The 72,089-nt window shown below is 42.7% G+C and overlaps 2 protein-coding genes across 3 annotated transcripts; both read left to right on the forward strand.

Moving 5' to 3' along the window:
* Positions 1 to 15,545: 15,545 nt before the first annotated feature.
* Positions 15,546 to 48,460, forward strand: LOC131817681 (zinc finger protein 845-like; the record flags this gene model as incomplete). Its single annotated transcript, XM_059151215.1, is given in 2 exon segments — positions 15,546 to 16,324; positions 45,996 to 48,460. Coding segments are annotated over 2 exon segments (1,788 nt in total), but the record flags the coding sequence as incomplete, so codon positions are not given.
* On the forward strand, positions 31,279 to 36,805 carry LOC131818361 (KRAB domain-containing protein 5-like). 2 transcript variants are annotated; one of them, XM_059152758.1, is made up of 5 exons: positions 31,279 to 31,336; positions 31,918 to 31,976; positions 35,326 to 35,452; positions 35,930 to 36,025; positions 36,216 to 36,805. In XM_059152758.1, the coding sequence occupies exons 2-5, from the start codon at positions 31,962 to 31,964 to the stop codon at positions 36,236 to 36,238; spliced, it is 261 nt and encodes an 86-aa protein (XP_059008741.1). In that variant the 5' UTR covers positions 31,279 to 31,336; positions 31,918 to 31,961; the 3' UTR covers positions 36,239 to 36,805. The 2 variants fall into 2 exon arrangements, with proteins under 2 accessions (XP_059008741.1, XP_059008740.1); XM_059152757.1 differs by having other exon boundaries at positions 31,329 to 31,447.
* Positions 48,461 to 72,089: the final 23,629 nt, after the last annotated feature.

Raw genomic sequence — 72,089 nt, forward strand, 5'->3', positions numbered from 1 at the left:
CTGTACATGGTTGTCCTGCTGGGACTGTCTGGACTCAGCCAAGGGGACACTGGGGCTCTTCCTCCACTCCTTTGCTCAAGCTTCCTTGCCTAAAAGCAGCCTCTACAGATTGTATAGTGATTGAATTGTTTATGTGTATCTACTGTATTTCCAAAATTAGAGTTACATTCTGAAATCCTGTTTTCAGTCCATTGGGAATGCCTGTGATGATGCGTCCTTTTGTTATGCCCTAGTTTTTGCCCCCAAGAGACCGCCAAGGAGCCAAGCACAGATGCGATCACACGAGGGTTTATTTGACAGGCTTAAGCTTGGGCCCAAGTATACCTGGCACAACGGAGTAGGGACTTGGATCCCGAACCAGATTACAGTCAGAGTTTTTAAAGGCAGAATAGGGGTGGACTCGGTGGTGGGTGAGGACAAAGGGGCTTATGGATGATGTAAGTCTCCAAGGATTTTTGGAAGTAAGGTCTCCAGGACCTTGAGGGGCTAGCTATTGTTGGGAGAAAGGTTATTTATTACCAATAATATCAATATTCTCATGAGACCCTTTAGATGTATATCAGTGGGACATATACTTGGGAATGATTCTTGACCCTATCTTGGAGGTTTAGAGATAAAGGAATTGTTAAAGTAGACTTATAGAATCCTGGTGGGACCTGTTGGGGTAGGAGGTTGGTCAGGCTAAGATTGTCCTTAGCAAAATCTCAAGGTGAGGGCAGTTAAGTCCCTAGGAGAGAGCCACTTGGTCTGTTTCAAGGACTTGTCAGTAAGTAAGGAATTTTAATGATTTTCTTCTGCCCCTGTTTCCCACATCAGCTAAATTGGAGGTGGGATGGCCTTAATTTTCTTGGCCTCCACACTTTGATTTGCATTAGGCATTTATAACATTTGTTTCCATTCAGCTGATGTGAACTTCTTTTATTGGCTTGGTGCTGTCTGCCAGATCCTCCCCCATCATGTTCCTATTTTCCCTCCTATCACTTGTAAGGAACATGGGATACTGAGGAATATGCAGGAACTACCGCATTTCAGGTGTCCACTTCTTTCTTCTGCCTTTCTCTTGCTTGTCGTTTCTTTCTTTCTTAGTTTCCTTCCTTCCTTCTTTTTTTTTCTTTTCTTTACACATTTTCTCAGCAGAGAGACAGAGGGAGCACATGAGTGAGGAAAGGGAAGAGGGAGAAGCAGATTCCCCAGTGAGTGGGGAGCCCAACTCAGGGCTCCATCCCAGGAGTCTGGGATCATGACCTGAGCTGAAGGCAGACCCTTAACCAACTGAACGGTCTGGGTCCCCCTTGCTTGTAGTTTCTGAGGAGGAGAACAAAGTCAAAAGTGGTGTGGATAAAATTAAATTTCCTTCAACTGGGACGCCTGGGTGGCTCAGTTGGTTAAGCAGCTGCCCTTGGCTCAGGTCATGATTCCAGCATGCTGGGATCGAGTCCCATATCGGGCTCCTTGCTCAGTGGGGAGCCTGCTTCTCCCTCTGCCTCTGCCTGCCATTCTGTCTACCTGTGCTCGCTCTCTCCCCCTCTCTCTCTCTGATAAATAAAATCTTAAAAAAAAAAAATAAATAAATTTCCTTCAACTTCCAGTCTGTTGATAAATACCTGAGAAAGGCATTCCTCAGGAAACTCACAACTGCCTCAAGGTTAATATTTTGTTGGATGCAAAAAGCAGCCTTAGCTTGACACTAGCCACACCTCCAGGACCTTGTAATTCCTCTTTAACATATGAAAATTGCTTTGGAAACTTCCTTGAACTTTATTCCCCAAATGTAGCTTGGGAACCATCCTTCAAGCTTGTGGCCCACTGATAGACACCTGGAGGTTCTCCTGACTAAAGTGTTAACTAAACAGTGAGTGGCCTCATCAAAACACCAGCTGGGAGGCCCTGAGGGTCCTGGAAACTTGCTTCCAAATTCCTTAGAGCCTCCTGCTATCCCTCACCCCCCCCAACCTGAAAGCATAGAACCAGTCACCGCTCACGTTCCTCTCCCCTTGCATTAGGACCACAGTGTTTGTACCACGGGTATCTCAACAATCCTTTTTTCATCATTCACTCCAGAACCCCAATATTTCACATCAAAACATGTCTAGAATTTCTTGACCATTGGCTTCTCTCCCACATCCCAACACTTTATACTGCACAAGGAGGGCTGTCACCTCTGTGTAGTTGATAGAGTTGACTTCTGGGAGTGAAAGGAGTGAAAGTTCTCAACCAGACAGCGCCCTGCCCCATAGGTTTTTCTTTTTTCCCACACTCTTATCACGGAGATGAAAAGGTCCAATCTGGTTCTTGGTGGTGACACTAACTTCCTCTTCATCTTAGGGACCATCTTAGGGGCACACTTTGTCAGTGGCCACTTGGTGACTGTGGCATTTATCACAGGGACTGCTGACCTTCAGTTATGTGGCCATAGAATTCTCTGAGGAGGACTGGGGACACCTGATCCACACTCAGCGGCAACTGTACAGGGACGTGATGCTAGAAAACTATAAACTCCTCCACTTATTGGGTGAGGAAGACTCCTTCCAGGTTTTCAAAATGCCACACAGGGTTTTGTTGCTTCCTGTGAAGACTGCCTCTTGGGAGATTTCTCTTGGAATGACTGGATTTCAGATGCAGGCAGAAAGGGAAAATAGTAGGGGCTTATAGATGGAGAGACAAATCTTCATGTTTCCTTTTCAGCCTCAGCTTCTCCTTCCTCAAGGTAACATCATGGCTTGTGAAGATGAGTGGCAGTTCTCAACATTAAGTGACACAGAATGGTGCTGCTTACATCTGAGACTGAAACTTCCCATTCTGATTTTCGTGTCTGCTACTTAAAAGTGGAGGTCAGGATGTGAACATTGGAAATGCCTACAGTGTGTTAAGGGGACTGTTGGGCAACACCTTTTGGAAAACCACTTTCTAGAATTGTCCAACATCTTCTCTACTGAACCCAAGACTCATGGGAATTTAGAATCAGCAGCAATAGTCATTTTCCTTTTTCCTCATAAACAGGTCTCCTTCTGTCAATGCCACACCTGATCTTGGTTTTGGAGCAAGAGAAACAGCTCTGGAATGTGAAGAGAAAGGAGACTGGAGGCTTCCATCCAGGTAGGTGGGAATGAATGAGGCAGATGACAGAGGGGAGGTTCAAGTGTGAAGGAGGAATGTCGACCTTAAGCTGTGGTTCGAGTAGCTCTCCGTGAATGAATTTCAGTTGGAAACATGCCCAGTTTATTGTCTCTCTTTCGCTCCCAGAGAGACATCTGCTCTCCAACATTATCAAGCTCTTGTATTCTCTAGGGATTCTCCTTCAGCTCCAGTGATGATCCAGCATATAATTATCATATAACTGGAGGCGGAGGCCTCCTTAATCTCCCTCCATTGCTATGGGGACCCTGGGGAAGTCATCATATTTCTGAGGACCTCTACGCTAAAGTCTTCATAAATTCTGGTTTTCATCATGAGACAAGAAGTCAGGGGGTTTGGTGCAGAAATTCCAGAACACCGGAGACAGATTTCTAATGTTCTCTGGCTTATACTTTCTAATACTTATTATTTAGTATACTTAATACTTTGTAAGACTCTACAGAGGCTTTAATCTTAGGCCTACAAAACTGAGATTCATTAACTTCATCAGTTAACAAAGCACTGCCCTATTGGGAAAATGTACAGCTTTATTTCCCTTCAGATGTTATTTTTTCTTAACTCTTTCTTTCTTTTCTTTTCTTTTTCTTTCTTTCTTTCTTTTTTTTTTTAACATATAGATATTTCCACTCTTTGAGTTTGGTTCCTCAGCAGTGAATTGGTGTAATGTCTCTCTTTGTTTCCTAAAATTTCTACATAACAAATGCTGTTGGAGAGCTAGCACATTTAGAATTTGAACTTGTAGCCTTTAATAAGGTCTCATTTATTGCCTCATTTAATAATTGCATCATGATTCTGTCTTCTGTGAACTTCTTGTGACTTTGTCATGTGTGTTTTCACTTTCTTTTTTTCTTTTTTTTTTTTTAAGATTTTATTTATTTATTTGTCAGAGAGGGAGAAAGAGCGAGCACAGGCAGACAGAATGGCAGGTAGAGGCAGAGGGAGAAGCAGGCTCCCTGCCGAGCAAGGAGCCTGATGTGGGACTCGATCCCAGGACACTGGGATCATGACATGAGCTGAAGGCAGCTTCTTAACCAACTGAGCCACCCAGGCGTCCCTGTTTTCACTTTCTGATTATGTGATTTAATTCTATATTTTGTACATCAAATGTCCTGTTATAACATGTGCATGTGCTTTTTACGTAGTGAGTTAGACAAGAAAAATTTTATTTGTTTTAGAGACAGAGAGAGAAAAAATAAATAGGGAAAGGGCAAAAAGAAGAGGGAGAAACAAAGTCTCTGCTGAGCAGGGAGCCCTGGATCCAGGACCCTGAGCTCATGACCTGAACTGAACCAAGCTGCTTAACTAATTGAGCCCCATAGGTACCCCAAATGCCCATATTTGGAAAATTTTCTTTTCAGTAATGCGATGTCATTTATGGAAAATTAATCATGTGCTTTTTCTTCTACTTTCCTCAGAACGTATCAGAATTTAACCCCAAATATTAATTTCATATACAGTGTCTCAGCATATTTTTCAACTTCCACAGTGTTTTTTTACTGAGAAATGAAGATATTTGTTTCTTCTGTCTCACAGCATTGAATTACAAGTTTACATTCAGTGCAGAAGGAATAATATATTTATAACATAATACATTTCTTTCAAGCTTAAGTTTTCAAAAAAAATTTATTTACAGCTTTTTATGATTGATTTTAATGGGAATTTTTTACGATGTTATAGTCCATGAAGACATGCCAATCAAATGCTTGTTTTTCATGGGTACATGGACACAGTTTTAAATTATGGTTATATGGAAGTTTTCCTTTTCTGTCATACATCAATATTTTATTTAGAATTTTGTGGGCTGAGTTTTGTCTTATTCTGGTTTGGTAATATACTAATAATGTGCTGCTTGTGTCTGGCTCATTACACAATATTAGCTAGGTGTAGATTTGGTGTTATCTGTGTATGTTGTTATAGGAAGAGAATTTTCAGCTCAGTATATTTCAAGACCATCGAACTATGCCTCAAAAAAGAATGACCTTTATTTTTTTTTTTTTCTGAAGATTTTATTTATTTCTTTGACAGATCACAAGTAGGCAGAGAGGCAGGCAGAGAGAGAAGGAGAAACAGGCTTCCCACTGAGCAGAGAACCGCATGTGGGGCTCGATCCCAGGACCCTGAGATCATGACCTGAGCTGAAGGCAGAGACTTAACCCACTGAGCCACCCAGGTGCCCCATGACCTTTATTCTTTTTGCTGGTAAATTTTGTGTGTCTTTGTCTTGTGTTTCTGTATCACACATACATACTGTGTGACCCCTACTTTTTGTCTCCTTGGTGAGTAGTCAGTGAATGTTGTACCATGTCTAGGTGAGTTGTCATCAGCATAGAATTTATTTTCCCATGTATTTGTGGGTGAATTTTTTTTTTTTTTAAAGATTTTATTTATTTATTTATTTGACAGAGAGAGATCACAAGCAGGCAGAGAGGCAGGCAGAGAGAGAGGAGGAAGCAGGCTCCCCACTGAGCAGAGAGCCCGATGTGGGCCTCAATCCCAGGACCCTGAGATCATGACCTGAGCCGAAGGCAGCGGCTTAACCCACTGAGCCACCCAGGCGCCCTTTGTGGGTGAATTTTTATTCTCTCTGCATGAGAGAAAGTCTGTGTTTTTTTTTTTTTTTTAAGATTTTATTTATTTATTTGACAGGCAGAGATCACAAGTAGGCAGAGAGGCAGGCAGAGAGAGAGAGAGAGAGGAGGAAGCAGGATCCCCACTGAGCAGAGAGCCCGACGTGGGGCTCGATCCCAGGACCCTGGGATCATGACCTGAGCCGAAGGCAGAGGCTTTAACCCACTGAGCCACCCAGGCGCCCCGAGAAAGTCTGTTTTGAATTCAAAGTAATTTTCAAACATTTTATACTTCTGTATTATGTTTTGGTATGAAATATGAAAGATGTATTTTATCTGTAATTGTAAGATGAATACCCAGCGTATGCCTTTGTACCTTTCTTATTGCCTTTTGTGTCTTCTGGGAGTATTTTCCTTTTTGTTACCTTAGAGATTCCTTAAAACAGCATTGTTGTAAAACAAACCATTTCAACCTCTGTGTCAGGTACATAGAAGACTCTTTCTCCTGTCTCTACCCCAGCACCCACTTTGTTACCAGTATCACACATTCTTTTTTTATGTTGCATACTTTATGACCTACATTAGTGATTTTTATACTTTTTTTAAGACTTTATTTGAGAGACAGAGATCACAAGTAGGCAGAGAGTCAGGCAGAGAGAGAGGGAGGAAATCAGGCTCCCTTCTGAGCAGAGAGCCTGATATGGCGCTAAATCCCAGGACCCTGAGATCATGACCTGAGCCGAAGGCAGAGGCTTATCTGAGCCACCCATGTGCCCCTGATTTTTATACTTTTTGGAAAACAAAGTTCTGTAGCAGAAATAAACGTGACTGGTATGTCATTACAACACCACAGGTTGGTGTAGTTGTCTACATATTTATGTTCAGCAGAGAGCTTTGTGTCCTCATGTGGTTGCAATTCCTGGGTAGAATCCTTTTATTTCCTCTAGAGAGGGCTCCTTTAATGGTTCTTTTAGGACAGATCTACTGGTAAATGTAGAGGGGTCTTTACTTGGGAATGTCTTCATTTCTACATCTGTGGAAAAGAATTTTCTCCTGTAAAGTATTCTTGGTGGTATTTTTTGATCTTTCAGTAGCTGAGTACATTATGCTGGCCCCATTCTTGTTGGGACTGCTGGGATCCCACTACTGCTCTTCTAGGAGCTCTTGCACAAGGTGAAGTGCATTTGCCATGCTGTTTCAGAAATCCATTTTCATTTGTGGTGTTTGATGTGTTAATTACAACATGTCATCCATCCTCCCATTCTTCGTATGTGGTCTGCTGTATATACCATAGTTTTATAAGGAAGTAATTTGAGGAAGTAAAACATTAAGGAGATCATAGGGAAAAGATATTCACTGTAGTGCACTGGGTTTATCAAGATAAACTTGTCTGGGGGCACAGTTGGTTGAGCAACTATGTGGCTCAGTTGGTTGAGTGACTGTCTTTGGCTCAGGTCATGATCCTAGAGTCCAGGGATCGAGTCCACATTGAGCTCCCTGCTCAGCAGGGAGTCTGCTTCTCCCACTGACCTCTCTCCTCTCATGCTTGCTCTCTCTCTCTCAAATAAATAAATAAAATCTTTAAAAAGGGGCGCCTGGGTGGCTCAAGGGTTTAAAGTCTCTGACTTTGGCTCAGGTCATGATCCCAGGGTTCTGGGATCGAGCCCCACATCGGGCTCTCTGCTCAGCAGGGAGCCTGCTTCCTCCTCTCTCTCTGCCTGCTCCTCTGCCTACTTGTGATCTCTGCCTGTCAAATAAATAAATAAAATATTTTTTAAAAATCTTAAAAAAAAATAAACTTGTCTGTGTAAGTGGATTATTTCTGATGAAAAGCTTGTTATTCAGTGGTTGACTCTGTTTGTTAGTAGACCTGAAAGGATTAAGGGGCAGATGTATCTCTAGAGAGTAGCTTAGAGTTCTCTAATTCCACTGTAAATGGTTGATAACAGGATCACGTGAGACCATATGTGTGTTTTAAATACAATGTTGTTAACACTGCACTGGAAGAAAAGCAAAAATCCATCACTGGGCAAAAGGATTAGTTTAGGCATTTGGCACTGGAAGTTGTGAGGACAGATAAAGCATGATGTTGGCGACAGTTTGAGAGGAAGGTAAGTGCTATGGAAATGAAATATGGTGAACTCTTGAAATGCAAACAGAGATCTGTTAGAGAGGTCCCTTTGGTCACTGCAAAGCCTTAGGGAGCTACTTATGATGAGCGAATGGGACAGAAATGCGTTCCTGGGAAATGTGGTTGTCTGGGATGTCCAGTGCTTTTCTCATGATGTAATGTATTCCCTGCTGGTCCTGAGGACCAGTTGTTATCAGATGACAGAGATAATTGTACTCTCTGAGGCCCAGATGTGTGGAGTACATGGAGAGGGGGTACTGGTTGATTTAAACATGGTGGGCATAGCTTAAAGTTGTCACATGACAATAGATGTTGAAGATGAGGAAGGTTGCTGGATACTGCTAGTGAGAACCAGCCAGGTGTGTGCTGTGGTTGCACGAATCTTTGATATCCCAGGAATATAACCCAACATAGGGTCTGATCCAGGTTAGATGGATGACCTTGTAAGCATAATGACCTGTGATTGGCAGGGTTCTCCCTCACTTCCACTCAGCCCCATGATGAATCTACTCCTGTGCTCTGATCTATGTGTCAGGCACTGATTCTTTGAGAAGTAAATCACTAATTAACCAGCAGTGATCATTTCTGCTTCAAAAGCCCTTCCCAATAGTTGGGAAAGCTGTCCCTGTGTTGTATCAGAGCCCATGCTGTCCCTACACTCCTCCTGATCTGAGTGAACAGAGGATTTTTTAAGTTTTATAACTGTGCTGATTTTAGGCAAAGTCAGTTTCCAGAAGGAAGCCTAAGTTGAAACAAGTAATTCCATAACCTGAAGCCACGGGTATTAGTAAAAATGCAGGGAAAACTTGAAATTTATGAACACCACAGCTTCAGTGGCTTCTGGTACAAAATCCAGCTTTACAGCCAGAAGCAGATTGCACGTGCATTTCTTGTGAAGGAGGGAGCCATTTCCATGAATATGGTGGTGCAGTGAATTGAAGAAGGAAAAATAAAAAGAGGTTCAGAGAAGAGTGACTGGCCAATATGGTTATACAGGGATACAGTTGGCTTGAAGGAAGAGTGATGGGAAGCGAAGGACTCCATGCTCACCTCTATGCTCTTCCCCCTTTTTAGGATCCTTTGAAACTCCTTTAAAAAAAAAAAGAGAGAAAGAGAGAGAGAGAGAAAATTTATTTATTTATTTGACACAGAAAGGGATCACAAGAACACAGAGAGGCAGGTATTGAGAGGGGAAAGCAGGCTCCCTGCTGAGAAGAAAGCCCTATGCGGGGCTCAATCCCAGGACCCTGGGATCATGACCTGAGCCGAAGGCAGAGGCTTTAACCCACTGAGCCACCCAGGCACTCCCCCTTTGAAACGCTTCATCATAATTTAGTCCTGGAATTGTGAGCAAAGCATACATTGTCGATGTAGGATATCAGTGGTACATTTATGAAAAGTAGACTCTGAGACCCAATCCAAACATCTAAATCAGAATATGACTTTTAAGATCTTCAGTTCATTGTCATATCCATTAACACTGGAGAAGTACACATGTAGTTCACCTACATTCTTTCATTATTCTGCTGTTCCACTCTATTTGATAACTGTGTCTTGTATGCCTTAAATCAATATATGTGCTCTTCATTTCACAGATTATTTTGGGTATGGGTTATCCCATGACATCCACATAAAGTTACGGTGGATTTTGATCTTTATGCAAAAATGGCATTGGAATTTTGGTAGAGATTGCATTTTCTGTAGATCACTTCAAGATTTATTCTGTTTCAAGTTCCAGTGAAGGAACATAGATGTGTTTCTAGTTTATTCATTTCTTGATTCCTACACAGTACAGTATATTTTCTATAATTTCTGGTTTGACCTCTACCATTATGTTTAATTGGAAGCATTTTTATTGGGGGGTGGTGTTTGCTCTAAAAGTGTGATGTTTCAGTTTGGGGAATTGTTCTTTGTTGTATAGAAACAAAACTAATTTTTTTATGTTGATTTGTGTACCAGCTTTATAAAATACATATGAGTTTTAATAGGATTAAAACAATAAGGCTTGGGGCACCCGAGTGGCTCAGTGGTTTAAGGCCTCTGCCTTCTGCTCAGGTCATGATCTCAGGGTCCTGGGATCGAGCCCTGCATTGGGCTCTCTGCTCAGCGGGGAGCCTGCTTCCTCCTCTCTCTCTGCCTGGCTCTCTGCCTACTTGTGATCTCTGTCTGTCGAATAAATAATATCTTTAAAAAACAAACAAGCAAACAAACAAAAAACACTAAGGATTCCCAGTAGAAGCATGGGCAGTGGAGTAGGAGGATCCTAGACTCATGTGTCCTGTCATGAGCACCACTAGGCAACTGTCAGGTCATCCTAAATGACTGTCTAGTCACTCTTCAGTGACTAGACAAACTTCCTAAGTAAAAGGAGAGAAGAAGCCACATGGAAGATGTCAGATAGTGTGGAGACATGGTTTAGGGAGGAGAGGAGTATAGCATTGTGGAAGGCAGGGAGACCCAGGTGTGCAGTAGGTGTCATGACAGAGGAACACTCAGGGGATGCCTAAAGAGTTTTTCCCAGTGCCATTGGCTTGGAAAGGGAGAAGGGCTGAATTTTCTTAGTTCTTGGAACCAGCACATCTTAAATCCTGGAGTTTTAATGGGCAGCAGGTTTGGATGGGATAGAACCAGGAGTGCACTGGGGTGCTCTTGGAGAGAATGCTGACAAAGAACCTGGAGGCTCACAGCATGGAAACAGCCATCTGAAGAACACCTGGGGCACGTAGTCAGGACAGTATTCAGTAGTCTAGGAGCACATTCCTGAGGGGAAATATTCAGTGACATGTGGCTCCAAGAACATGGGCGTTGGATGGTACCATTTCCCTGTCCCATCCTGTAGCACAAAGACAATCCCCACTCAGTGAGGACACTGGCTGTCTGGCTTGCTTGCACCAGGCCTCATGCCCCTGTGATCTGAGGGGACTGCCCTTCTCAGTGAGGCTTATCTCAGGCTTAGCACGGTGAGCCCCTACCTACATCTTGTCTCCTGAGCAGGTATTTTGCAGGGCTGCACTCCTGGTGGAGTTGATGTCAGGTCTCCTTTCATAAGCAGACCAGAGCTCACCTAGTTCAAACTGGCCACATTCAGGCCAGGGACCAAACTGGCAAGGAGAGCCCTGCAGACCCCTGGCCTGAAGGATACAGCAGGAAACATCATTGGCTTTTCTATCACACAGAGGAAGGTAAAGACTTAGACAAAATGCCAAGATGAAAGAATTTATCCAAACAAAACCAGCAGATGAAACAAGAGCCAAGATGCAATGGAAACAGATCGTAGTAAGGAGCTTGATGACTACTGTACCTATCAATCACAAAGGATACTGAAAGTGTTAAGAAAAAAATAGGGTGAACTTTACCACAGAGATAAGAGTTAAAAAATAATTATGTGTGGGGCACCTCTGTGGCTCATGGGTTAAAGCCTCTCCCTTCAGCTCAGATTATGATCTCAGGGTCCTGGGATTGAGTACAGCATTGGGCTCTCTTCTCAGTAGGGGGCCTGTTTCTCCCTCTCCCTCTGCCTGCCTCTCTGTCTACATGCAATCGCTGTAAAATAAATAAATTAATTAAAAAAAATTAAATTAGGGACGCCTGGGTGGCTCAGTTGGTTAAGCAGCTGCCTTCGGCTCAGGTCATGATCCCAGCGTCCTGGGATCAAGTCCCACATCGGGCTCCTTGCTCAGTGGGGAGCCTGCTTCTCCCTCTGCCTCTGCCTGCCATTCTGTCTGCCTGTGCTCGCTCTCCCCCCCCCCCTCTCTCTGATAAATAAATAAAATCTTTAAAAAATTAAATTAAAAAATATTTGGGTGCTTGGTGGATCACTCAGGGAAGCCATTGACTCCTGATTTCTGCTCAGACCTTGATCTCAGGGTTCTGGGATTCAGGCTCAGTTAGTGTGATGCCTGCATGTGATTCCCTCTCCCTTCAGTTCCCACCTGAACTTTTATGATCCCGCCCTCAAATATATGCCTTTCTAAAAATCAAACATAGGTGAACAATGCAGTAAGCGAGATTAGAAACAGGTTTGACGTTAATTAAGAGGAGGCTGGAAGAAGCAGAAGAATGACTTTGTCATGTAGAAGGAAAAATAAAGGAAAATACTGAATCTGAACAAAGGGAGGGAGAAGAATCATGAAACACGGGATTTATTTAGCAAACTCATAGCTTCCATCAAAACTAGTGAGATTTCCAGGTCTTGGGCTTTTCTGTGCTGGGAGAGTATTGCTTCCAAATTCAACCCTCATGTTTCTTAATGATCTAAGATTTCCCATTTTTCTGGTTCAAGGTTAGTAAAAGTCACTTTTTTTTTTAAATTTTATTTATTTATTTGAAAGAGGGAGAGGTCAGAAGCAGGCAGAGAGGCAGGCAGAGAGTGGAGGGAAGCAGACTCCCCAGTGAGCAGAGAGCCCGATGCGGGGCTCAATCCCAGGACCCTAAGATCATGACCTGAGCCAAAGGCAGAGGCTTTAACCCACTGAGCCACCCAGGCGGCCCTAGTAATTCATTCTTAATAACTTGTCTATTTTTAGACATTCTGTTGTTGTTGTTTTCCTAAATTTCCCTTTTGTTATTATGTAATGGCTTATGGAGTTAAAGCATTGCCAGTTTTATTTTATTGATTGATATAGACATTACACTCAGTGTTCCATTAGTGTGAATCTGCTTTCTATTTTATTTTGGATTTTTATTTATTTTGTTCCTCTACTAAGTTTCATCAAAGTCTCTTCCTTTTTTAATTCTCCTGGTGGAAATTCAGTTGTTTATTCCAACATTTTCTAAACTCTGTATTGTATAAGATGAAAAAATTGGGAAATAGAAAGCCTAGTAGGGAAAAACTGGCAGAAATGAACAATACAAACAAGGACCAAAAACAGTAAAAAAATTAAAATGATGATATTTAGGGATTTCTAAGAAAATCGTGTCATGTGTGAACAGAGATAGTTTCAGTGTTTCTTTCTCAGTTTAGATTCCTTTACTCTATTTTTGGTTGCATAATTCTTCTGACTAGAGTATCCAGAAGTATATTCAAGGCAGTGATGGGGTCACTTCATTACCTGCTGATCATAGAGGAGAAGCTTGCAGACCATCCCTATTGAATAGTTTTCAGGTATTCATACATCTTGGCATTCATTAGTTGGAGTTTTCCTTCTCTCTCTACCTTGAGTTTTAACATGACATGTTGTTTAATTCCCCCATATTTGTATTCTGTCTCCCTTAATATGACCATATCATTTTTGACCTTCATTCTGTTAATGTGGAGTCTTGAATTTATGGTTTTCTGTATGTTGGAGCGCCCTTATTTCCTGGTCTGTTTCCATCTTGATCATCTTGTAAAAAGGGAAAATGTACTTTTGATTCAGTTTCCACTATTTTATTGTGGACTTCGAGTGAATATGCCTCACAGGCAGTGGTTTCTAAACTTTGTCATTTGTAGTGTCTTTGTCTCTTGGATGAGCTGATAATGCTGGTGCCACAGAGAGAGTGTTCTGCTAGTTTCTCTGATCATCACTCCTTGGAAATTTTTGAGATTTGCAGTCCTTTCTCTTTCAGTGTCTGTTTGAATATTCAGTGAACTCATCTGGCACACAATTTTTTTTGTTGGATTTTTTTTTCTTTCTTTTATTCCTCTTTCATTCATCTTCATATTTGTAGATCAGTTGAGATTTTTTTCTACTTTTCTGAGTGATGGAGTCTAAATTGGTTATACCTTTTTTAAAATCTATACTTGTTTTTTAGTATAAATTTGTGGGTACTGATTATCCATTATTGCCTCTTATAATTACTTTTATTTCTATGGTCAGTTATACTGTATCTGCTTTCACTTCTTCACCTCTCACTTTAGTTGGTCTTTTCCCTATTATTCTTTTTTTTTTTTTAAAGATTTTATTTATTTATTTGACAGAGATCACAAGTAGGCAGAGAGGCAGGCAGAGAGAGAGGGAGGGAAGCAGGCTCCCTGCTGGGCAGAGAGCCCCATGTGGGGCTTGATCCCAGGACCCTGGGATTATGACCTGAGTGGAAGGCAGAGGCTTTAACCCACTAAGCCACCCAGGTGCCCTTTCCCTATTACTCTTAATTTAGTTCATGGGCTGTCAATATTGTTGGTCTTTTCTGACAAACAACTCTTCCTGTGCTTGATATGTTCCTATTTTTACTGTACTCTAGTTGATTCATTTCAGTTTTCTGTTTCAATATTGGTCATTCTGCTAATTTTGAGCTCATGTGACCCTTTTCCTGATTGTTAGAAATACAGAGAAGTGATTTTTGCTACACAATGACCATACTGCAGAATTCCCTATTAGACTCTGTGCTCAGTACATTGTGTCAATGTTGTGTGACCATAAAGAAATGAAGTCATGATGATTCCTTCTCAGCCATCTTTCTGACATTGACTCACTTGATGCTTCTATTTAAGAAGTCTTCAGTATATTCTTCTGAATGTAGTAAGTACAGTGATTTTACTTTTATTTGGTATTTTTCAGCTGTATCTTCACATGACACCCAGAGTTTCCTGCTAAAGCAGAGCATAGAAGATTCTTTCCAGAAAATATCAGTGTACAGATACTAACATAGTGCTGTTGAGATTTTACACTTACATACAGACTGGGACAGTGATGGGGGGGGGATAGTGACAAGCATCAAAGAAATCCTGGACGATACACCCAAACCAAAGCCATGGTCCTTAATGAGAATCTCTGTGCCCCAAATGGTGAGGGATATAAAACGCTGTGGAAAACCTCCCTCTTTAAGTCAACTGTTTCTGCAGAGCAGTGTGTTTCTGTCAGCACAAGCTCCAATCAACTATTCAAACATAGCTATTTGTGGACAGACCATTTGGAATATTGGGAAAGTAACCTAGTCCATGCTGAGATTAATTATTTGAGCCATTTGAAACATAGGATTTGCCTGAAGAACAAAGTGCTCAGTGGGATCCATATGAGAGGGGCTTCACTCAGGAGTCAACCCTCTAGAATGACCAGAGGCTTTTCATTGGAGACAGAATTGCTCAATGCACTGAATCTGAGAAAACATTGAACCAGGGCACCAGTGTTCACCAATGTGTCAGGGCTAGGTTTGCAGAGATCCATTATGAATGTGATAAATGTGGGGAAGGCTTTCATCCAAGCTCTAACCTTAGTGTACATAATGGTCACCATTTGGGAGATGGCCCTCATAAATATAATGAATGTGGGAAGGCTTGTAACCAGTCCACCAGTGTTGGTGGTCATCAGAGAATTCATGAAGGAAAAAACCTAGTCAGATCTAATAAAGCAGGGACCATTTTTGCCAGTCATCAAGCCTAAATATAAGTAAGATAATTCCTAGGGGAAAGGAAGCTTACACTTTGAAGGAATGTGGAAATCCTTAGACTGCCACTCAACACTATCTCAATATCTGTGAATGCATACTGGAGAAAAAATACAAAAATGTGAAGAAGGGGGACGCCTGGGTGGCTCAGTTGGTTAAGCAGCTGCCTTCGGCTCAGGTCATGATCCCAGCGTCCTGGGATCGAGTCCCACATCGGGCTCCTTGCTCCGCAGGGAGCCTGCTTCTCCCTCTGCCTCTGCCTTCCACTCTGTCTGCCTGTGCTCGCTTTCACTCTCTCTCTCTCTGACAAATAAATAAAATCTTTAAAAAAAAAAAAAAAAAAAAAAAAAAAAATGTGAAGAAGGTGTTAAAACCTTTAAGGACTGTCCATCAATAAATGGACATAAACCTATACCAGAGAGGAATGTTATGAATGTCAGGAATGTGGCAAGACCTTTAACTGCACTTCACAGCTTATTCAACATCACAAAATTCATACTGGAGAGAAACCTTACCAATGTCAAGAATGTGGCAAGGCCTTTATTTACAGCTCAAGGCTTATGCAACATAACAGAATTCATACTGGAAAGAAAACATACCAATATCAAGACTGTGGCAAGGCCTTTTGCCAGAGCTCACATCTTAACAAACATCACAGGATTCATACTGGAGAGAAACCTTACAAATGTCAAGAATGTGGTAAGGGCTTTAACAAGAGCTCAGACCTTAGTCAACATTACAGAATTCATACTGGAGAGAAACCTTACCAATGTTATGAATGTGACAAGGCCTTTAACCACATCTCAAGCCTTTCTCAACATTACAGAATTCATACTGGAGAGAAACCCTACCAATGTCAAGAATATGGCAAGGCCTTTTCCCAGAGCTCAAGTTTTAGTGAACGTCACAGAATTCATACTGGAGAGAAACCTTTCCAGTGTCAGAAATGTGGCAAGAGGTTTAAAGTGAGCTCAGTACTTACTCAACATCACAGAATTCATACTGGAGAGAAACCTTACCAATGTACAGAATGAGGGAAGGCCTTTAATCAGAGGTCAAGCCTTAGTGAACATCAAAGAATTCATACCTGGGAGAAACCTTATCAATGTCAAAAATGTGGCAAGGCCTTTAACCATAGCTCAACCCTTACTCAACATCTCAGAATTCATACTGGAGAGAAACCTTACCAAAGTCAAGAATTTGGCCCTCAGACCTTCCTTGACATCACAGAATTCATGCTGGAGAGAAACTGTACAAATACTAAGAATGTGGCAAGGCCTTCACAGGCACTCAATCCTCACTAAACATCAGAAAATTCATACTAGATAGATAGCTTACCAGTGTACAGAATGTGAGAAAGGGGGCACCTGGGTGGCTCAGTTGGATAGGTGGCTGCTTTAGACCCTGTTCTTGATCCCAGGTTCCCAGGTTTGAGCACCGCAGGAAGCCTGCTTCTCCCTTTACCTCTGCCTGCCCCTCCTCCATACTTGTGCTCTCTCTCCATCTCTGTCAAATAAATAAATACAATCTTTAAAAAAGAAAAAAAGAATGTGAGAAAAATCAGTTAAGGAGTACTTACCCATTCATGCACATCAGAGAATTCATTTTGGACCATAACCTTGCAGAAATGACAAATGTGACAAGGCCTTTGTCCAGCATGCACACGTTTACTAAATAGAGAATTCATACTGGAATGACAGCCGATGAATAATGTGGCACACCCTCTAGCTGCGAACGACTGTTACTGGGCATCACAGAATTCGTACTGGAGAGAAAATTATGGATGTATGTGAGAAAATGCCTAAGGACTGTTCCCTCCTCACTCCATATCAGAGATTATATATAGGAGAGTTAGTGTACAAATACTAAGAATGTGTCTGTGGGGCACCTGCATGGCTCAGATGGTTGAGCAGCTGCCTTTGGCTCAGGCCATGATCACGGAGTTCTGGGATCGAGTCCTGCATTGGGCACCCAGCTCCACGGGGAGTCTGCCTCTCCCTCTGACTTTCTCCCCCTCTTGCTCTTTCTCACTGTCTCTCTCTCCAATGAATAAATAAAATTTTTAAAAAAATGTGTCTGACCTCTCACTGGACCTCTGAATTTATTAAAATCATACTGATCATATAGGAGTAAAGTGTGAAATGTAAAGGATGTGGCCAAGCATTTAACTGGAATTCAGTCCTTCCTCAGTATCTCAAAATGCATACTTGATTCAAACCCTTGCAACATAGTGAATGTGGGAAGACCTTCATTTCAGTATACATTGGAGTAAACACCAGAGAGAGCATGTAGGAAAGTTAATTGAAAGTTAGCATCATTTAGAAAACTAATTATTTGAACATCAAATGCCAATATATGTAAGAGAATCAAGCCAGTGGAATATATTAATCACTCTACTCAGACATTACTCTGTATGAACATAGTGATTATAAGGAAAAATCAAACTTAAACACTTAGAAAATGTATGTGGTATTCTGTTGAACAGATTTCGAGGGTGGACATTTACATACATATAAGGGATTTCAGTATTTTCTCATTCTTACGTTAACTGCATTTGAGATTTGTGACTAACAATATTAATCTATTTTCCTCTGAAATCACTCCCGAAAATTCCTCTGTTCCTCATGGGTGTGAAGGGCCATGTGGTTGATTGTTGCTACATCAAAGATATTAGATGTCCTGCTCCATTAAGTGGAATGCATGCATACCTAATTTTCCATGGAAGATGACCATATGATACACAATATATGAAGTATATCTCAGTGGAGATGGTGCTTACGGTTATAACACTGATGTAAGATTCCATGGAATAGGTGTTCAGAGCACACACTTCTGCAGGTATTGAAACTAAAGAACTTCCTCAATATTAGAAATACAAAGTTTTCCTGATTGTTTTTTAAGGAAAAAGAGGTTACCGTCCAGTAAACTACCAATGTATCTTCCTAAGTGCAATCGTTAGAGAGTATGACTGTAGAACATAATATATTTTCATTAATAAGACTTTTTTAACATATCGATATGGGTTTGTCATGAATTATGTGTTATCTGGCATCTAGTGTTCATCTGTCTCATTGAGGGTTGTAGGGAGATGATTGAGTCAATCACTTTTTTGATACTGGAGTAGAACTGTATACCTAGGAATCCATTTTCCCAGTGGTTTGAAGGTTTAAGGGATATGTGATTATATTTTCCCCTAGTCTGTGCTGTGACTTTCTCCTCATTGTGAATACAATGATATTACTGTGGGTATATTACTGAGGTATGTAACATAGAGATCTTGATGTTTTAGGTCACGTACTCCATGATGCTGCTATTGGGCATCGATTTTGTGTAGCCAGTAGTTTTGCATGGGTCTTGCACTGACAGGAGCCTTTTTCACTAGTGCATTCTCCATTCAGCATGCTGCAGGTCCCAAGTTAGTAGGATGTGTGATATGACATCTGCAGTCCAACCTGTGAGCCACCATCTCTCCTTTCTTCCAATGCTTTCCCTCCCGTGTGTCATAGAGAAGATCCCCTCTCCCCCAGGCCTTCCCTAAATCTGTTTTAGTCGGAATGGCATATTCTGGATTTAGACTTGGAACTCTATAGCACTGCACCATGGCCCCAAATGAAAGAACATGCCCTGCACCCTACACTGAATATTGTTTTGATGTGTCTATGAAGTACACATGCACATATGACCATGCTATGTGTGTCATAGGTACCCCATAGGAGAGAGAAATCTATCCCAATAGGAGTCATGTGGTATCCAGGAAAGACAGTATTTAAGATGAAAAATTAGCATGTAGAGGAGGACAACTGTCCTGAGTTGCCCAAGTGACTCCCTAGTTGTGATAAAAGAACTTCTGTTTTATGACCTACTTTTCTCCAGATCTCCAGTTGTATTTGCCCTCATTTTTCTTCCTCTCTACATAAGAACAAAACCATTCTCTTTTGCCTGTGGAGAGAGTGTCTTCAGAAAATGTTTCATTGAGATTAGACAGATGGAAAGCTGGTGGGTATTAAGACATTTTAGCATGGGGATGTGGGATGTGAATCAGTAAAATCCGAGGAAGGCACTATCCTTAGAGAAAAAGACAAGACCTATTAAAGGGAAATGTGAAGAACTCTTTCCGTGTTTGGAGGGACCCGGAGGTGGCTCCTTTTAGTCACTGCAAAGGCACATGAATACATGTAATGGGGACAAGAAATGGCAAGTGTGGGTTTCTCAGGAGTAGGGAGGTCCTGGTTTATCTTGATGATTTGATCAATCTCCTGTGTCTACCTGGGAATAATGCTGTTGGATGTCAGTGATTACTGTCCCCCGCCTAGATCCGTGACAAGGGATGGAAGAGGGGTTGCATAATGCAATCATGTGGGCAACTTTAAGACGTCACATGGTAGAATAGATGTTTGAGATGAAGAAGCCTTCTGGGCAGTGGATTAGGTCAGATCAGCAAGGCATGTGCTGTGGTTGCTCCCTCATTTCCCAGGTAGGTAACCCCAGTCAAGGTCAGATCCAGTGTGGTTCGTGATCCTTCAGGGAAGCTGCTGTATGGGACCTGCCTCCCTTTCCTCAGTGACATAATGGGTGTATTTCTAGGGGCATGTGGGTGGCTCTGTCATTGTCTGCCTTAGGCTCAGGTCATTAGCCCTGCATTGGGCTCTCTGTTCAGCCAGAAGCCTGCTTCTCCTTATCCCCCTTTCACTGTGTTCCCCCTTTCACTGTGTCTGTCTCTGTCAGAGACAGAATATTTTACTATATAAAATAGTAATATTTTAAACAGTATAAAGAAACTGGTGGAAACATTTATACTCTATTACTGTCTGCAAGAGCCCATCCCCTTCAGTGCTAAGCATACAACAACCTCCTTCAAACATGAACAGTGTAGCTTTTAGGGGGTCTGTGGGAGCAGTCAGTTAAGGGTCTCACTTTGGCTCAGGTCATGATGTCAGGTTCCCAGCACAGCCCTGCAGTGGGCTCCCTACCCAGTGGTGACTTAGTTTCTCTCTCTTCCTCTGCCCATCACTACACCCCACCATGAGTGCCTCTCTCTCTCTCTCTCAAATCAAATATTTTAAAAAGGAAAAAAAAAAGTGTAGCTCTTTCTGAGCAAAAGTCCCAACCATGTGCTACATGAGTAAACTTACTATATTGCACCATAAATCATCATAGAAGTTCTTCCTGATCACTGTGCTGAAGGATCCAGCAATTTTGTTATCCAGAAACCCAAGCTGGCTGCCATTCCTTTGAAAATGGAATATCTGCATTATTCAGGAGACGAGCCATTTGGAAAGAAGAAAGTCTCATGTTCAAAAATCAGCTCCAAAGATTTTGCCAGGCCTTCAGAGTTTTAAAGGAGCTTGAGGACAGTGAATCAATAGGAGGGAAGCAGGGCAGTCTAACACAGTTCATGATCGCCTGTGGACTTACTGTGCCTCCTACGGACATTACAGAGGTAATTGGAGGTTGCATATGGGTCCCCAGTGGTGTTTGTGCCAGAAAGGGAGATTACCAGTCCTTGGAAACAATGCATGATGTACAAAGAAGGGTTTAGTCCATCATTCATGGAAAGGTGCATGCAGAAATTTAAGGACTATTAAGTTGGCCCAAGAGGCCAAGGCAAGGTTTCAATTTAAGTTAGAAAACTGTATTCTACGGGTGCCTGGGTGGCTCAGTGGGTTAAAGCCTCTGCCTTTCGCCAAGGTCGTGATCCCAGAGTCCTGGGATAAAGCTCCACATCAGGCTCCCTCTTGTGCCTCTCTGCCTACCTGTGATTTCTGTCTGTCAAATTAAGAAAATATGTTTTAAAAATGAGTGATTTCCCCCCTATTTTATCTATTGTCCCCTTTTCTCCTCTTTGTGCTGACTGTGATATTATTATGGATATATTACAGATTTTGTAGAGGTATTATTGACATTTTAGATCATGCACTCCATGATACTGCTACTTAGCATTCATTTTGCGTAGCCAGTAGTATGGTAGGGTCCATGAACAGACACCTGTCCTTCCACCAGCCTGTTTCCCAGACAACTCTCTGCAGAATCCCAAGGTAATGTAACCTCTGATACAACAACCCCAATCTACCCTTGTGAGTAACCCTCTCTCCTTTTTTCCCAATGCTTTCCCTTCCTGTGTCCCTTAGAGAAGACTCCCACAGAGCTGACCTGGACCTGTTTTAGCTTCAGTGGCCTAATCTGAAGTTCATCCTTGGACTCTAAAGCACTGAATCATGGGCTCTAAAAAGCTATGTTCCCCGCTTCCTTTGTGGGGGTGTTCCTTTGATGTGTCTGTGAAATTCACATGCCTATGACAGTGCTGGCTGTGGATTTAGAAAAATAATTTCCGCTTGTTTTATTTCCTAGTTACCTCCTGATTTGCATTTGTATTTTTCTTCACTTTACTTTCCAGCTGCATAGGCATCAGAGCCATTCTTTTTTTCCCAAGTTGTGGTGAGAGTGTTCTCCAAAAAGTTAATTGAGATTAGAGAGATGGACAGCCACTGGATATTAATTCAGATATTTAGCCCTAGGAGGTGGGATGTGAATCTAAGTAAAATTTGGTGAGAAAGAGGTAAGACCTATTAAACATGAAGAACTCCTTCCCGTGTGAGGAGGGAACTGAAGTTGCCTCCCTTTAGTCACTGCAAAGGCAAAGGCAGCTGTTGCTTTTCTCATCTGATGAGTACGTGTTATAGGAAAAGGAATTGCCAAATACATGGGTTTCTGAGGAGTAGGGAAGTCCTGCTTTATTCTCATGATTTCATTGCATTCCTGTGTGTAACTGAGACCAGATGGCCTTAGATGACAGTGATGACTGTGATCACCCAGGTTTGCCTCAGTGTCAATGAATGGAAAGGGAGGTGTATTGGATGGTGCAGTCAGTTGGGCATAGCTTTACAATGTCAAGTGGTAGAGTAGCTGTTGGAGGTGGAGTTTCCTTCTGGACAGTGGGATAGGCAGCATCAGCAAGGCACGTCCTGTGGATGAACACAAGCACTACTCAGGGATAAAACCCCAGTCAAGATATGATCCATTGTACATCAGTGGCCTTTCAGGGAAGCAGCTGCACTGCTGTGTGGGGCCTTCCTTTCTAGTCAGTACCATGATAAGTATGGGCTCTGGTTCTGGCTCTGTCCATGGTGGTGTTTTGCTAGAGAAGTAGTTCAGCAGTGAGACACAATGAGCATTTCTACTTCAAACAGTCTAACCCATTTGGTCACTGACTACTGAATGAATAAATAATGTTTAGTATGTATGTACAACGGGATATTAGCATGGAAATGAATGAAATCCTGCCACTTGCAACAACGTGAATGGAACTAGAGAGTATAATGCTATGTGAAATAAGCCAAAGAAAGACAAATGCTGTATCATATCACTCATAGGTAGATTTCAACCAACAAAAAAGTGTTCAGTGAGAAAGAAAAAAAGAAAAGGAAAAGCAATAAAAGGAACAGACTCTTGTAGAGAGCAAGCTGATGGAAGCCAGAGTCTGGGTGGGTATGCAGATGTATTAAATTATGTACAGACATTAAGGAGTACAACTGTGATGAGCGTGAGTTTTGTATGGAATTGCACAGCTGCTATTGTACTGCTGGAATGTTTTCTTAGTTTCTTGTGTAGCATACAGTCATTCCACAATTGCATACATCAGAGCTCATCAGGACAGGTGCACTCCTTAACCCCTTCCCCGCACACACCGTCCCTCTGCCCACTTTCTCTCAAATAAATAAAATCTTCAAAATAAATAAAAATGAGGGCACCTGGGTGGCTCAGTGGGTTAAAGCCTCTGCCTTCAGCTCAGGTCATGATCCCAGGGCCCTGGGATCAAGCCCCACATTGGGCTCTCTGCTCAGCGGGGAGCCTGCTTCCCTTCCTCTCTCTCTGCCTGCCTCTCTGCCTACTTGTGATCTCTGTCTGTCAAATAAATAAATAAATAAATAAACAAATAAATAAATAAAAATGAACGTGTAGCTCATTCTAAGTGTGAGTCCTAGCCATGTGCTTCTTCAATAAACTTACTAAGTTGCACCATATAACCTGGCAAGAATTCTTTCTTACCATTGTGAAGTATCCCACAATTTTGTTAAAAAAAAAAGCCAGGGATGCCTCGGTGGCTCAGTCAGTTAAGCGGCTGCCTTCTGCTCTGGTCATGATCCCAGCATCCTGGGATCGAGTCCCACATTGGGCTCAGCAGAAAGCCTGCTTTTCCCTCTGCCTCTGCCTGTGCTATTCTCTCCAACAAATAAATAAAATCTTTATTTAAAAAACAAAAAAAAAAGCCATTTGCTATTCCTTCAAAAAGCTAGTGCAGAAGGCATGATGTGAGTGTTGTGTTTTTTTTTTTTTTTAAGATTTTATTTATTTATTTGACAGAGATCACAATTAGGCAGAGAGGCAGGTGGGGGGGGGGACAGGCTTCCTGCTGAGCAGAGAGTCCAATGAGCGACTCCATCCTGGACCCTGAAATCATGGCCTGAGCCAAAGGCAGAGGCTTAACCCACTGAGCCACCCAGGCACCCCAAGGCATGAGTTTTGATTGAAAAGGAACATTAGGGGTGCCTGGGTGGCCCAGTCACTGAGTGTCTGCCTTTGGCTCAGGTCATAATCCCAGGGTCCTGGGGATGAGCCCTACATGGGCTCCCTGCTAGGCAGGAAGTCTGCTTCTCCCTCTCCTACTCCCCCTGCTTGTGTTACTTCTCTCTCTATCAAATAAATAAATAAAATCATAAAAGAAAGGAAAAAAGAAGAGAAAAAAAAATATTCGCTTCATTGGGAGGCCAGCCAGTTGGAAAAAGACAGACACATGTCCAAAAAGCAACTCCAAGGACTCCTACAGGCCTGCAGATTTTAAAGGAAAGTTGTGCAGAGAAAAAGCAGGAGAGGAGCAAGCAGGACAGTCGGTAACACTTCTGGATAGGCTACAGACTCACTGGTGCCTCCTACTGACATTATGGATGTGCCTGGAGGTTGTGTGTGGGTGGCCTGGGGGGAGGTTCTGCAATAAGGTTTGGTAACCAGTCTTTGTAGGAAACAATGCATGATGTATAGGTTTACAAAGAAGAGTCTAGTTCATCACTCACACAGGATAAAGGTGCACGCTGAACTTACAGTCTACTCAGTTGGCCAGAGGGGTCAGTGCTCGACTTCTCTATAAGTTAAAGAAATGTCCTATAGTTTTATTACGGCTGCAAATGGAAATTATTTCCTTCTATGGTGAGTAGGAAATTATTCCCTTCTGTTGATGAGAAGAAGGCAAACTGGGAGCAAAGCATATGCTGATCCCCCTGTAACCCCTCTAACCCCCACTCCCAGGTGGGATAGTGATATTCCTCAGGCACTCCTGACTGCCCTAAGGCTAAGGGAAGGAAAAACAAATAGCTAATTTAACACAGGTGACAGTCCACAAGACCACTGAGTTTCAGAGGGAAACTCCCAACTCTCTTAATGTTAATACTTTAGTAGATGGAAAGACAACCTTAACTTGACAATGGCAGAGCCCAGAGTATTTTGTAGGTCCTCTTTAGCATATGAAAGTTCTTTTGAAAACCTATCTTCCTTTCCCTTATCTCAACTCCAAGTGCTTGGGCTCCTTTTGCCTTTGGGTCTTGCCCCTCCCTGGGGGGGGGGTTAATAAGACCATCATTTTTCACCAAAAACCTTTCAAGAATTCTTGCCCATGGGCTCTCGACCTCACCCCACCAATTCTCACCTACATTCCAAAACTCCATCAGAACCAGTCCCCGACTGAATTAAAGCCTAACTGGTAACCATTTCCTAGGAAAGTTGATTGTAAAGACTACATGTGTTTGAATGTCTCTTAGATCATGGTGGATTTCTGTCTTTACTGCTTTCTATGTCCTCTACTAACTACTTAAATTACAAAATTGGGTAATTTCCCATTGTAAAAATTTTCTAGTGTTTTCCATGGATTAAAAATCACAGGGCAATAATGCAGCCTTCAGGGCATGAGCGGCAAGGCATGGTATTTCCATCCATTCAACTGGTGTCCACTCACCAGGCACACTTCTGTAGGCTAGGATATGATGGCGTAGGGCAGTGACACCTGTATCCTTTCTACCTAGACTTTTTTTTTTTTTTAAAGATTTTATTTATTTATTTGTCAAGGATAGAGGGAGAGAGAGCGAGCGAGCACAGGCAGACAGAGAGGCAGGCAAGAGGCAGGGAGAAGCAGGCTCCCTGCCGAGCAAGGAGCCTGATGTGGGACTCGATCCCAGGACGCTGAGATCATGACCTGAGCTGAAGGCAGCCTCTTAACCAACTGAGCCACCCAGGCGTTCCCCTACCTAGACTTTTATGGCTGGAATGCCTCTGTGGTAAGGCAGAATGGTAATCAATTGTGATTTTTGTTTGAGGGACACCATGTATTGCTTTTGACACATGGACACTCTGACATATCCTGCGTGGGACACCATCTGGGAGTCGGGGGATCTTGTTAAGGGGCCTCCTCTACTTCTCTAGGAGCATGGTGTTAGTCCCTAAGGACTCTCCCATGGGATACTTTTAAACCACTAGAAACCATGTGGGTTGCAAAATTTAAGAAAAGTACTGCATGGACTTAGTAGGATCTATCAGTTAGATCTCTTTGCAGGAAACTCAGAAAATACATGTAAGTACTCTGGCCCATCCCAGGCTTTCAGGGCTCTAAATCAGGGCATGAACCTAAAGGTCTCTTGCATAACATGTTTGATCATAAGCAGAACAGTAAACTTCCCCCTGACCTGCTGGATGGTAATTCTCTAAGTAGGCCTCCTCCAAATAAACCCAGGTTATGGGAGGAAGGGGGCTCTGACTCTCTCTCTCACTGTTCCTCCTCCTAATAGATGTGGGGGCTTCTCCCTCACTCATGGCCCATTTTAACGGCTCTGAATGGAGCCAGCTGTGGTTGGTCTTCCTCAGGATGGGACATCTTAATGACATTCCCAAACAACTGCTGAAGCGCCCTTTGGTTTGGGGAAATTCCCTGTCATCTCTGGCCTGTCATGGACTGCCTAATTCCCCTTGTTGGTGGAAAATGCACGGCGCTTGATCCTCTGGCCAAGTGGATGATCTTGAGAACTGGAAACCCTCTCTCTGCTTTCTGGGAGCACTTCCCCTCCTCTTCCTCCCATTTCTGCACCACCTTGGGTGGGGCCTGCATTACTGGCTCCTCTACTGGCCTCCCTGCCTCCAGCACTATTGGTTCCTCCTCCTCCTCCTTGTGAGGAGCAAAGAAGACCACCCCGTGGACTTGGCACTGCGCGGTTCAGATTTCCCACCAGTGTTCCAGGTAAAAATCGGCAATGGGGAGGTACTTTGTTGGTTTAATTAAGATAGACATGTCTTTAAGGTTATTGGCATTAAATGTGAAACTTTTATCCTATTGGGTTTTGCTAAAGGTCAAATAAGCTCATGCTATACATATTCTGTTGCAGTTTGGTGGCAAAAGGATGCCTTGAAATGATGGTTAACCTTGTCTGTTGCAAAGTTTTCATGGGCCATTGTTAAGAAAGCTTTCAGTCTGGTAACCTGAAACTTTAGTTTTGCTTAGATGATAAATGGGATCGAATTCAGTGGACATCTAGTTTTATTTCAAATGAGATAAAATAGTAAAGCATTGAGTACTGAATGTAGGTCTGTGCTTTTGACTTTTTTTTTTCTTTTAAAGACTTACTTGCCACGCAGAGACACAGTGAGAGAGGGAACACAAGTGGGGTGGGGATTGGGAGAGTTAGAAAGGGAGAGGCAAGTGTCCCAGCGAGCAGGGAGCCCAATTTGGGGCTCCATCCCAGGACCCTGGGATCACAACCAGACTCAAAGGTTAAAGACAGCCACCCAGGTGCCCCTGTGCTTTTGACTTCTTACTGCAAAGGAACAAAGAATATTTGACTCTGTCAGTAAACATTCTTTGTGCTTAACTGATTCATAAATTTGCCATCCAAAGAGTTCTGGTGTAACAGTTCATTGTTGATTACTACTCAATCTTCGCTGGAGACTAAGGTTTTGAAAAGCTAAATGCTGCTAAATGTAATTAAGAGTGATAGAAATAAGAAAAGTAACTCTATGCATAAGGAAGATTAGGGAATCTGAATACATTTTTCTTGAAGGCAGAAGAAGGTACTTTTATCCTGTTTTTTTTTTTTTTTTAACATTTTATTTATTTGACAGAGAGATCACAAATAGGCAGAGAAGAAGGCAGCGAGAGTGGGGGGAAGGACTCTTCCTGCAGGACTCAATCCCAGGACTCTGAGATCATGACATGAGCCAAAGGAAGAGGCTTAACCCACTGAGCCATCCAGGTGCCCTGGTACTTTTGTCTTAAACTGGTTCTTTAGAGAAAAGTGACCTGGGAAAAATCTGAATGCAAAGGAAAAATTGTAGAAGGTTTTGAAAGGAAATCTTTGGAAAGGAATTTTACGTGTGGTCAGGACAGACTAAGACTGAAATGCATGGCTTTTAAAATACATTAGTATAAGATTAAATGTGTGTTTTCCTTCTGTTAAAAAAGACAAAATTTTCTTGGATTATTATTCTGCTCTTTTTTTTTTTTTAAAGATTTTATTTCTTTATTTGACAGACAGAGATCACAGGTAGGCAGAGAGGCAGGCAGAGAGAGAGTGAGAGAGGGAAGCAGGCTCCCTACTGAGCAGAGAGCCTGATATGGGACTGGATCCCAGGATGCTGAGATCATGACCTGAGCCAAAGGCAGAGGCTTAACCCACTGAGCCACCCAGGGGCCCTATTATTCTGCTCTTGATGCGAAAATGTGAACAGTTGTTTTTGTCTTTCCCCATCTGGAAAAAAGTTTATCAGTTTTGCCTTTATCAGGTATTTAAGGATACCTAATCCTATTTAGGCCAGTGCTTGAAAACTTTTTAAGGTTTTAACAAACTCCTCCAAGATTTAAATTCTAAACAAAGTCTTGTTGACTAACTAGGCTTGTTTGCTTGGTGTGTTACCTCTGGTATAAGGTCATCACCACTTGATACTATGATTACTACTGAAATGTTGTGTCACAGAAGGAACGATTTCCTTGTTAATTATGATAATGAACTCTTATCAGATCATTAACAGTGTCCACTTCTGAGTTCTTGTCATTTCTAATTGTTGCTATTCTCTTGCAAAATAAGTTTCTTCTGCAAAGAGGTTCATATAAAGGACTTTTAGGACAAATACAGGTATTCTGTATCTGTAAGGTCACAACTGAAATGGGCAAGCATTTCCAGACCTAACTAAAAAAACTTCATTCAAATTAAATAAGAATTAGTAATATGGGGCTACATACCACAGCCAACTCCCTCAGTGTGTTGGAAACCTTGTTTCCAAAATACCTGGGTGGCTTAAGCTATCTGTAACCACCTTGCCACATGAAAGTATATAATGAGCCACTTCTCATGACCCCAGGGCAGCTCTTTCTGCCCACAGGTTCTGTCTTCTGACTTTAATAAAACCTCATTTTTGCACCAGATACAGATTAAGAATTTTTTCTTGGCCATCGTTTTTGAGCCCTAATGTCTTTTCTACAGAGAGATGATACCCAACATTAAACTTTTAAGATCATAGAAAGTTGCCCCAACGGATTGGCAAACCATTGTTGGATATGCATTTCCTATTCCCTGCGAATATATGTCCCCTGTTTGAAATTCTATATCCTCCCTCCTCGTCCTGTCACAGTGGCACAGAAGCTCCAGCCACCTGTCTCTAGCTTCATGTCCTTCGGCTTCCCATAATTAAGATTTTTTTTTTTTTTTTTTTTTTTTTTTTAGTTTCCTTAACTGTCTTACATAGCTTTCATTATTAACAGCTCAAAAAACTCAGAATGGAGCTAGAAAACCAAGTTTTCCTCTCCTAAATTCACTTCTGTTGTATGACCCGACCTCCACATTTTAGACCCCAAATCTAATGTGAACACGGAGCTGGGGATCAAGAGGAACAGCAGCTTCATCGCTTCGCCGGCGAAGGAGACCTCAGCAGGTCAGGCCGGCAAACCTGCAGCGCATCCGGAGGAAGGGGCTGGAGCTTGTAGGGCAATAGAGAATGTCACCAGTCTCCACAGGAATTTTGTCTATGCTTCCCGCCCTGTTCACCATGTTGTCAGGGCGGAACCAGGTTCCTGAAACAAAGATGGGCTGAGAAGGGGAGAGGAGGGGAGGTTTGGAGAGGAGAGGCAAAGTGTCATTTAGTTTGAGATCGAGTCTCCCTGAAGCATTAATGCAGCCATTTTCATTTCTGTTCAGCTTGATGTTCTGAAGTGGTTTCCATTTCAGTCACCAGGACAGCTGTAGGAAGACCACTTCATATGTTCCAGTGAGAAACTTTTTGGTATTTTTTTAGAATGGGTAAAATAACAAAAAAAGGCTAAAAGATGAGATTTCATGGAGAATGTTGAGGAATCCGAATTCTCCTATATTGCTGATGGTATGGTAAAAGTACATTCAGTTTGGAATACTACTTTGGAGTTATATATGAAAATAAATATTTACAAAATAAGGGGAGCATTTTGTCCCCCTAAAATATATCTTTGGCCTAAGGATTATATTATGCTGGTATTTTAAAGGAAGGGTAAAGGAAAAGCTCTGAAACCCAGAATGTTTCCCTTTGTGAGACTTTGCATTGATAAGGGAAGACATCACTTGTAAGGGTGCCTCCCTCTGTGTGGCAGAAAGATGGAGGAGGTGTCAGTCTCCAGACTGATCACTGGAGAAGCCATGGAGATAAATGTGGTCACATCCAGTCTTGGTTTTCCTGCTTTGCTTGCTCTTTTTCCCAGCTGCTTCTCAATAGCATCACTGTGGAGACCAAGAAAAACAAGACTGTACCCACCTCGGGTCTAGCCCTGAGGTAAGTACAGCCATCTTGACAAAGCAAAAGCTGGCTCCTTGCACCCCCTCTCCACCTGCTCCGCTCCCCTCGACAGTATGTGTGAACAAAAGCTTAACTTGCAGAAATCACAATCCTGCAAGACCAGAGTCTCCGTCGGTTTACAAATGTCCTAGAGATTTACAACAAAGAAAGTTAAGTTTATTCTAAGCCTAAATCTCTCTAACAAGGACGCTTGATAAGAGGAATGTGGCATTCCACTGATGAAGTCCTAGAACCTAAGTCAGGTTCGGTGGGGTGAGTTTCGGAGCCGACGGCTAAGAAAGAATTCTTAGACATCTCTGGTGCAAAAAGGTGGTTTATTAAAGCACGGGGACAGGACCCATGGGCAGGCGGAGATGCAGCTGCCCCGGGTTGTGAGGGATGGCAGGTTCCGTACCCAGCGGTTGGGGGAAGGTGAGGGGAAGGAAGGTTTCAACGGAGTTTTCATATGCTAAAGAGGGCCTACAAGGTGCGAGGATTCCTGAGGCCTACTGGAGGCCTTGCCCTTGTGGATTGATCAATGTCTTTAGGCCACCATTAACATAAAGATAGTTGGGAGACTTTTTGGTGTGATGTCATAATCCTGCTATCAATCGTCTTTGTTAGTGAGATTTAGGACATTTGTAAGCCAAGGGAGACTCCTGTCTTGCAGGATTGTGATCTCTGCAAGTTAACTATTTGCTTATTGTTCATGGCTGCCTGAGGAATGTTAAACATATGACTGAGGGGGAGCCGATGGAGAGGGGGTGCAAGGTGCTAGCTTTTGCTTTGTCTTTAGTCAGCCTCGTGCTCCCTCATCACCACCATGAAACTCCCAGTTGTCTTCCTGTTAGTGCCTCATTATAGAGGAAAATGGCCTTGGCTTGATAATATTGAGGCCTCCAATATCCTGACAGTCTTCTTTACCCTGATAGCCCTTCTGAACATCCCCTTTGTCCTCACCCACCACCGAGTCCACCCCTACTCTGCCTTTAAAAACTCTGGAACTGGTTCAGCGTCCAAGTCCCTACTCGGCTGTGTGGGGTATACTTGGGCCCAAGCTTAAGCATGTCAAATAATCCCTCGTGCAATTGCATCGGTGTCCTTGGTGGTCTCTCAGATGTGAATACTCGGGCATAACAATCACCGGTGCAGTTTCAAGAAGGATCTTACCTGCTGCCCCTCCCCCTCACATTCTACCCATCCATTTGGTGGAAACAGCAGTGTAGTGTTACTTAAGGGCTGCAGGAGTCCTCAGTGAGGCCAGGAGGTGGGGTTATTTCCTTAAATTTTTAATTTTTTTTCTGAGAGTGGAGAGCAGGCTTTGGTCCACGGGGAGGTAGCCAGGTCTCTGCTGCGTGAGTCTGGAAAGGTCAGGCCCATGGAGCACCCTGTTCCTTGGCTGAAGCTGAATTTGTGGGCATTTGGGGGGAGGCAAGGCCCCCTGAAAGCTGAGAAGGAAAAGCCAAAGATTAGTCTCGCGGTAGGAGCTCATTTGAATAGCTCCTGACACAAAGGACAAGGAATTTGAGTCATTTCTGCGTTTCAGTGTCCTGCCTTCAGGGAAGCAGTTTTGATAAGAGAAATCCGTGTTCTCAGGAGGCTGACCCTTCCAGCAGGGAATCCTAATTCTACCCCGGGCCCATTCCGGGTACCCCCCCCCGCTCCCCCCCCCCCCCGCTGTCCTGCCGGCCATGACCGTGAGAATGGCACAGATGAGGAAGTAAAAGTGCTAAAGCTCCCCTCTTTGTGCCCAGGGCTCAGACCCTGGGAGAACGGTCACCCTCCTCTGTGCCCGCTGGTGTTAAGTTAACTCCAATCCGCAAGGTCTCCGAGGGCTGCAAAGTTCCTCAGCCAGGATCCAGCCCGGTCCTAGAACAGTTTCCAGAAGGGCAAGCTCTGTTGGTGGCTTTAAGGGCATTTTCTCCTGATGCTGCTGTGATTTCTCCGCAGATACCTTGTGGGAAAGAAATCCAGAGGACGAAGGGAAAGGAGAAATGACCAGTTCTCAGGTAAGCCTGGTGTCCCAGGAGAGGCCGTGTCATGTTTTCCTCCTGAAATTCCTCGCTTTTAGAAATTGCAAATGTTAGTTCCTGTAGTTCTGATGTTTCTCCCTTCTGTTTTCACCTGATCTGAAGATCTTTCCAGAAATGATCCTCAAGGCCAGGTCTTCAGAACCCTTCTCCCCTGTATCCCGGAGCCTTCTCTCCTAAGTCTCCAACCTGCCTTACAATAGGACAGCAGCAGCTGTCACTGGGAGTTAAAGTCCTGAAAGCACTGAAAATAGTGTCTGAGTGATAGACACACGTGGGCGGGGGGCTTCAGTCTGAGATTCCTGCTGCTGCTGAGGTCTGGTCCGGGGGATCAGTGAGGGAAAACCTTTCTCCTTTAGGCCCCGTGTGCTTGCTTTTCTCAGCGCTGTGTAGCCCAGGGCTCAGGAAATCAAGAAATAACCTCAATAAATTTGTGTCCAGAATAACTCTAGATGTTCTCTGAGAGAAAGTGTGGGAAGGGGGAGTTCTTGAGACTTGCTCTTTAGAATGTGAAGTAGGTATTTTATGTAAAATACACTAGACTGGAAACTGGGGGTTCAGTCAGTTAAGCCTCAAGACTGTTGATTTTCCCCCCGGGCCACAATCTCAGGGTTCTGGTGATGAAGTTCTTGAACCTAGATGAGGTTTAGTGGGGTGAGGTTCGGAGCCGATGGCTAAGAAAGAATTCTTAAGACGTCTTTGGTGCAAAAAGGTGGTTTATTAGAGCACAGGGATAGGACCCATGGGCAGACGGAGATGCTGCGCCGGGTTGTGAGGGATGGCAGGTTATATACCCTGCGGTTGGGGGAAGGTGAGGTAAAGGAATTTTGGAAGCAAGGTCTCCAGGACCTTGAGGGGCTAGCTATTGTAGGGAGAAAGGTTATTCATTACTAGTAGTAAAAATCTTCTTGTGAGACCCTTTAGATGTGTATCAGTGGGCCATATGCTTGGGAATGATTCTTGACTTGCTCTTGAACTAGAAATATAGTTTCACATTTCTCCTATCAAGTGTCCTTGTAGGTGAGATTTGGGTTTAGAAGAAATTTAACTTTATTTAGGGCTTGAGGAACTGAGTTATTGGCCTCTGGAAATTGTGCTATTGTTAGATAGCTTCTTTGTTGTAAATATCTAGGACATTGGTAAACTAAGGGAGACTCCTGTCTTGCAGGACTGTGATCTCTGCAAGTTAACTATATGTTTTTCTTTTAGGGCAGCCAGAGGTGCCTGAGGAATGTCACACATATTACTGAGGGGAGCGGGCAGAGAGAGGGTGCAAGGTGCCAGCTATTGCTTTGTCCTCAGCCAGCCTCCTGCTCCCTCATCACTGGGATGAGCTCTTTCTTTGGCTGCAGGCTCAGCTGGGAACCCCCTTGAGATTCTGTTCCTCTCCCTGGCCCTTGCACTAAAGTGTAAATGAATCTGTAATTAAGATTATGCTGCCTCATAGGGGACATGGAGAGGCTCTTGTCTAAATGTGGTGTCTCTGCTGGTCAGGTGGGGGCCCCCAAACCCGGGTCCATGATTGGGGTGGAGGAAGTCACGTGGGCTTGAAGAGTTCACCTGAGGCAGAACCACGCTCTTTGCAGTTCACAGAATATCCTGCAGGAGGCAGGTGGCAGAGGATAGAGAGGCTCTGTGCAAGGAGCAGTGGGTGTGGTGGGGGCTCTTTTTAGTGCGGGAAGGTGAGGAGTTAGGGGGCTCATGGAAGTTTCCCCCTTCTGGGCACTGTCCCTGGTTGTCAGTAGTTCACTGGTTAGTTTGGGCCTGTGGCTCCTTTGAGGTGAGACCCCAATGGGCCTGTCTGGGTTCAGCAAGGGGGTCACTGTGGCTCACTCTCCATGCCTTTCCTTAAGTCCCCTTGCCTCAAAGCAGCTCCTACAGAAACTGTAGGTGATTGAACTGTATATATATCCTCTATTTTCATAATGAGATTCCTATTTCGAATTCCTGTTTCCAGACCACAAAAAAAAAGTACCAGTGATGGTGTGTCCTTGGTTGTGCCTTGGCACCGAGATCATTTTCTTTCCTATGCTTGGTGTGAACTGGATTTATTGTCTCGCTGCTCTTTGCAAGATCACTCCCCTGCTATGTTCACAATTTCTCTCCCAGTCATTTGTAGGGAACGTGGATGTACTTAGCAGTACGCAGAGATCATCACAGTTCAACTGGAAATGCCATTGTCTGAGTTTCTCTTGTTTGTAGCTTTTTTCTTTTTTTAAGAATTATTATTTGAGAGAGAGAGGCTGAGAGTGCACATGAGCAGTGGTAGAGGGGGACAGGGAGGAGTAGACTCCCCGCAGAGTGGGGAGAACAATGTGGAGTTCCATCCCAGGTCCCTGGAAATGGGACCTGAGCTGAAGGTGGATGCTTTAACCAAGTGCCCTTGATCGTGGATTCTGAGAAAAACTAAGTCAAAAGAGGTGTGGATAACATTAAATTTCCTTCCACTTGGCACCATTGATAAATACCTGAGTAGGGAGAGTAGGACATTTTTCCTGGAATTCACAACTGCCTTCACATATGTTCATGTTTAATTAGAGGAGAAAAGCAACCTTAGCTTCTCAGTAACCAGAGTTCCAGGATTCTGAGAGTCCTACTTAACATAAGAAAATCCTTTTGGAATCTTCTTTATCTCTTTCCCCCAAATGCATGTTGGCCATCATCCTTCATGCATGGCCCCCACTGATACAGATCTGCAGGGTCCTCCATCCAAGGTTTCACTCAACAGTAGTCACTTACTACTTACTAGTAGTAAGTAGTCACTTACACTAGTCACTTACTACTACTCATCATCACACCAGCTGGGTACTCAAGGTCCTGGAACCTTGCTTTCAGCTTCCTTCATGATGGCTACACTCCTAAGCCACTCACCATTTTAGTGCAGACTGAGTTCCAGCTCACACTCCAGTGCAGCACCTCTGATGCATGGGGTTTGTGCCTGTGCATCATCAGGAAGACCACAGCTTTGACACCAAAGACATCTCAGGAATTGTTTCTTCATCATTCACTCCCGCACCTCAAGATTTCACATCAGAAATATCTCATGATTCCTTCTGGAACATTGGTTCTTCTCCTGCATGCCAGCAGTGTTCACTGGACAAGGAGCGCTCTCACCTCTCTGTAGTTGGTAGGGTTGACTTCTCGGAGTAGAGGTTGTCAATCAGTCCTGCCCTCTGTCTCCTGGGTTTTTCTTTTATTCCACATTCATGTCCTGGAGCAGGGAAAGTCAGGTCTTGGGTTTAGCTGGTGACATTAACTCCCACTTTCATACTAGGGACCATCGTGAAGTGTGTCAATGGCCACTTGGTGACTGTGGTATTTATTGCAGGGACAGCTGACCTTCAAGGATGTGGCCATAGAACTCTCTCAGGAGGAGTGGGGATGCCTGACCCACACTCAGCGGCAACTGTACAGGGATGTGATGTTGGAGAACTACGGACACCTCTGCTTCTTGGGTGAGGAACACTCCTTCTAGATTCCCCAAACCACACTCTGGGTTTTCTGCTTCCTGTGAAGATTGTCTTTTGGACCATTTCTGTTTGAATAACTGGAATTCAGATCCAGACAGAGAGGGGAGTGAGGAGGGGTTTGAGAAAAGCCATCATCATGTGTCCTTTTCATCTTTAGCTTCTCAAGGTAATACCCCCACTTCTGTAGATGAGTTGCAATTCTAAACACTTAGTGGCAGAGAATGGTGCTGCTCACATGTTAAACTGAAATTTCCCCTTCTTACTATGTCTATTGCTTGGAAGTGCAGGTCAGGTTGTGAACATTGGAAATGCCTCCTCTGTGTTCTAAAGGGACTGTTGGGCAACAGCTTTTGGAAATCATTTTCTAGAATTGTACAATATCCTCTCTTCTGTGCTGAACACAATCCTGATGGAAAGTTAGAATCTCTGGCGATACTCATTTTCCTTTTCTCTCATAAACAGGTCTCAATGTGTCAAAGCCAGACCTGATCACTTTTTTGGAGCAAGAGAAGCAGCTCTGGGATATGAAGAGAAAGGAAACCAAAGGCTTCCATCCAGGTAGGTGAGGATAAATGAGGCAGATGACAGAAGGGAGGCCCAAGTCTGAAGGAGGAACATAGACCTTAAGCTATGGTGCCACTAGCTGTCCTTGAATGAAAATCAGTTGGAGACATGCCTGGTTTTATTTCTCTCATGCTCCCAGAGGGTCATCTACTCTCCCACATTATCAAGTTCTTGCATCCTATAGGGATTCTCCTTCAGCTCCAGTGATGGTCTGCCACATCCACAGGAAGGGCCAGGAGACTCTCCTTGGAGGGGGAAGGCCCCCCCCCCCCCAGTCTGAGAGCTTCTCCATTGCTTTGAGGGCCCTGGGGAAAGCATCATGTTTCTGAGGACCCGTATGGTATGGCCTTTGTCAGTTCTGGCTTTCATCATGAGACAAGTAGGTCAGGGTAATTGTATACACACTGGGTTTTGGTGCAGAAATTCCAAGAATACTGGAGACAGATTTCTAATGTTTTCTGGCTTATGCTTTCTAATGTTATGAAGGCTTTAATCTTATTCTTATAAAACTGACATTTTGTAACTGCATCAGATAACAAGCCACCTCCCTAAAATGAGACAATGTGCAGTTCTATTTCCCCTCTCTGTGTTCATTCCTCAGTGGTGAAATAATGCAATGTCTCTGTTTCCTAGCTGCCTCACATAAAGAATGTTATTGGGGAACTAGCACATTTAGAACTCAGTACTTGGAACCTTTAAGAAAGTCTCACTTACTATGTAAGTCAAAAAAGGATAAACTTTATGCTTTTTGCCAATAAAATTATGTGTATTTGATTGTGTTTGTGTATCATTCATACATGCTCTGATTCCTACTGTTAATTTTTCTCCCTGGGGAGTGGTGAGTGAATGTTATACTATGTCTAGGTGAGTTGTCATCAACATAGAATTAATTTCATCATGTATTTGTGGGTGAATTGTTTTCTTTCAGCATGAGAGAAAAGAGTTTGTGGAATTAAAAGTAACTTAGAGGTAAAACAACGCTTTTGAATCTCAATATTGTAATTGCACACAAAACACTTCTTCTTGTCTCCACCCCTGCACCCACTTTGTTAACCGATGTCACAAATTCTAATATTTATGTTGTGTAGTTTATGACGTACATGAACGATTTTTATACTTCTTTAAAGACAAAATTTTGTGGCAGAAATAAATGTGACCTAGGTAATTCCAACACTACAGGTTTGTATAACTGTCTAAATACTTATGTTTAGTGGAGAACTTTAGGATCCCATCTGGTTCAGTTTCTGGGTAGAATCCTTTTATTTCATTGAGAGAGCGTTCCTTCAATGGTTCTTGTAGGACAGGTCTACTGGTAAATGTAGAGGGGTCTTTACTTGGGAATGTCTTCATTTTTACATCTGTGGAAAAAGAGTTCTGCCTGGTAAAGTATTCTTGGTGGTATTTTTCAATCTTCTAGTAGCTGAGTGAGTACATTATGCCGGCCCCATTCTTGTTGGGACTGCTGGGAATCCCACACTGCTTTTCTAGGAGCTCTTCACAAAGTGAAGTGCATTTGTCATGCTGTTTCAAAAGTCTCTTTTCATCTTTGATATTTGATGGATTAATTATAATTCATCACTGGCTCATTTCTTGACATTTATGCTACTTAGAATTTAGCAAGCTTGAATTGTCTATTGTTTCCACATAGGTCACCCTCATCTCCTTATGGGGTCCCCTTAATGTGCATATTGGATCACTCGTCGGTGTCCCACGAGTCCCTCAGACTTTTCCACCTATTTCTTTGGTCCCCTCCGTAGTGAATTTAGAAAAAGTGTTTTTAAGAGTTCTGATTCTTTCTTCCGCTTCATCAAGTCTGTTGCTGATCCCTTAGTGTATTTTTAAATTCAGTAATTGTACTCTGGGGCTCTCAGTTTCTGGTTCCTGGATGTTACACTTTTTGTCTCTCTGGGTTTACATTTTGGTCATGATTCGTTTTCCGGATAACACTTGGTTACCTGTTGTCTTCTCTTTTTCCTCCATGTGGATTTTTATCATTATAATTTGAGGTGCTTGCAGTTTGTTGTTGCTGTTGTTTTGGTCTGGTTTGCTCTGGTTTTGGTTTAGTTTGGTGGTGTTTGTTTGTTTGTTTGTTTTGCAATGTATGGGTCTTTATTAACTTAGGGCCAGTTTTGGAGATTTATTTTGTTCCTCTGATTGGAACATAGTTTTCTTTTTCTTTGAATGTGTTGTGATCTTGGAGTAGTATTTAGGAAATTAAAAAAAAAAAAAGTCTAAGGGCCTAGGATTATAGACTTGTTTTCTTCAGGAGAACACTAATAATAGCAGTTCTGGGTTCTGTCACACATGTCCCAGGCATTTGTCAAGTCTGCGTTCCTGTTATTTCCCAGTTTCAGGAAGAGGTGTTACTACTTTAGAATGAGTGATCCCTATCCCTGACTCTCTCTTTGCCTTCAGCTCTGTTGTCTCTTCCTTGTTTGAGCAGGAGCTCACCTGTCTGAGTAGCCTCCACACTGCCTCTACAGGTGCCCTGATTCCCTCTCTGTTTCCTGTGTCAGGCATGTGAAAAGGAGTCAGGTTTAGTAATGAATAAAGGAAATGTGTGTTGTGTATGTTGTGTGTTGTGCATGTTGTGTATGTGTGTCCAGACAGTAACATGACCACAAGCACCGAGGGTTTCTGAGAGTGACTTCTGTGGGGATAACTCAGGGTTGACCTGTGACTTGGTTCCTGCAGAGGTTGTGCAAATTGTCCTGGGTCAGAATCACCAGGAGCACTTGTAAATCTTGGATCGCTGTGCCCAGGCTTACATTACTGTGTCAGTAGCTCTGGGGGCAGCCACCAACCTTTCCTTTCTTACCCCATCTCAGGTGGCTGTGTAGGGAATAGACCTTGAGAACCTGTATCTTGGGACACATTCATAGTAGTGTTCTTCAGGAAAAGTAGTAGCCCATGTGTAATGTAGTGAGATACACAGGTGTGTAGTCTTGGTTCTCCAGTCATGAAAGTGGACTGATGTGTGTTGGGCCTTTCCTGTGTTGTACCTTGGATGCCTGACCTTTGTGTCTACTTCTGAGTATTCAACTAGGAAACCACTCTGGCTGCCTATGTGTGGTGTGGGCTGGAATGTTCACTTTGAAGTGTCCGTTCATGGAGGCTGTTCTGTGTGAGGACCGCTGAGTGAACCATTGAGTGTCAAAGAGAAAAGGAACAATCCAAACATGGGTCACCTTCTAGAAGGGCATATGTACTGTGTGCTTCCTGTTCCTGTGTAGGGCACCCAGATTCAAACCCTGACTTGACCAATAGTGAGAGGTTCCCTATACCTTCCTTTATCCATGTGATTTCTTTGTGTTAGCAGACAATAGTATTACCACTGAACCATAAACTCTAGAACATTGAATACATTAATAGCAGATACAGCATCAGTAACTGTGAGACAGACATTGTATGCACTGTGCAGAAGAATGTGTCAGATAATAGTGAATTTTTTTTTTAATTTCTCTTGATCTTAGGAAAAATTTTTTTAAACCATACCACAGAGATGGAATCCCTTGTGTTTCTCTGAACACATCATTATATTTAAAATTTTAGCCAGAAATGTATTAGAAATTAACATATTCTGTGGTTTCTTTCGTGATTGAGCTTTTCTATTTTTATTTCCCCTCTTGGCTAATAAAGTGAAATGTATTCTTAAAATTTGTATTATGCTTTTCATTTCCCTACACAAATCATTTTAAGATTTTGTTTCTTTATTTGAGAGAGGGGGAGAATAAATACAAGTTAGGGGAGGGCCAGAGGCAGAGAGACAAGCAGACTCCCCACTGAGCAGGGATCCCAGGCAGGGCTCTTACCCAAAACCCTGTACCAGGACCCAGTTTTTAGTCAGAAGCTTAACTGAATGAGCCACCCAGGCTTCCCTACACAAGTCATGTCTTGATATAGATTCTCGTGGCCATGATCTTGTATCAGACTTCTCTGTTGTTTTATCTTTATGTCTTCCCCCTCTAGTGGTGTTAGCAGTCTCCCAGGACCGCACACCCAATGTCAGTTGTGATGTCAAAGATCTTCCATGGGCCTCTGTGCTCAGATCAATGATTATTTCTCTTTTCCCATAAAAGACCTGCCTCCAGGAGCTGGGCAGTTGCCATAAGCTTTGTGGTGCAGGCTGTGCCTGCAGTCATGGCAACCTGATAGATGTTGTACCACTGTCGCTCTTTACTTCACTGGAAATAGGATAAGTTCTACAGCTTTTATTGCCAGACAGGGGAGCTTAGGCAACTCACTGGAGATTCCCTGTAATGTAGTCTGACTCACACTGACAGCCTTGGGTGAAAGATTTCTGACATGACATTGAATGCACACTTCTTTGTTAGGTTGACAGAGTGGCCAGTGATGTGTCCCTGATGGCACAGTGTGCATCTTGGGGGTCTTCCAGACCTTCACAAGTGGCCCTATGGCTAATTATTGGAAGCATCTTAAAGTCAAACCTTCCAGATACATTGACTTTGTGATCTACACTGCATTTGACTTTATATCACTGCCAGGTGAGCAGCAAAAGATCATGAAGGAAAATGTATTGGTTGCTGTTGTGGATACCTGCCCCGAATCATACATTCATATATATGCCTTCTACAGTCTTGTCACTATTCCTTGAAGTCATGTAGTGATGTCATGATCTGCGCGAGCATTTCCTTGGTTGATGTTTTAGTAATACTTGTCATTCCACACATTTGTGTATAAAAAGCTTGGGAATATAATGAACGCATCTGACTCTTGGGTAGAGGACAGATGAGTTTATTGTACAGGAAAACATGTTTCTTTCTGTGACAAAGGACTAGGTAGATATATTGGATGTTCCTTGATGATACTAGGGTTTCCTATGCTCAGAGTCTCATAGAAGTGACTCAAACCCACCTCATGTGCAGTGTCTCCCGGTATCAGTTGCGGGTGCACAAATGGCCAGTGGAATTAGTGTGATGAAGACCTTTATGATGTTTGCTGAGTCACAAGTCATAAGATGCTTAGACTTTGATCTGGGAACCTTTTGTCATCTGCCAGGATTGGGAAATGGTTACAGGCCACCTGGTCAGTTTAGAATGTGTGTCATCTTGGGCTTTTCATATTCTTGGGATTATCCATGGACTTTACTCAAAACAAAACATATTCATGAGTGTGTTTCTTGTTTGTTCATTTACATTTACATTACATTACATTTGGGATACATTTACATTACATCAATTACATTACATTTGGGATAGAACAAGGAGGGCACTGGGGTACTCCTGGAGAGAATGCTAGCAAACAACCTGGGGGCTCACAGCATGGAAATAGCCATCTGAAGAACACCTGGGGTGCACAGTGGGGAGAATATTCAGTAGTCTAGGAGCACATTCCTGAGAGGAAACATTCAGTGATATGTGGCTCCCAGAATATGGGAGTTGGATGACACCATTTCCCTCTCCCATCCTGTAGCATAAAGCAGAGCCCCACTCAGGGAGGACACTGGATGGCTGCTTTGTTTGCACCAGGCCCCACCCCCCTGTGATCTGAGGGGACTGTTTCAGTGAGGCTTGTCTCAGGCTCAGCAAGGTCAGCCCCTGCCCAAATCAGGTCTCCTGATAAAGGATTCTGCAGGGCGACAGTCCTGGTGGAGTTGATGTCAGGTCTTCTTTCACAAGCAGAGCAGAGCTCACCTAGTTCAAACTGGCCACATTCAGGCCAGGGACCAAACACTGCCCATAGCAGGCAAGGAGAGCCCCAGCAGACCCCTTGCCTGAAGGATACAAAGGAGACATTGTTGAGTTTTCTAATAGACAGAAGAAGTTAGAGAGTTAGACAAAAGCCAAGATGAAAGGATTTATCCCAAACCTAGAAGGTAAGGCCAGGGCCAGAGAAGCAATGGAAACAGTAGTAAGGAGCTTGATGGAGAATTTAAGGCAGCAATCCTAAGGATACTCAAGGAGTTGAGAAAATAGTGAGAACTTGACTACAGGGATAAGAGTTAAAAAAAAAAAAAAAAGTTGGTTGTCTGGGTGGTTTACTCTGTTAAACCCCAGGCTATTGGTTTCTCAGGGTCCTGGAATCCAGGCTCAAGTCTGCCTCTGCACTCAGTGTGATGCATTCATGTAATTTCATCTCTCTCTAGCTCCCACCCAAACTCTTACGGCCCCCATCCCCCAGTATATGTCTTTTTAAAAATCAAACTAAGGTGAACAATGCAATAAGCTAGATTAGAAATAGGTTTGATGTTAAGAGAAGGCTGGAAGAAAAAGAAGAATGACTTTGTCACATAAAAGGCAAAATGAAGGGAAATACTGAATTGAAACCAAAGGAGGGAAAAGAATCATGCAACATGGGATTAAAAAAAAAAATTATTTATTTGACAGACTGATCATAAGCAGGCAGAGAGAGAGGTGGGAAAGCAGGCTCCCTGCCGAGCAGAGAGCTCTATGCAGGGCTCAATCCCAGGACCTTGGGATCATGAGCTGAGCCAAAAGTCAGAGGCTTAACCCACTGAGACACCCAGGTTCCCCTAACACAAGATTTATTTAAGGAGCTCATTGACACCATTGAAATTAGTAAGATTCCCAGGTCTAGGGCTTTTCTGTGCTTGAAGAGTATTTCTTCTAAATTCAACCCTCATGCTTCTTACTGGTCTAAGATAATTTCCAAATTCTTTGGTTCAAGGTTAGTAATTCATTCTTAATAATTTGTCTTTTTTAGGCATTATCTTTCTTTTGTTCTAAATTACCCTAATGTTTTTGTTTTTGTTTTTTTATGATTTTGTTTATTTTGGGTGCCTGAGCGGCTCAGTGGGTTAAAGTATCTGCCTTCAGCTCAGGTCATGATCCCTGGGTCCTGGGTTCGAGTTTCACATTGGGCTCTCTGCTCGGCAGGGAGCATGCTTCCCCCTCTCTCTCTCTGCCTGCCTCACTGCCTACTTGTGATCTCTGTTAAATAAATAAATAAAATCTTTATAAGACATAAAAATATTTTGTTTATTTGACAGAGACCTAGCAGGAGAGGGAACATAGGTACGGGGAATGGGAGATGGAAAAACAGGTTTCCTGCTGATCTTGGAACCTGAGCAGGTCTGGATCCCCATATGGGGACTCCATCCCATGACCATGGGATCCTTGACCTGAGCTGAAGGCAGAGGCACCCTGTATTTGTTATTATATAGTAGTTTGTGGGATTTAGAGTTTTACCACTTTTATTTTTGATCAAAATGGGCATTACTTTCGGTGTTCCTGTTAGTATTAATGTGCTATTTATTTCAGATTTTTCTTTGTAGTTTTCATTCCTATACTAAGTTTCTTTTAAAAAATATTTTATTTATCTGACAGAGAGATCATAAGTAGGCAGAGAGAGGGGGGAAGCATGCTCCCTGCCGAATAGAGAGACTAATGCGGGACTCTATCCCAGGACCCAGGGATCATGACCTGAGCTGAAGTCAGAGTCTTAACCCATTGAGCCACCCAGGCATTCCTCTCTACTAACTTTCATCTAATTGTTTCCTCTTTTAGTTCTTCTGGTAGAAATTAAGTTGCTTGTTCCAACATTTTTGTTACCTGTATTGTATAACATAACAAAAATGAAAAGCAAAGTGTACTCAGGAAACTGGCAGAAATAAACAAATAATGACCAAAAACAGTAAAAAAATTAAGGTGAATTTTACGGATTTCTGTAATCATGCCATGTGTGAACAGAGATAGATTTTACTGTTTCTTGTTTAGTTTAGATTCCTTTACTATATTTATGGTTGCATAATTGTTCTGAATAGAGAATCCAGTACTCAACTCAAAGGCAGTGGTGGGGTCAATTCATTATCTGCTGATCATAGAGGAGAAGCTTGCAGACTGTCCCTACTGAATAGGTTTCAGCTTTTCATACATCTGCGGCATTCATTAGGTTGGGGTTTCCTTCGTTCTCTAGGTTTAGTGTTTTTAGCATGACATGCTGTCCAATACTCCCATATTTGTATTCTGTCTCCCTTAATATGATCATGTCATTTTTGCCCTTTGTTTTGTTAATGTGGAGTCTTGAATTTATGGTTTTCTGTATGTTGGAGCACCCTTAATTCCAGATCCGATTCCCACTTGATGATCTTGTAAAAAGGGAAAATGTGCTGTTGATTGAGATTGCTATTTATTGTGGGCTATGAGTGAATATTCATCACAGACTGTAGTTTGTAAACTTTGTTGTTTGTAGTGTCTTTGTCTGGCTTTCAAGAGCTGGTAATGCTGGTATCACAGAGAGAGTGTTCTACTAGTTCTCTGATTGTCACTCCTTGGAAATGTTTGAGGAGATTTGCAGTCCTTTCTCAGTATCTATTTGAATATCCAGTGAATTCATTTGGCACACAATTTTTGTTTGTTGGATTTTTTTCTTTTTTTCCTCTTTCCTTCTGGTTTGTGGTTATAGATCAGTTTTGGTTTTTGTTTGTTTGTTTGTTTGTTTGTCTTCTGAATGCTAGAGTCTAAATTGTTCATACTTTTTTTTTTTTTTTTACATTCATACTCCTCTTTTGGTGTGAGTTTGTGGTCCCCGATTATCCATTGTTGCCTCTTATTTGATTCCTACAGTCAGTTATGCTCTCCTTTTGCCTTTTCACATCTCGTTTTAGTTGCACTTTTCTTTATTCTATATTTAGTTCATGGGCTATCCATGTTGTTGATCTTTCTGAAAAACAACTCTTCCTGTGGTTGATACATTCCTATCTTTACTATAGTTGGTTCATTTCAGTTTTCTGTTTCAATATCCACCGTTCTGCTAATTTTGAGCTCATGTGACCCTTTTCCTGATTGTTAGAGATACAGGAAATTGATTTGTCCTACACCATGATGATACCACAGAATTGTCTATTAGACTCAGTGCTCAGTACATTGTGTGCCATGTTGTGTGTCCATGGAGAAATGAAGTCCTGATGACTCCTTCTCAGCCATCTTTCTGACTTTGTCTGATTGACTTGATGCCTCTGTATTAGAAGTCATCAGTATATTCTTCCGAATGTAGTAAGTGCAATGGTTTTACTTTTATTTGGTATCTTTCAGCTGTATCTTCATATGACACTCAGAGTTTCCTGCTGAAGCAGAGCATACAAGGTTCTTTCCAAAACCCATCAGTGCACAGATACAAAGATAGTGCTGTTGATATTTTACACTTATATAGAGACTGGGACAATGATGGGGAGAGTGACGAGCATCGAAGATTTCAGAGAAGACAAATCCAATCCAGGTCAACTGCCTTTCATGAGAATCTCACTGCCCCAAATGGTGAAGCATATAAATGTCTGTGGAAATCTTCCATTTTGAAGTCCACAGTTTCTGCAGGGCAGAATGTTTCTGTCAGCACAAGCTCCAGTCAGATACTCCATCATAGTGATTTGTGGACAGACCATTCAACACATCTGGAGAGTGACCTAGTCCATGCTGAGAATAATGATTTGAGCCATTTGGAAGATAGGACTGGCCTGACCTTAAATCAGAGATTCAGAAATAAAAAACCAAGTTCTCAGTGGGATCCATTGGATAGGGGCTTCACCGAGGAGTTGAACCTACAGTATGACCAGAGGCTTCTCACCAGAGACAGAGTTGCTCAGTGCACTGAATCTGAGAAAACATTGAACCAGGGCTCCCATGCTCACAAATGTGTCAGGACTAGGTTTGTGAAGAACCATTATGAATGTGACAAATGTGGGGAAGGCTTTCATCCAAGCTCTAACCTCAGTATGTATATTCCTTTCAGGAGACAGTCCTCACAAGGATAATGAATGTGGGCAAGCTCATAACCAGTCCTCCAGTGTTGCTGATCATCAGAGAATTTATGAGGGAAAAAGCCCTTTCACATCTAATAAACCACGGACCATGTTTAGTCAGTCATCAAGACCAAATAGAAACAAAATAATTCCTAGGGGCAAGAAAATTTGTATTTCTAAGGAATGTTGTAAATCCTTTGACTGGCACTCGACATTATCTCAGTTCCCGCAAATATGCAAAATATCTAAATGCAAGGAATGTGGTAAAACTTATAAGGACCCTTCATCAGTAAAGGGACATAAGCCAATCCATACTGGAGTGAAACAGTACAAATGGGCAAAGAGTGTGAAAGCGTCTACATTGTCCTCCACCCTTACTGGAAGTCACCAAACTCATACTGGAGAGAAACGTTACCAATGTGCAGTATGTGGCAAGACCTTTAAGTGGTGCTGCGACCTTACTCAGCATCACCGAGCTCATAGTGGAGAGAAACCTTACCAATGTGACGTATGTGGCAAGGCCTTTAAGTGGCGTTCAGACGTTACTCGACATCACCGAGTTCATACTGGAGAGAAACCTTACCAATGTCAAGAATGTGGTAAGGCCTTTCACCGGAGCTCAGGGCTTAGCCAACATCACATAATTCATACTGGAGAGAAACCTTACCAATGTCAAGAATGTGGCAAGACCTTTATGTGGCCTTCCGAGCTTACTCAACATCACCGAATCCATACTGGAGAGAAACCTTACCAATGTCAAGAATGTGGCAAGGCCTTTCACCGGAGCTCATTGCTTACTGTGCATCACAGAATTCATACTGGAGAGAAACCTTACAAATGTAAGGAATGTGGTAAGGCCTTTAGCCAAACTTCAGCCCTTACTCAACATCACCGAATTCATACTGCCGAGAAGCCTTACCAATGTCAAGAATGCGGGAAGGCCTTTAGCCGGCCTTCACACCTTACTCAACATCACCAAATTCATACTGGAGAGAGTCCTTACCAATGCCAAGAATGTGGCAAAGCCTTTAACAAGCGCTCACACCTTGATCAGCATCACAGAATTCATACTGGAGAGAAACCTTATAAATGTAAGGAATGTGGCAAGGCCTTTTCATTGCAATCAAACCTTCTTAAGCATCACAGAACTCCTACTGGAGAGAAACATTACAAATGCGAAGAATGTGGCAAGGCCTTTTACCGGCGCTCACACTTGAGTAACCATCATAGAAGTCATACTGGCAAGAAACTTTAAAAATGTAAAGACTAGGACTAAGGATTGTAAAACCCTTACATCACAGACCTTGCATCGGATATAACTAGAGAATAACTATACACATGTAAAAAAGTCCACCCTCTCTCTCCCTGAAACTCACAACATCGTAGTTATCATATGGGAGCAACATGGTAAAATGTGATGAATGTGGTGAGACCTTTAATTGGAATTCAGTCTAGACTCAATATCCCAAAATGGATTCTAGATTTAAATCCTAGAAACATGATGATTGTGGAAAGACCCTCATTTTAATTTACATGTTCGCAAACACAGAAAGTGCTAAAGAAGGTAAATTGATTCATACAAATAATTAGAAAATTCTCTGAACATCTAATGACAATAAATGTCACAGATATCAAGTAAAAGGAGTGTATCAGTCCCTCTATTCAGACAGTACTCGTTAGTCCAAGGAAAAAGATCAAGTTAAACACTTGGAAAATGCATATGCTGTTACATTGGAAAGATTCAGTGGGGGAGTTTTTACAAGGGTACAATTTGTTTCGATGTGCATTTTGTTATATTGTGCCTTTTTTGAGGTTTGTGACCAACAAATATTAATTTATTTTATTCTCAAATCACTTCTGGAGATTGACTTAACTCGTACTGGGTGTATGAATCCGTGAGCCTGATTTTTGCTCCGTCAACGGCATTCGATGCCCTGCTGCATCCAGGGGGACTCACGCATCCCAAATTTTCCTTGGAAGATGAGAACTGTGTAATACACAACATGAACGAAGAAAATCTAAACGGAGATACTGCTTAGGCTTATAGCATTGATGTAAGTTGCCGTGAAATAGGTGTACAGAACAATATTTTTCTCCATTTACTAAAACTAAAGAGGGGTATTGGTGATGCACTCATGTGGGCATAGCTTTCAAAAGTCACATGGTAGAGTAGCTGTTGGCCGTGAAGAAGCCTTCTGGACACTGGGGTAGGCAGGATCAGCAAGGTGTGTGCTGTGGTTGAAGTCAAGCACTGCTCTCCCAGGGATAAAAGCCCAATCAAGATTTGAGCCACTGTACATAGGGGACCATTCAGGGAAGCTGCTGCAGTGCATCGGGAACATCCTGTCTGTACTCGGTGCCATGTTCAGTACAATCCCCCGCTCTGGCTCTGTCTGCCATAGTTTTGGAATATAAGTGAGCTTCAGTGGGGTGGGGTCTGGAGCTGATGACAAAAAAAAAAAAAAAAATTCCTGAGGCATCTTTGGTGCAAAATGTTGGTTTATTAAAGCATGAGGACAGGGAAGGGCAGTTGCTGCCACCAGGGTCCTAAGGGGTAAGCTGGTTTTACACTATGGGGTTGGGAAAAGGTGAGGAATAAGAAAGCTTTCAAAATGATTTCCTTTTTTTTTTTTTTTTTTTTTTAAGATTTTATTCATTTATTTGACACAAAGAGATCACAAGTAGACAGAGAGCCAGACAGAGAGAGAGGGGGAAGCAGTCTCCCTGCTGAGCAGAGAGTCCGATGCGGGGCTCCATTCCAGGACCCTGGGATCATGACCTGAGCTGAAGCCAGAGGCTTTAACCCACTGAATCACCCAGGCTCCCCCATCTCTATTTCTTGCAATGCCTTCCCTCCCATGATCCATAGATAAGACTCCCCCTCCCCCAGACCTTCCCTAAATCTATTTTAATCGGAATGGCATATTCTGGACTTGGACTTGGGACTCAGACTTGGGACTCTCTAGCACGGCACCATGGCCCCAAATGAAAGCATGTGCCCCATGTCTTACACTGAGTGGTATTTTGATGTGTCTATGAGGTACACATGTGCATATGACCATGCTGTGTGTGTCATAGATACCCCATAAGAAAGAGAAATCTATCCCAATAGGAGTCATGTGGTAGCCCAGGGAAGAGACAGAAAATATTCAAGATGAAGAATTAGCATGTAGAGGAGGAGAAGTGTCCTGAGTTTCCCTAGTGACTCCCTAGATGTAGAAGTTATCTCCAGATCTCCAGTTGTATTTTCCCTCATTTTTCTTTCCAGCTACGTAGGCACCACAACCATTCTTTCTTGCCTGTCCTATGGAGAGAGTGTCCTCAGAAAATGCTTCATTGAGATTAGACAGATGGAAAGCCAATGGGTATTAATTCCAATATGAATCATGTGAGATGTGAATCTAAGTAAAATTTGAGGAAGGTACCATCCTTCAAGAGAAAGACAAGACCTATTGAAAGGAAATGTGAGGAACTCTTTCCCATGTGGGGAGGGACCTGGAGGTGGCTCCTTTTAGTCACTGCAAAGACACAGGCAGCTCTTGCTGGTGTCATCTGATGAATACATGTAATGGGGAAAAGAAATGGAAAATGCAGGTTTCTCAGGAGTAGGAAAGTCCTCTTTTATCTTGTCAATTTGATTGACCTCCTGTGTCTTCCTAAGGACTAGTACTGTTGGGAGTTAGTGATTACTGTACTATCCCTGCCCAGATCCGTGACAGGGGATGGAGGAGGGTGTTGGATGATGCAATCATGTGGGCAGCTTTAAGATGTCACACAGTAGAATAGATGTTTGAGATGAAGAAGCCTTCTGGACAGTGCAATAGGCCAGATCAGCAAGGTATGTGCTGTGATTGCTCCCTTGTTTCCTATGTAGATCACCCCAGTCAAGGTCAGATCCAGTGTGGTTGGGTGATCCTTCAGGGAAGCTGCTTCACTGCTGTGTGGTATCTTCTTCTCTTTCCTCAGCATGATAGTAAGTGTCGTTCTAGGCTCTGCCTCTTTCCATGGCTCGGAATTGTTGGAGTAGCCATTCAGCAGTGAGCATTTCTGCCTGTAATAGTCCAGCCCAAGTGTTTCAAGATGGGATGCAGATCAGAAGCACTGATTTCCATTGCTGGCCACAAGACAACTTCAGGTACACAAACAGAAGCAGGATCACACACCTTCTCAGAGTCTGTGACTTATAACCAGAAGAGGACTAGTCCTCACCAAAATGAGGTTACGATACAATTCAAGTAACAAATTTCTTTGGTTTCATCACATGCCATTTTATTAACAGTGAGATCTTCCCAGTCAGATGCCTTATTTCTCTACACTGCAAACTGAAAGCACCATATTCAAGAAGGATTTCGCTTTTTCCATACCCTTCTCTCTCTGCCTGCCTCCCTGCCTACTGGTGACCTCTCCCTGTCAAATAAATAAATAAATAAATAAGATCTTTTTTAAAAAGCAAATTTTATTTGAAAGGGAACAGAAGCAGGGGGAGAGGGAGCAGTAGCCTTGCCACTGAGCAGGGAGCCCAATGTGGGGCTTGATCCCAGGACCCTGGAATAATGACCTGAGCTGAAGGCAGATGCTCAATGACTGAGCCACCCGGGTGCCCCCACAGGAGGACCTCGATCAGGAAGACTGCGGACACCAAAGATTAACTTTTTATATCCTCAAGAGTTGTCTACCTGGAGGGGCAAAGCATTATTCAAAGTCGATTTCACCTTTCCATTCTCCTGTTACTTTATGACTCCTGTTTGCAATTCTAAATCCCTCCCTCCTTTTTTTAAGTCACTGTGGCATGCAAGCTTCCATTGTCTGTCTTTGAGCCTCGTGTTTTTCAGGCTCTCATAATTAAGAAATTTTTTTTTTTCTTCTTCTCATGAATCTGTCTTACCTCATTTTAAGTATTCGACAAACCAAGGAATGGAGAATGGAGTGAGGAAAACAAATTTTCCTCTCCTCACATTCATTCTATTGTATGAACTGACCCCCACACTTCAGCCTGTATGGACCTATTTAGCAAGAGGCTTTCATTAAGGTTAAATAATAACCTAATAACCTTGTTGTTTAACCCTTAAACTGTCCCTGCTCCCCTTCCCCCAGGGGACGTACTTAAAAACAAGTCCCAGAAACCATCCCCAGGTAACAAAGCTCAAATACAAGTGTGGGCCAGGCCAGGTGGAGACATCCGATCAGTGGGGGGATGCATACTGTCTTCCTAGTTACCAAGGAGTATGGGCCCTACCCAGTTCTGACCAAGGTGATAGGCTGGTTCATATGTCTACTAGGCTAAATTGTCATTCAATTGGTCACCTAGCATGTCTGTGAGGCTTTCTGTGTGTGATACAGTTTCACTAACCACCTGTGCATGGCCAGGCCCAACCACATGGCCTTTGCCCTTAAAATATAGTCTGTGAAACAGAAAGGTTGCCCTCTCTTATAAGAGGTGCGTCCCCGAACATTCAGTCTGATTCTTGATGCTTGGTGTGGAATAAAGCTTTGCTTGACCTTTGCTTTATGTCAGTCTCGCTCCTTTAATCAGAGACTCATTTTTTGGGGGGACCTAACAAGCCCCAGAACAGGATGTGCAGACAGAGCTGGGGATCAAGGGCAGCCATAGCTCAGCCATAGTTTTGCCAGCCAAGGAGGCCTCAGCAAGTTGGAGCCATGAAAAAAACTGCAGCGCCCCCAGAGGAAGGGGTCGAGTTTTTGTAGGGAGATGCTGGGTAATGGCCAATTTCCAGAGGAATTGTATCTGTGCTGCCAGCCCCATTGATCATGCTGTCAGGGTGGAACCAGGTTCCTGAAATGAGGGGATGAGATGAGAAGAGGGAGGTTTACAGAAGAGAGGGAAAGAAATTTGCTTAGCTTGTCCTAGAGTCTCACTGAAACATTAAGGCAGCCATTTGGATTTTTCTTCAGCTTGATTCTTTTTTTTTTTAAAGAATGTATTTATTTGACAGAGAGAGATCACAAGTAGGCAGAGAGGCAGGCAGAGAGAGAGAGAGGAGGAAGCAGGCTCCCTGCTGAGCAAAGAGCCTGATGCAGGACTCAATCCCAGGACCCTGGGATCATGACCTGAGCTGAAGGCAGTGGCTTAACCCACTGAGCCACCCAGGCACCCCCAACTTGATATTTTTAAGTGGTTTCCTTTTTAGGCACCAGGACAACTGTAGTAAGACCTTTTCCTATTTTACAGTTGAGAAAGCAGTCAATATTTTCTAGAATGCATAAAATAGAATGTATACCCCATATTTCAGTGGGAATGCTGAGAATTAGAGTACTCATATTGGGGCGCCTGGGTGGCTCAGTGGGTGAAGCCTCTACCTTCAGCTCAGGTCATGATCCCAGGGTTCTGGGATCGAGCCCTGCATCAGGCTCTCTGCTCAATGGGGAGCCTGCTTCCTCCTCTCTGTCTGCCTGCTGCTCTGCCTACTTGGAATCTGTCATATAAAAAAAAAAAAAAAGAATTCTCATATTGCTGATTGGAGGGTAAAAACATACATTCACTTTGGAAAATTGTGTGGCAGGTGGTTATGAAAATAAACATTTACCTATGGAAGGGGAGCAATTTGTCCCCTAAAAGGTGTCTCCTTGGTCTCAAGATTATTTTAGACTGGTATTTTAAATAAACAGAGGATAAAGGAAAAACTCTGAAATCCTGTGTTTACTTTGAACGAGACATTTGCATTTATATGGGAAAGTTTCATCTGTCATGTGTCTCCCTCTTGTAGCGGATAGGGGAGAAGGAGGCAATCTCCAGAAACTCTAGTCTGGAGAAAACAGGGCTCGAACTGTGCTCCCAGCTCCAGCCTTGGTTCCCCTACTTTGCATGGTGTCCTCCCAGATGCTTCCCTATAGGATGAGGTTGGACGATTCAAAAGGATCTGATCTGTTGGCCTCCCCCTCAGAGTCTGTCTGTTGGTTTGGGTGGAGACATCATTGTTGTGTTAATTACAGGCTCCAGGTGATTCTCAGTGAGGCCAGCGGTGAGCTAGAGGGCTTTGGCTTATTTTATGAGTGGAGAGTGGTCTTTGGCTCCTGGAGGGGTAAGAGGGTCTCTGCTCCATGAGTCTGCAGGGTCAGGTCCCTAGAGAACAGGGTTCCTACACTGAAGCCGAATTTGTGGGCATCTGTGGGAGGGGAGATCTCCCTGAAAGCAGAGAAGGAAAAGGCAGGGATTGCTCTTCCAGCAGGAGCTCATGGTTTCTGATTAGCTCCTGCCACAAAGGCTAGGAATTTGGGCCTTTTCTGCATTTTAGGATCCTGCCTATAGCTGAGCCATTTTTGGGTGAATAGTCTCCCTCAGCGATGTTAAAAGCAGTTCCTGTGACACAGCTGTGATTTCTCCACAGAAACCTTGTGAGAAAGAAATCTAGAGGGCGACGCAAGAGCAGAAATGGCTGGGTGCTCTGTAAGTCGCGAGTCCCAGTTCACAGGTCACGTCATCCTTTTCTCGGGAAATTCCTCTTGTTCAGAAATTGCGAATCTTGATTTCTGTAGCTCTGATGTTTCTTCCTTATATTTGTACCTATTTTTAAAACCTTTTCAGAAATAATACTCAAAGTTAGGTCTTTAGAACCCTTCTCCCCGGTATCCCAGATCCTCCTCTGCCTTCTTAGAACCTGTGTTTCAATAGGCCACCAACCGTTGTCACTTTGAATTAAGTAAAGTCCGGTATGTATTGAAAATATTTCCTTGGGACATCAGTGGAGGAAAGCATTTTCATTTATGTCCCATGGGAATGCTTTATCAGCTCTGTGCATCCCAGGGTTAAGAAAATGCATAAATAAACAGGATGGATAAGAGATCCAGAATCACTCAGAGAGTTCACAGGTTAATCCCAGGGAGTGAGTCTTGCCCCTTAAAATGTGAAAAACAGGAGCGCCTGGTTGGCTCAGTAGGTTAAGCATTGTGCTCTTGATTTTCTGGCCAGGTGGTGATGAACCTGGTGGTTCTCTGCTTAGTGTTCATGGGGGTGTGCAGGGAGTGTAAGATCATCACTGTTTCTTTGAATGTGCTTGTACAACTTTTGCAAGATTTCTCTGATGCTAATGAGTTCTGTATTAATTGTAGCTGTATTAACTGTAGGCAGTCACAAGATCTAACCGGAATGCAGCAGTTTGCCCTTATGTGATGGTTCTAGAACCATCCATAGAGACCATAGAGACCATAGATAGGTCAGACTTCTGGGCTCCAGGTGAACATTTTTTGCTTCTATCCCTCATCCTAGATGACTCAGAAATAAGAGCTGTTCCCTTTCTGTCATTCTGTGTGTTTGTGTTGACATTGTGAATAAAAGACAAAAATCATCATGGGCAAAAAGATTTATGTATCGTATCATTGAAAATGTTTCTTAAAGTAGTCATCATGACAAGTTTCTATTCTGTCACTTTTCCTTTGGGGGTAACCACTTTCTAAATCTCTGGGTGTGTCCTTGAATGTACAATGGCAGATCCGTGCTGGGTGAATCAGTTCTTGTTTCCCTTCTCAGGTTTGACCCCTGCTATGAACACTGCTTTAGGGTCTCTCTGCATAATGACCTCTCTGTCATTTTAGAGTGACTCTAAGTCAGAACACCTTGGTGAAGACTTGATCCTTTCCATGTCACTAGATGTTTGACAAAATATTCCTATAAAAATAGAATAATTTATTTATTCTCTGAGATGGTTATCACCCATTTCCCCTTAATTTATGAACAAGTGTTAGGAGTGCTCTAGAAACTAGGAAATGGTGAGAAAGGATTGTTGTTGTCTTTCTTGCTTTGCCAGTAGAATCTATAATTGGTATAAAACCCACTCAGGCATGCTTGGGTGGCTCAGTCGGTGAACTGTCTGACTTTGGCTTGGGTGATGGTGCCACGAGTCCTGGGATGGAGCCCTGTGTTGGGTTCCCTGCTCAGGTGGGAGTCTGTTTATCCCTCTCCCTTTGCTACTGGCCCTCTATTCTCCCCCCCCCCAGCCTTGTTCTTGTGTGAGTGCACTGTCTCTCTCAAATTAAAAAAAAAAAAAAAAAAATGAAAATCAGTTTAAACATACAAACACACATTTCTGTTCCATGTCCTCCAAGAATTGCTCCTTGGAGTTCCACCTCTTTGTTATTCCAAAATGTATCCCTTGGCAGTTGGGCTATTGCTCTCTTAGAAATGCAGACTCGCATTCTAACCCAGTCCTCCAGAACAGAATTTGCATGTATGTAAGATCTCCCCTGCCCTCTTAGAATTTAATAAGTACATTTGTAACCCACTAAAACATCCCACCTAAGAAGCAGACACTACTTACACTCTATGATGTTAACACGGTATAAAAAATGTGTATGCTTGCATTGATGCCTTTGTTTAACAGGTTATTTTGGATGAACACACAGTATTTATACTGATTTTGTGGATCCTGTGTCATCCTCTTACCTCAAAGCCAGAGAATACATTAGTGCCTGTTACTGGGTTAATAATTATCTTCCTATACAAAGGAAAATAGTCTCTAAAGGCAGAGCAAGTTGTCCTAATAAAATGGGACTAACATGAGTTCACTTGTTGGTGAGTCACAGAAAGTACACAGGGATGGGGTGATGGTGGTCACACAGTGGAAACTTGATTTGCCTTAAAAAAAAAAAAAAAGGCGGGGTGCGTCACAGGGAATAAGTTCCAAATAAGACACTGACAGAGCAAGGGGGACGGATTTCCTGTTACTTGGGGTTAGGGTGGATGTTCAGAAAGTGGAGTCTAGTCTTGTGTAGAGCTGGGCAAAAGGTGACACAAGAGTCTCAAGAAAAAAACTTCTCAGGACTCTGGGGGGCTCAGTCATTAAGCATCTGCCTTCATCTCGGGTCACGATCCCAGGGTCCTGGGATTGAGACCCACATCGGGCTCCCTGCTCCACGGGGAGCCTGGTTCTCCCTCTCCCACTCTCCCTGCCTGTGTTCCCTCTCTCGCTGTATCTCTCTGTCAAATAAATAAAATCTTAAAGAAGAAAAACAGAAACCACTTCTGTACATTCTCTGTATGTTATGTACATGATCTTTGAGTTCCTTTTTGGGTAGAGATTTTAATACTAAAATAAAGGGAACTGTATAGATCATTCCATGGGTTACTTCTTGGTGCATCTGCTTAGGTGTGAGTCTGGGGATAAGCTCAAATTGGGCCAGCCTAAGCTCTTCCTCTGGACAGTTCGTACTTTTGCTGGATAGTTTCCATTTCTTTTGCAGGAGACTGGGGGTTTTGAAGGAGGTAAAAGATAAGGTGGAAACATGAAGGTAAGTAAAATATGGGACAGAGATTAGAGGGTACAAACAGGTAACCGGAGAAGGTCAAGTCTTGGGTCTGGCTGGTGACATTAATTCCGATCATCTTGGGGACCATCATGAACTCTGCCAGTGGCCACATGGTGACTGTGGTATTTATTGCAGGGACAGCTCACCTTCAGGGATGTGGCCATAGAATTCTCTGAGGAGGAGTAGGGATGCCTAACCCACACTCAGCAGCAACTGTACAGGGATGTAATGTTAGAGAATTACAGACACCTTGTCTTCTTGGGTGAAAATAAATCCTTCCAGATTTCCAAACCCCACTCTGGGTTTTGTTCCTTCCTGTGAAGACTGTGTCTTGGAAGATTCCCGTGTGAGTGACTGGAATTCAGATCCAGGCAAAAAGGGAAATAAGTTGGGATTTGTAGATGGAGAGAGAAATCTTCATGATGTGTCCTTTTCAGCTCTAGCTTCCCCTTCTTCATCACTTCTGTAGACTCCTGGTCATTCTAAACACTGAGTGGCATAAAATGGTGCTGCCCACGTCTTCTACTCCAGTTTCCACTCACTGTTGTGTAGGTGGTACCGGGAAGTGGAGGTCAGGACATGAACGTTGGAAGTACCTCCTGTATGTTCTAAAGAATCTGTTGGACAACAGGATGTGAGAAATGTTTTTCTAGAATTCTGCAGTTTCCTCTCTTCTCTACCAAGCACAACTGTGATTGAAAGAATCTCTAGGGATACTCTCTTTTTTAATAAAAAACAGGCCTCATTATACCCAAGCCAGACTTTGTCTCCTTTTTAGAACAAAAGAAGCAGTTCTGGGATGTGATAAGAAAGAAGACAGTAGTCATCCATCCAGGTAGGTGGGAATGAATGAAGCGGGTGACAGAGGTGACGTCCCAATGTGAAGGAGGATGATGGACCTTAAAGTGTGGTTTGAGTAGATTTCCTTGAATGGAGATTTGTTTAGGAAGCCTGGTGGTGCTGGTGTCCTTGTCACTGAGGGACATCTGCTATCCAAGATTATCAGGCTGTTACATTCTCTAGGGATTCTCCTTCAGCTCGAGCGCTGGTCCACCACATCCACAGTGAGGCCAGGTAACTGCCCTGAGAGTGGGAGGGCCTCCATGACCTGAGAGCTTCTCCATTGCCATGACGGACCCAGGGAAGTACCTTATTTGCAAAAACCTTAGTGTTGAGCCCTTTGTAAGTTCTGTTTTGCTACCTGTGAGATGCATGTGAGGGTAGTGGTGGGCATAATGGGATTTGGTGCAGAAATGCTGAGAGCACTGGAGACAGATGTCCCGTGTTTTCAGATTTATGCTTTCCAATGTGACGGAGGCTTTCATCTGAATTATACAAAATTGAGACTCAGTAGCATTATCAGATCAGAAAGTACCTACCTGAAATGACAAGGTCTAGTCCTTTACTCCCCTTCAAAAGTTGGTTTTACTTCATATGAACTTGATCATGGTATCTTCCCTGCAAGGTAAGTTTTGTATGAACTAATAGTAGAAATTTTTCCACTCTGTATTCCATTCCTCAGTGGTGAAGTAATGTATCTGTTTGTTTCCTAGAATTCATACCTAAATAATGCCAAGGGGGGGGGGCAGAACATTTGGAACTCAACATTTGTTGCCTATAATACAGTCTCAGATGTGCCTTATTAATAATTGCGTCATTTCATAATTTCATTTTATATAAAGTTATTGTGACTTTGCCATGTTTGTTTTTATTTTTTAATTAGTTGTAGTTGAGATTCATTTCTGTTTTTTTTTTTTTTTAAGACTTTATTTATTTATTTGGCAGACAGAGATCAGAGAGGCAGAGAGAGAGAGGAGGAAGCAGGCTCCATGCCTAGTAGAGAGCCCGATGCAGGGCTCAATTCCATGACCCTGGGATTGTGATCTGAGCCAAAGGCTGAGGCTTAACACACTGAACCACCCAGGCACCCTGAGATTCCTTTCTGATGTTTCTTTAGATCCCAAATCCTGATAGGATGTGGACATGTGCTTTATAAGAAGTGAGGTAGATAATTAGTACAGTCCCCATGTTTAAGAAAAACTTCTGTTTATGAATGTAGTTTTACAGCAGGGAAGGTCAGTCATTAGATTTTTGTTCTGCTCTCCTCAAAATAAACATGAATTCATCCAAATACTTATGTAAAGGCTTTGTCAGTGTATTTTAGAGTGTTGGTGGTATTGTTCATCTGGAAATGAAAGGATTTTGCTTGCTTTTCTACAGAATGAATTATACATTCTGCATCAAAAAAGGGCTCTGTTAATAACATGATACATTTTTAATGTCTTATAAGTCCTTATTGGTAAAATTTTTCATTAGATGTTTTTCTGGTTGATATTAATGACTATTCATTGCAATTTGACTGTCCATGAAGACATGCCAATAATTCCAGTGCTTGTTTTTTATGGGGTCACAGTCACAGTTTAAAAATACGGTTACATGGTGGTTTTCCTTTTAAATAGCTCATCCTTTTTTATGTAAAATGTTTTGGATTAAATTTGGACTTACTCTGGTTTTGCAATTCCATGATCATGTGCTTCTTTTTGTCTTGGGCTTCCCATATCACAAAGTCATTTGGGTTTCCTTTTTACCCATGTGTTTTATTATAGGGTGACAATTTTTAACTCCATAGATTTTAAGACAATGTGAGTTTTCCTCAAATTAAAATACTTTTAGGCTTTTTGTCAATAAAATTATGTATGTGCTGGTCTGTATCGATATCATGCATACATACAATGTTACTCCTCTTGTGTAGTTGGTTGGTCAGTGGTCAGTGTATGTTGTATCATGTCTATGGAGTTGTCATAATAATAGAATTCATTTCATCATCTATTGGTGAATTTATATTTTCCTTGCATGAGAGAAACACTTTCTTGAACTGAAAGTAATTTTTTAAAAGATTTTATTTATTTATTTGACCGTGAGAGAGAGATCACAAGTAGGGAGAGAGGCAGGCAGAGAGAGAGAGAGGGAAGCAGTCTCCCCGCTGAACAGAGAGCCCGATGTAGGGCTGGATCCCAAGACCCTGAGATCACCACCCCTGTCAAAAGCAGAGGGTTGACCCACTGAGCCACTCAGGTTTCCTAAAGAAAGATTTTCGAGTAACAGCACCAACTAAGAGGAAGCACATGTATGTGTGTCTCGCAACTGTGTCTTCAGAAGGAAAAGGAATATTGGTTTCGAGGAGCACATTTCCAGGTTTCAAAATTGATGATTTACTAGTAAGCAAAAGTATTGTATATTCATGTTAGGAATAGTACGGAACTTTTAAAAGTTCCTAAATCTCGAGTATCTTGGTTTGAGACTCTCCGCATGTAAATCCTATCTTGTGTACCTGGGTGTTAACTCATGCAGGATCCACTCTGCTTCTCTTCTCCCAATCTGCATAATCTTAAAATCTCAAGGATTTTAAGAACAGTTTGCATGAAATGACTTGGTGTTCAGAATTTAATGTGCACAAGGGAGTAATTCTCCAGGAGCACATTACATTCCATGTAGTTTAATTGATATCATTCATTCTTTCATTTGTGATTGGAGAAGTAAGATTTCTTGAGTTGCTATTCTTTTCCTTTCTTGGAAGTGACATCATCGAGGTTACTCACTTCACTGTAACAGTTTGATTAGGTGAAAACATAGAGACTTCAGGATGCCTGGGTGGCTCAGTGGGTTAAACCTCTGCCTTCCACTCAGATCATGATCCCAGGGTCCCAAGATCGAGTCCCGTATCGGGCTCCTTGCTCAGCAGGGAGCCTGCTTCTCCCTCTACCTGTCACTCCCTCTGCTTGTGCTCTCTTCCTCTCCTTCTCTCTCTGTTAAATAAATGAATAAAGTCTTTAAAAAATGGGGAAAAAAAAGGAGTGATGATGTTGCTCAGGGTAAGAGATGAAATATGTCTAGGCTAGAGCTTTGGCTTAAATTCTTCATGTGGGAGAGGACCCTTGAAGAAGGCTGTACTACTGACTGAATTTAGAAATGTAGATTTTTCTTGTTTCCTTTCCAAATCATCTCCAGTTCTCCTGTCTCCTTATCTCCATTCAGGTCATGTGTAGGCAACAGAGCTGACCGTCCTTTCTGTCCTATGGAGGGCCCATTGTCACTGCTCTTTCCTCCCCCAAGTCACACAGGCTCTTATAGCTCCTTAGAAGGACCATGGAATTTTCTAGTTTATTAGTAAATCATTGGTAACAAGATAATTTGAGACCATATCTGAGATTTAAATATATTGTCATTACCACTTCATTGGAAGCTTTGGAAAACACCATCAGTGGGCCACAGGATTGATTTAGACACTTGGCACTGAGAGAGTTGTGAGGACAGATAAAACATGATGATGACCTAGTTTGGGAGAAAGATAAGTCCTATAGAACAACACCAAATATGGAGAATTCTTGATGTGGGCAAGTTCTGTAGGGAGCTCCCTTTGGTCACTGCAAGGCCTTAGGAAGCTACTTATGGTGAGCAAATGTGACAGAGATGGGGACTTAAGAATGGTGGGGATTTTCTAGGATTCAGAGAATAAGAAGCTTTCTTTACGGATTCATAAATTTCTTGGTGATAATGGAATCATCAGCAGTGACCATTTCTGCTTCAGACAGCCTACCCTGTTTGGGGGCTAGCTGTCTCTGTGTTGTTTCACAGCCCATGCTGTCCCTACAGTCCTCCTAACCTGAGCAGAAAGAGGACTTGCATCAGTTGTAGAAACTAATCAGATTAAGTACATGTTATCCTCACATTTAACATTGGATCAATTGAGGGATAATAATGCATTTTTCAATACCTGTTACTTTGTGGTCAGGTCTACCATGAAAAGACTGATGTGTGGAGCACCTGGGTGGCTCAGTGGGTGAAGCCTCTGCCTTTGGCTCAGGTCATGTTCTCAGGGTCCTGGGATGGATCCCCACATTGGGCTCCCTGCTCGGCAGGGAGCCTGCAACCCCCTCTCTCTCTGCCTGCCTCTCTATCTACTTGAGGTCTCTCTCTCTGTCAAATAAATAAATAAAATCTTTTTTAAAAAGTTGAAAAAAATAAAAAAAAAAAAGAAAAGACTGATATGTAGGCATAGAAAAGAAGATGTATATTTTGTGTTAGGTATACAGTGAGTAGATAGGTGCTCAGGCCTGATAGAATGGCTCAGACACACTAGAGTGCACTCTCATCTTTTATTTCTCCTCTGTGATATGGTCCTCCCTAGACATTCTGTTCATACTAGCTCTCTCATGGCCCCAAGATACCTGCTCCCCCCCACCACACACACACACCAAGCATCAGTCCATGTTGAAGGCAGCAAAGGAGACAGTGTAAGTCTGGTTCCACTTAAGAAATTTGAATTGATGCCTCTTCGTGTTCATTCAGGGAAGGCCATCCTCCCCAAGGCCTACTCCACCATGCCGTGGACCAGAACTCTGTCATAGGAGCCAGTATAAGTAAAAATGTGGACGTGTAGCACAGGTAGACATAGAGATGTTTGCAAATGGCTCTTGTTCTGTAAACTGGTTCACAGCATCTGAGAGAAAGGGAATCATATTTTGCACTGAAACTGTTTTTTAAAAAGATGCTAACATTTAGAGTATCCTTAATCTTAATGCTCAGGGATTTTATGCTGCATGCACATTGAATGTTGATGAGCTCCTTAAGCCTGCAATTATTTATGGTCTAACAGTAAAAATCATCATCGATAGATTGACAGTGAAAATGCTGTATGCCATCCCAATGTAATATAAGACGTATCGATGTCTCGTGTGCATTTCATTACTTAGTTGATAAAATATTTACATAAGTGCCCCTTCATTTTAATTATGTTGCCTTTATACAAGAATGGGACCAGAGGTGTGTTTGGGGTGATCCCAGAAAGCTCATGGAGAGTATTGAGAGAAAGCAGAGTCAGATTAATTTATGAAAAAAGAAAATGTGTGTTGTGTATGTTGTGTGTGAGTTGTCTAAGTGTATGTCACAACAGTAGAATAATCACAAGCATAGAGGGATTCTGAGAGTGACTTATCTGTGGATAACTCTGGGATGACCCATGACATTTCCTTCAGGGGTAATCAGATTTTGCCTGCATCAGAATCACCAGGACAGTTGGAAATCTTGGATTGCTTTGCCTATTCCTATATTACCATATCAATAAGTCTGGGGTGTAACTCCTGAATTTCTTTTCTTAGGCATTCTCAGGTCCCTGTCTAGGGAACAAATGCTGAGAACCAGTGAGTGTCTGGGGACACATTTAGAGCTCACTTCTTCAGGAAGGGTATTAGCCTATGCAAAATGTAGTCAGGGTACAGGTCCATAATCCTGGTTCTCCAGGTGTGAAAGTGGACTCCTTTGTGTTCTGGGCCTTCCCTGTGTTTTGACCTTGGACACCTGACCTCTGTGTCTGGTTCTTAAGTAGTCAGCCAGAAAGCCACTCAGGCTACATGAGTGTGGTTTGAGCTGGAATTTTCACTTTGAAGTCCCAGTTCACAGAGTTTGTTCCATTTGAGGGCTTCTGGTTCAACCACTGAGTGTGAAAGATGAAAAAGAATGCAAGCACAGGTCACCTTCTGGAAAAGCATTGGACTGGGGTGCCTCGTGTTGATGTGCAGGGTATCCAGGGTCAAACCCTGAGTCTACAAATATTGAGACATTCACTCAACCTTCTTGTACCTAAACCATTTCTGCCAGTAAAAGGACAATAACATTAGCACTAACATACAGAATTAAGGATATTAAATACATTAAAATAGATAAAGCATCTGGCATTTGGGTGGCTCAGTGGGGTAAGCCTGTGTCTACAGCTCAGGTAATGATCTCAGGGTCCTGGGATCAAGCCTGACATTGAGCTCTCTGCTCAGCAGGGGGCCTGGTTCCCGCCCCCCTCCCTCCATGCCTGCCTCTCTGCCTACTTGTGATCTCTCTCTCTGTATCAAATAAATAAATAAGATCTTAAAAGTATAGATAAAACATCAGTAACCATGGGACGTACATTGTAGGTATTATGCAGAGGAATATGTGAGACTTCAGTGAATATTTTGGATTTTCTTTTTCATTGAAAAAGGTAGCCCAGCAATCCTGTTCCATGCAGAACGCTCTCCATTTGAATGTAGCTTTTGAACCTCGAAAGAAAGCTGAGTAGCCTGCATGCGTGTGAAAACTGCAGTGGTCTGTCTGCTCCAGATGGTCCCTGGAATCCTGTGGAATTGCTCACGCTGCTATCTGTACCTTTCCCTTTACTGGAATGGAATGAAGGCACCTTTGAGAGGTTTTAGTCTCAGTCATCTGAATGTAGCCAACTGTTTGTCATTCGTTCTAGAGGTATCCCAGGGACCGTGGCAACTTCTAGTTTAAACATTTGCAGTAATTTGGTTTCTAATGTTATTTTCTGTGTTCCCAGAGGGTCAGACATGTACCCATTGGCAACTGTGGGCCCCTGAGCATTTTCCAAGCCAGCGCTGGCAAGTCCCTGTTCGGTAGATCCCCAGGTTACTTACAGACATTGGCAGAACTGAAGCTCATTCTCTGTTGCAGAAAGAGTACAGTAGGCTGGGCTCTGAGACCACCTCAGTTCACTGTTCAACACAAGTTCACTGTTCATCCTGCAGAGAGACGTTATGCTCCACACTTGGGCCATGCTACTGGCTCGCTGCTCTCCTCAGTAGCCATATGACATGGGCTCTGTGCTCGCCCAGGGCCTATGTTCAGGCATCCTGGTATGGTAGCAGCGGAAGCTATGGTCAGCAGTGGAAAGTGACTGCCTGCTTGCAGGCCTGCCCAGATAGAGGGATAGAATGTCCTTAATACTCTAGTGCAGTGTGTTGGCAGTGACCAAACACAAGCCTAGCTGGTGACAAACCTTGACCAGGTAGTTCTATCTGGCCCTGAACATGAGCAGGGTCCCTGGGGTCTCTCAGTGTAACTGCAGGGCGGGCATGGTCTAGTCTGGCAGTCTTCCAAGATCTGATCGCCTTTTTATTTTTTTAAGGTTTAATTTATTTATTTGTCAGAAGGAGCACAGGTGGGAGGAGCTAGGCAGAGGGAGAGGGAGAAGCAGGCTTCCCGCTGAGCAGGGAGCCTGAGACAGGGCTCCATCCCAGGACCCCGGGATCATGACCTGATCCAAATGAAGGCAGACACTTAACTGACTGAGCCCGAGGTGCCCTTGATCACTGGTGGCTGTAGCCCTGCCCCCCTTGCCCGTGTCTGTGGTCCTCTGGTCCAGCACCAGATTCCTCCCAGGGTTCCCCATGAGGTGAGATCTCAGCGGGCCACCCAGAAAGGGGTCTGCCATTTGGGCAATGCTGGATGCCCACGGGGGGTTGTTCTTGGTGGAGCAATTGTAGATTGTTTTGGTCCTTCATGATAGGGCTCTGCTGGTCCTAGGGAGGTGCCTTGTGATCAAAGTGAAATCGCTCCTCTTACTTTTCTAAGGACCCTCTTGGTCTCTGGGGTTCAGGGGCTGCTTTGGCCTGACCCCTGAGTACTGAGAGTTGCCATGGAGGTCTGATGCAGACAGGTGTTAGTTTGATGCCGTCATTTCTCTGTGATGGATGGTTTTGTGTTTCAAGCTAAACGTATTTCTCTATATGCCAGTGTTTATGTGTGTATATTTTTACCCAACTACTCCTTTGATTTCTCTCCAATTTTCGTGTATCTCTAGAGAGACACAAAGCCTGCTGTGGGGCTCAGTCCCAAAACCCTTATATCATGACCTGAGCCAAAGTAGACTTTTACCCAACTGAGTCACTGATGCAGTCCCACTCATAATTTTTATTTTATTTTATTTTTTATTTTTATTTTATTCATTCATTCGTTCATTCATTCATCCATCCATCATTTATTTGTTCATTTATTTATGGAATTTAGAACTGTGGCTTTGAAAATATGGGCATCAGTTGCACACCTGTGAGTAATATAGAAACTTAGACCCAACCCAGAAATCGAAATCAGAATATAAATTTTAACAAGGCCTCAGTTGATTGTCATACACAGTAACATTGGAGAAATACATGTCTAGATCATCTACACTCTTCCCTTATTCTATGCTTATCTTTATGTCTGTAGTATATTATTTTGATAACTGTGACTTTACAGTATGCCTTAAATCACGATGTGTGCTGTTCATTTTCCAAATTATTCTGGGTATGTGTTATCTTGTGACATCCATGTAAAGTTAGGATGCATTTTGTTCTTTCTGCAAAAATAGCATTGGGAATTTGATAGAGAGTACATTAAATCTGCAGGTCAATTGAAGTTTTATTGATAGGTCAGTACTATTAACTATTTGAGTGAAAGAACATTGATGTGTTTCCACTTATTTCTTCTTTCAATTCCTGCACACTATTTGTAGTTTTCATTGTTCCAGATTTGATATCATTATGTTGAATTATAAGCATTTTATCTGGGGGGATGTTCCTCTAAATGTATTATGTCTTAACTTTTGGAATTCTTTTTTTATGTAGAAACAACAAATTTTTTATGTGTTGGGTTTGTATTCTTCAGTGTTGTAATTTTTTTTTTTTTTTTAGTTTTCACAGGTTTCTTTTTATTTTTTTAAAGATCTTATTTATTTATTTGACAGAGAGAGATCACAAGTAGGCAAAGATGCAGGCAGAGAGAGAGGGGGAAGCAAGCTCCCTACTGAGCAGAGAGCCCAATGCAGTGCTCAGTTCTAGGACCCTGGGATCATGACCTGAGCCAAAGGCTCAGAGGCTTTAAGTCACTGAACCACCCAGGCACCCCTTTTCACAGGTTTCTAACAAAAAAGATTCCCAGGAGAGGAAAATGGCCTTGGAATAGGGGGCACTAGACACATCACATCTCAGGAACACAATTAAATATGTTCCAAATCACCCTCAGTACTCCAGAAATGGCCAAGAAGACTGACAGATCATACTCCCCAAGTTACAGGAAAGAAGAGGCCACATCATAGATGGCAGAAAGTTTGGAGACATGGTTGATGGAGGGAAGAATTATAGTGTTGTGGAAGGCAGGGATCCCTGGTTGTGGGAAAAGTGGCATGACCGAGGGAACGCACAAGGAGAATGTTTCTCCAAAGCCCCTGGCTTGGAAAACAAGTGGGTTGAATTTCATGAGTTCTTGGAACTAGCAGGTGATAAAGCCTAGAATTTTAAAGGTCAGCAGGCTTGGCTGGGATAGAGCCAAGAAGGTGCTGTGCTACTCCTGGAGAGAAGGAAGGCAAGCAACCTGGGTACAGACAACCTGGCAATGGTGATTAGAGGAATGACTGGGGGACACAGTGGGAAGAGTATTCCCTAGTCTAGGAGTGTTTCCCTGTGAGGAAACATTCAGTGGGACATGTGTCTAAGAACACAGGAGTTAGATGGCACCATTTCCCTCTCCTGCCCTATAGCATAATCTGAGAGCAGTGTCCCAGTCAGTGAGGACATTGGCTCTCTGGCTTGTTTCCTAAGCCCCAGGCCCCTGCTCTCTGGTTGGACTGACCATCTCAGTCTAGCTTACCTCAGGCCCAGAACGGTGGGCCCCTGCCCACACCACATCTCCTGAGCAGAAAGTTCTGCACAACCTCCGTTCTAGTGGAGGTGATTTCAGGTCTCATTTCAGAAGCAGACCAGAGCTTACCTAGGTAAAACTGACCACATTCAGACCAGGGAGCAAATACTCTCTACAGAAGGCAAGGAGAGCTTCTGCAGACCACTGACTAGAAGGATGTAGCAGTGCTGCTGCCCCCTGGAACAATTTGATACTTAAACTGTAACCCCTGGAGGATTTTACTAGTTACCAAGCACATTTAGATATGGCCTTAAGAAATACATATACTGGCAACAGGTCTTTGGGGGGAAGGACGATATATGACCGTGAAGCCCCTTCACAGAAGCCGGGCAGCTGGAAACACCCATCCCACCCAGGGCAGAAGCCATCTGCGTCAGGGAAGCCGAGCACCTGGGAACGCCCGGTCAGCTCAGGGTGGAAGGAAAACCGCCTGCTTCCCTTTTTCGTGATCGCTCCTTTCTCTTCCCAGAAGTGCCCATTGTTAGTTAGAGGAGTCCTTTGAATGTGCCTGGTTAACTATAAACTTGGTACTCCTTCTTTCTTGTCTGCAGGATGGGATTAACGTGTGACCTTCATCAATCCTTCTGTTGGCTATTGTTTTCTATCCAATAAAAGTGAGACTGTGGAGTTGCTCGTGGCAGCAGTCCTTTTCGACTGTTGTCCCCTGCTCCCAGTCTCTTGCAGCTGACTTGTTTGTGCCTAATTCTCTCGTCGCCGACTGGAAGCGGCATAGCAGGACACATCACTGGCTTTTCTAACACAGAGAGGAAGGCAGACTTAGACAAAATGCCATGATGGAAGAATTTATCCCAAAAGAAACCAAAAAATATGGCCATGACCAGAGATCGAAGGGATGCAGTTATCAGTAACATACGCAATGGAGAATTAAAGGCAACAATCATAGGGATACTCACAGGTTTGAGAAAAAAGTGCTGAGAACTTCACCACAGAGACAAGAGGTAAAAGGGAAAAAAATGGAGCATACGGGTGTCTTAATTATATCTGATTCTTGGTTTAAGCTTAAGTAGTGATTTCAGGATCCTAGGATCCAGCCCCAGGTCAGTGTCGACATCAGTGTGCTGTCTACTTGATATTCTCCCTCTCCCTCTGGAGCTCCCACTCATGCTCTTTCTCTCTCTCCGTTTCTCTCTCAAATATATTTTTTTTAAATCAATGAGATTAACAATGCAATAAATGAGATTGAAAAGAGGGTTGATGCAATAAACAGCCAGCTGGAGGAAAGGACTTTCTGATGTCAAGGACACAAAAAAGGAAAATAATCTGAGCAAAAGAGATACTTGATTTAGGGAACTCAGTGACTACATCAAATATTGTTACATTTGGTTACAATGTGCTGGGAGAGTTTTGTTTCCAAATATAACTTAAGTTCCTTTTTCTGGTGTAAGAAGAGTTCCCCTTTATTTGGTAGAGGGTTGATAATTCAGTCTCAGTGACTTGTGCAATTTTAGGAATTATCTATTGTTGTTATTGTTTTTATTGCTAAGTTATCTGATTTGGTAGTATATAAATGCTGACTAAGTTAAAGCACAGCCAGTTTTAGTATTTCGGGTAAACTGGGCATTACATTCATTGTTCCATTACTATTCTGGTCTCTATTTTATTTATTTCAGATTTATCTTTGTTACTTCCTTGTACTACTAAATTTCATCTAAGTTTTTTCCTTTCCTTGTTTCTCATGGAAAGTTAAAGTTTTTTTTTTTTTAAAGGTTTTATTTATTTATTTGACAGACAGAGATCACAAGTAGGCAGAGAGGCAGGCAGAGAGAGAGGAGGAAGCAGGCTCCCTGCAGAGCAGAGAGCCAGACATGGGGCTCGATCCCAGGACCCTGGGATCATGACCTGAGCCGAAGGCAGAGGCTTTAACCCACTGAGCCACCCAGGCGCCCTGAAAGTTAAGTTTTTAATTCCAACTCTCTCTCTCTTGTTTTTAAAGATTTAATTTATTTATTTGACAGACAGAGATCACAAGTAGGTAGAGAGGCAGGTAGAGAGAGGAGAGGAGGAAGCAGGCTCCCTCCCAAGCAGAGAGCCCAATGTGTGACTCGATCCCAGGACCCTGAGGGAGAGGCTTAATGCACTGAGCCACCCAAGCACCCTTCCAGCTGTTTTTTTTTTTTTTTTTTAAACTCACCCATGTATTGCAAAAAAAAAAAAAAAAAAAAATTGAAAATGGGAACTCACCCATGTATTGCAAAAAAAAAAAAATTGAAAATGGGAAGTGTTGCAGACAATGTTTAGCAGAAATAAACAATACAAACAATAGGGAAAAAGCACAGAAAAATTAAATTAGGACTCTTTAGTGTTGTTTATAGATCATGTCATCTGTGAACACAGATAATTTTACTTTTTCTTTTTTTCAGTTTGGATTCTTTTTATGTGTCTTTTCTGACTGGAATGTCCAGTACCATGTTGAAAGGCAGTGATAGGGTTACTTTATTACTACATTTCTGGTCATAGAGAAGAAGCTTACAATCTTTACCTATTGAGTATGTTGGATTTTTTTCTATTTGGTTCATTTCAATTTTGTGTTTAAATAACCATCCTTCTAATTTTACACTCATGTGGCACTTTTCCAGATTATTTGAGATGCAGGAAGGGATTTGTGCTAGAACATGACAGTATCACAGAATTTTCTATTAGGGTATGTGGTCAGTATGTTGTGTTCAAAGATAAGGTGTCCATGGAGAAAGGAAATTCTGATGATTCCCTCCCAGCCATCTTTCTGACACTCTCTGATTGACTGGAAACTTGTATGTTACAAGCCATCAGTATATTCATCTGAAAGTAGTAAGTGCAATAAGTTTCCTTTTCTCTTATTTGATATCTTTCAGTCATATCTTCACATGAAGCTCAGAACTTCCTGCAAAAGCCAAGCATAGAAGCTTCTTTCCAAAAAGTGACTATGAGTAGATACAAAAATAGTGCTCTTGAAGATGTATACTTAATGACAGCATGACGGTGATAGGGAGAGGGAAGGGCATCACGGATACCATGAAGGACGTAGCCCATCTGAGGCAACGACATCTAATAAGACTCAAAATGACCCAAATAGTGAAGGACATAAAACATTGTGGAAAACCTCCCTTTTTAAGTCAGTTGCTTCCACAAAGCAGTTTGTTTCTGTCAGCAAAAGCTCCATTCAAGTATTCAAACATAGCTCTTTGTGGAAAGACAGTTTGGACAATCTGGAAAGTTATCTAGTCCATGCTGAAAATAATGATTGAAACCATTTTCAAAACGGGATTGGAGGGGCGCCTGGGTGGCTCAGTGGGTTAAGCCGCTGCCTTCGGCTCAGGTCATGATCTCAGAGTCCTGGGATCGAGTCCCGCATCGGGCTCTCTGCTCAGCGGGGAGCCTGCTTCCCTCTCTCTCTCTGTCTGCCTCTCCATCTACTTATGATTTCTCTGTCAAATAAATAAATAATAATAATAATAATAAAACCAAAAAACAAAACGGGATTGGATTGACCCCATCAGATACTTCTGAAAATCAGAGATTGAATAATAAAGAACAAAGTGCTAAGCGGGATCCATATGAGAGGGGCTTCACTGAGGAGTCGACCCTCCAGAATGACCAGAGCCCTTCCAATGGAGATAGCATCGCCCAGTGCCCTGAATATGAGAAAACACTTAATCAGGGCTGCAGTGTTCAGAGACGTGTGAGGACTCAGTTTTCAGAGAACCAGTATGAATGTTATAAATGTGGAGAAGTCTTTCATCAGAGGTCTAACCTTATTACACATGAGAGTATCCATTTGGGAGAAAATCCCGATGAATCCAGTCAGTGTGAGAATGGTCCTCAGCAGTCCTCCAATATTGGTGATCATCAGAGAATTCATGAGGCCAAAAACCCATTCAGATACGCTAAACGTGGTCCCACATTTAGTCAGTCATCAAGACTAAGTAGAAAGAAGACGATCCCTAGTGGAGAGAAAACACCCATTTTTAAGGGACGTGGTAAAGTCTTTGGCACTCAACCCGATCTCAGCATCAGGAAATGGATACTGAACTGAAATCATACAAATGTGAAGAATGTGGTAAAACCTTTAAGTACTGCTCATCCCTACGGAAACATAGGCAAATCCATACTGGAAAGAAACTCTACAAATGTAAAGAATGTAGCAAAGTTCTTAAAATTCACTCAACACTTACTCAACATCACAGAATGAATACTGGACAAAAACCTTACATATGTAAGGAATGTGGTAGGTCCTTTAACCAGCAGGCACACCTTACTCGACATTGCAAATTTCATACTGGAGAGAAGTCTTACAAATGTCAAGAATGTGGCAAGACCTTTAAGGAGCACTCACGCCTTGATCAACATCACAGAATTCATACTGGAGAGAACCCTTACAGATGTCAAGAATGTGACAAGGCCTTTAAGTGTCATGCAACCCTTAGTAATAATTTCAGATTTAATACTGGAGAGAAACCTTACAAGGAATGTGGCAAGGCCTTTAAACAGCGCTCACACCTTGGTCAACATCACAGAGTTCATTTTGGAGAGAGACCTTACAAATGTCAAGAATGTGACAAGGCCTTTCACCAGAGCTCATCACTTACTGCACATCACAGAAATCATACTGGAGAAAAACCTTACAAATGTAAGGAATGTGGCAAGGGCTTTTCATTGCACTCAAACCTTCTTAAGCATCATAGAACTCATACTGGAGAGAAACCTTACAAATGCAAAGAAATGTGGCAAGGCCTTGTACCAAAGCTCACACCTTAGCAAACATCATAGAAGTCATACTGGCAAGAAACTTTAAAAATGTAAAGACTAGGAGTAAGGACTGAAAAACCCTTACATCACAGACCTTGCATCCGATATAACTGGAGAATATCTATACACATCTAAAGAAGTCCACCCCTCTCTCTCCCTGAAACTCACAACATTGTAGTTATCATATGGGAGCAACATGGTAAAATGTGATGAATGTGGTGAGACCTTTAACTGGAATTCAGTCTATACTCAGTGTCCCAAAATGCACACTAGATTCAAACCCTAGAAAGATGATGATTGTGGAAATACCCTCATTTTAATAAACGTTTGCAAACACAGAAAGTGCTAAAGAAGGTAAATTGAATCATACAAATAATTAGAAAACTCTGATTGAACATCTAATATCAATAAATGTCGCAGATATCACATAAAAGGAGTGTATCAGTCCCTCTATTCAGACAGTACTCATTAGTCCAAGGAAAAAGATCAAGTTAAACACTTGGAAAATGCATATGCTGTTACATTGGAAAGATTCAGTGGGGGAGTTTTTACAAAGGTACAATTAGTTTCGAAGTGCTTTTTGTTATATTGAGCCTTTTTGAGGTTTGTGACCAACAAATATTAATGTACTTTATTCTCAAATCACTTCTGGAGATTGACTTTTTTTTTTTTTTTTTAAAGATTTTATTTGTTTATTTGACAGACAGAGATCATAAACAGGCAGAGAGGCAGGCAGAGAAGGAGGAGGAAGCAGGCTCCCCGCTGAGCAGAGAGCCCGATGCGGGGCTCGATCCCGGGACCCTGGGATCATGACCTGAGCCAGAAGGCAGA

This window comes from Mustela lutreola, chromosome 16 (assembly GCF_030435805.1).
Source record: "Mustela lutreola isolate mMusLut2 chromosome 16, mMusLut2.pri, whole genome shotgun sequence".
Taxonomy (NCBI): Eukaryota; Metazoa; Chordata; class Mammalia; order Carnivora; family Mustelidae; genus Mustela; species Mustela lutreola.

Bases quoted from the DNA above. Each gene is read 5' to 3' on its own strand.
- LOC131818361 (XM_059152758.1), top strand. The intron at 35,453-35,929 runs GTGAGGAACACT...TCTCATAAACAG, and splicing joins CGGACACCTCTGCTTCTTGG to GTCTCAATGTGTCAAAGCCA. The intron at 36,026-36,215 runs GTAGGTGAGGAT...TGCATCCTATAG, and splicing joins AACCAAAGGCTTCCATCCAG to GGATTCTCCTTCAGCTCCAG.